The sequence below is a fragment of the Pteronotus mesoamericanus genome, unplaced genomic scaffold (assembly GCF_021234165.1).
Source record: "Pteronotus mesoamericanus isolate MK-2021 breed Mesoamerican mustached bat unplaced genomic scaffold, CSHL_Meso_final scaffold_125, whole genome shotgun sequence".
Taxonomy (NCBI): Eukaryota; Metazoa; Chordata; class Mammalia; order Chiroptera; family Mormoopidae; genus Pteronotus; species Pteronotus mesoamericanus.
The window spans coordinates 8,785,659-8,857,747 of record NW_026555304.1 but is presented as its reverse complement, the minus strand read 5'-3'; the positions used below and the strand labels follow the sequence as shown (position 1 = coordinate 8,857,747).

The following is a 72,089-nucleotide window of genomic DNA, read 5'->3' as shown; positions in this document are numbered from 1 at the left end:
ATGGATATAACTTCTCTAATCACATTGAAGACAACAATGGATGTCTGAGGTTTTCCTATGTTTCTATTTTTTTTTTTCCTGTTCCTTGGTCTGTTGTTACCATGTGTGTTTTGTCCTCCATCTTTACTGTAGAGGATATCTTCAGGTGTCAAATGATCCTTGGCTGCCGATTCCTGTGTATATGATAAAAGGAAAACAGCTGAGTGGAAACTCTGTGTGTGTGGGGGGTGGGGGGCCTGTGTCCTTCAGTGCTTCTCTCTGTGTTAATGATATAAGGATGCATATGGATCTGGAGGTAATTGACTTGGATAGCTCCAGGTCTCCACCTGAGAATTCTGAGGTCTCCTGCCTGGTTGCAGTAGGTGGCTGCCAGGATTCCAGATACTGAGCAAAGGAATGGAGAAAGTAGGGATTAAGTTTACAAGCTTTCATGAAGACCCTTCTGTTCATAAGTGGAACTTATCCTCCTACATCACTTATGCCCTTAATATAATTTTTATGAGATCCAACCATTTTGCTGTATTTATAAAACTGTCCTCCATTTTAATACTTCTTAATCCATTGTGTACTAAATTCTTATGAAACCACCAAATTTTTTCCAATATGATTGTACCATTACAGCCTCCCGTGATTAAGGTTTAAGAGTTCTACATTATTGTGAATACTTTTTTTCTTAGCCATTCTATCAAGTCTTCTTATTATTGATATTTAGCATAAAATTCCATATCTCACTAGGTTTTTACTGTGCTTTCCTAACGAAAAATGTTTTGAAAAATTTTTTCTTGAGTTTATTGGCCAGTTTTTGATTTTCATTGTTCAAGTGTCTATCAAGACTTTTACCCATATTTTTATTTGGCTTATTTCTTTTTTTTAATTGAATAGTAGTAAGAGGTTTCTGTCTTCTGTTTAGTAGTTCTTTGTCATTTATATATATGAATATTTTCTCCCAGTCTGTTACTCTCTTATTAAACATGATGATGGTGTTTTTTGAAATTAGTGCTGTCTCATATTTATTATTTTTTATTATTAGAACTTTCTCTGACCAGAAAAAACTTTGATAACTCAAGGTCAAGCAGATAGTTTCCAATGTTTCTTTTCAGACACTATAAAATTTAAACTTCATGGTAAGGTCCATGGTCCATCTGAAATTATATTTATATGTTGTGAGCTTTGGGCTATAGGAGTTGTTCTTAGTTGCTAAACACCTGACTCTGGATTTGTGCTGGCAAATCTTAATCCTGGGGTTTACAGACCAATTAGAAGAGGTGTGGCTTTGGGTTGGTTAATTTACATATCAAAGGTGTGCTCCTAGATAAACAAGCCCCAGGAGGGCCAGATTCCTCCCAGCTAGAAAGGTTTTCAAAATGTCAAATATGGAAGTGATGTCAGTATTGTGGCAGTGTCAGTCAGTTCTCCTTTCTCTCCTCTTCACCTAACAACTAATTAAACATCCATACATGAAAAAAATGTCCTTCAGCACTCCATGCCAAATGACCCAGGAAACTCTTGCCTACTGTAAGTTCAAAGATAGTAAGACCCCGTTAAGGGCTGCAGATCAAAGGGAGCCAGCAAACTTGCCCCACCTATGGTAGTTGGGTGGGGGTCTGTGGGTGGATATCTGGAGACTGTTGACCTGGGCAGATACCCATGAGTGAGAGAATTTGTAGAAGTCCAGTCTGCCTGAGGGGAAATTCCAGCATGCCATTGGAGTGGGAAAGAGGCAAGTTTGGACATGGAGGAAATGTAGAAAGTCTGTTAGAGCAGCTTGCCTTCCCAGGGTGTCACTGCATGGGGCTAAGCAATCCTGTATAGCAGCAGTCACCTTTCTTACAGATACAAAGTAGTCAGTGATGGCCTGACTGCCCCAGTTGTATGGGTCTTGGCCAGACAAAACCATTTTTCTTCAGTGGCACCTGATATCTGAAGTAGAACTTCCGTGACTGGGGAAGGAAGGAGAAAGGGAAGAAGGCAGATGAGGATATCAAAGGGCATTAAAGAACACAGTTCCTACTGTTTGCTTCAAGACTTCAGCAGGAAATCCACCCACAAGCCTCTGGGAGAATGCCACTCGAGGATTTCCCCACCAGCCTGCAGGTTTTCTAATGCCCCAGGGGCTAAACCCATACTTTCCTCCCATTCTGAGGCAGAATTCTTGTGTGTACTCATGAGTGAGGTAGTGAGAGCAAGTCAGGTAATCAAAGTGCTCCCAGAAAAAGGAACCAGGATCTGTAGGCAAGGAAGATACCTCAAGCAGGAGCTACAGTGCCATTTTCTAGAAAACAAAAGAGAGGTTTCCTATAACCAGTTTGGTGGCTAATAAGAATGAAACATGAAACTTAGTAATTGTGCCACAGAAGGAGCAAGAATAAAGCAAGTCTATTCAGGTAAGTCTAGAAAACCCTGAGAAGCCACTCCAAGGAACAGCACCCCGTCTGAAGATAACAGGTAAAGATACTTCAAATGCAAAAGCAATAATGCAAAAATACAAGAAACTTTAAAATCAAGAAAATATGTCATCACTAGAGATATAGGTGTAATCTAGCTGATAAAGAATTCAAAATGGCTCTATTAAAGAAATATAACAAGAAAAATTAGACAGTTCAATTGTATTAGGAAAAAGATACATGAAACATGAGCTCTTTACAAAAGAGATAAAAATAATTAAAAAGAACCAAAGCGATTCTGAAGCTGAAAAATTCAATGAATGATGTGAAGAATATAATAGAGAGCATCTGTAGTATAGTAGAGCAGATGGAAGATGGAATAAATGACTTAGAGGACAAGAATTGTGGAATAACATAGTTACAAAGAACAAGGAGAAGAGAATAAAAATGAGCAAAAAATCCCTGTTTGATCTATGAAATTCAATCAAAATACTAAACTACAGAATAATCAAAATTTCAGAATGAGAAAAGAGGGAAGATGGTGCAGAAATATTATTTAAAGAACTAATAGCTGAATATTTCCCCAAATTGGGGAAAGGCTTAGACATCCAAGTTTAAGAAGCTGATAGATCATCATATTACCTCAATATGACCTTTTCAGGACAATTATAATAAAAACTATTAAAAATCAAAGATAAAGAAAGAATACTAAAGGCAGCTGAGGTACAAAAGAGTGTAATTTACAAAGAAAACTCCATTAATCTATAGGTGAATTTCTCAGCATATATTCTATAGGCCAGCAGGAAGTGAAATGCTATATTCAAATCACTAAAAGATGGAAATTGTCAGTCAAGAATACTCTATCTGGCAAAGTTATCCATCAAGTATGAAGGAAAAATAACAGCTTTCTAGAAAAACAAAAGCTGAAGGAATATATATCCATTAGATCTGTCTTATAAGAAATGCTGAAAGGAGTTCTTTAAGCTGAGTAGAAAAGACTCTAATCAGTGATATGAGCACTTATGAAAATATAAAGCACACTAGAAAGGGTGAAAAATACATTGTCAGATTTAGAAAACTCCAATTTTATAATAAGATGCCATATTAACTACTTAATTATGGTATAAAAGTTAAAGAAAAAAGAGTATAAAATAATTATAGCTATTATAATAAGTGCACATCATAAAAAGAAGTAAATTGTGACTTTAAAAAATAGAATGAGAAGAGTAAAATGATGGAGCCATTATTGGCAAGTGAAGGTAAGCTGCTCTCAGCATAGAATGGGCTATATTATCTATGAGATATTTTATATAAGTTTCATAAACAAAAAGGCAAATCTCTAAAATAAATTTACAACATGTATAAAAAAAAGTGGTGTGGAGGAAACAGAGCATATCATCATGAAAAAACTACCACATTACAAAAGTTGACAGAAACAGAAGTAAAAAAAAAAACCCCCAAAACAGTGAAAATACAAATTAACCAGAAGGTGAATCATAAGGTGGCAGAAGTAAGTCCTTACGCAACAATAACCACTCTAAATATAAATGGATTGAAATTACTGATTGAAATGCAGAGAGTGGCTGGATGGATAAAAAAATAAGACTCTACTATATGCTGCCTACAGGAGACTAATTTCAGCTCTAAGGCTTAGAGTGAAGGGATGGAAGAAAATGTTCCATGCAAATAGAAACTAAAAGAAAGCAGGAAATCCATACTTATATCAGACAAAATAGACTTAAAGCCAAAATGGTGATGAGACAATGAAGGTTTTTATATAATAGTAAAGGGGTCAATACCTCAAGATATAACAATTTTATATATTTATACACACAAACACACCCAACATCAAAGCAGCTAAGTATACTAAACAAATACTGACAGATCTGTAAGGAGAAATAGATAACAATTAAATAATAGTAGGGGACTTTAATACCCCACTTTCAAGAATGGATCAATAATCCAGACAGAAAATCAACACGGAAACATTGGAATTGAACCATACTCTAGATCAAACAGACTTAGCAGACATATATAGAACATTCCATCTAACAGCAACAGAATACACATTCTTTTCAAGTGCACATGAAACATTTTCTTGGATAGATCATAGGATAGAACACAATTTTATTTTCAGTAAAGTTACAAGATGCAAAAAAAAGTACAGAAATCAGTTGCATTTCTAAACACTAAAGATGAAATATCTGAAAAGAAATAAAGAAAGCTATCCAATTCACTGCAGAATTAAAATGAATAAATGACTAAACTAAGGAATAAACTTAACCAAGGAAATAAAAGATCTGCACAAGAGTTTGTTAAAAGAAATAAAAAAATACACAAACACATGGAAATACATCCCATGTTTATGAACTGAAAGATTTAATATTGTTAAAATGTCCATACTACTGAAAGCCATCTATAGAGTCAATATAATTTCTATCAAGGTTTCAGTGACATTCTTCACAGAAATGGAAAAACAATCCTAAAATTTGCATTGAACTACAGAAGGCAATGGATAGCCAAAGCAACTAGAGAAAGAAGAACAAAGCCAAAGGCATTATATATTCTGGTTTCAAACTATACTCCAAAGCTATAGTAATTAAAACAAAATGGCACTGGCATTAAAAATAGACACATGGGGAAAATTGGGACAGTTGTAATAGAATAACAATAAAAAAGGAAGCCAAAAAATAAAATTAATTGGTTACTTTATAATTCATATGGAAGAATAGCTAAGATATTTTTGAAAAATAAAATGATCATTGCAATTTGTTTTATCAGCCATTAACATTTACCATATAAAACTTAACAAAAATTATAGTCTCATAGACCATTGGAACAGAATAGAGAGTCCTGAATGAAACCCCACATATACACTAATATTCAATAAAGAACTAAGAACACACAATGGGTAAAGAATTATCTCTTTAATAAATGACATAAAGAAAACTATGTAGGCATATACAGAAAAATGAGATTAGACATCTATCTTATACCACTCACAAAAATTAACTAGATATGGATCAAAGACTTGAACATAAGGTCTCATACCATAAAACTCACAGAGGAAAATGTAAGGAAGAAGCTCCTTGACAGTGGTGTTGGCAATGATTTTTTGGATATGACACCAAAACATAAAAGCAAAAGCAAAAATCATCAAGTGAGGCTTTATTAAATTTGAAAGCTTCTGTACAACAAAAGAAACCATCGACAAAATAAAAGGCAACTACAGAATGGGAAAAAATATTTGCAACCATATATCAGATAAAATGCTAATATTGAAAATATATAAATAATTAATACAATTCAATAATAAGAAATGAAACAATTTGATTTTGAAAAAGATCAGAGGAACTAAATGTACATTTTCTCAAAGACATTCAAATGGTACATGAAAACATGCTCAACATCACTAATCATCAGGTGAGGGCAAATCAAAACTACCATGAGATATCACCTTATACCTGCTTGTATGGCTATTAAGAAGACAACAGAGCCCTGGGCAGGTAGCTGAGTTGGTTAGAGTGTTATCCTGATATGCCAAGGTTCCAGGATAAGTAGAACAACAAATAGTTGTTTCTCTTTCTCTCTTCCTCATTCTCTCTCTCTTCCTTTCCTTTCTCTCTAAAAATCAATAAATAAAAATTATTTTAAAAAAGAAGACAAGAGGAAGTATTGGTGAGGATGTGAGGAAAAGGGAACTCTTGGTTAGTGGGACTGTAAATTGGTATAGCCAGTATGGAAAATAGTATGGATTTTCTCAAAAACTAAAAATAGAACTACCCTATATCCAGATATTCAACCTCTGGATATATACCTAAGGTAAATGAAAAAGGGTATCGAAGAGATAGATGCACTCCCATGTTTATTACACATTATCACAAATGTCAAGATATGTAAACAACTTAAGAGCTCTTCAACAGATACATTGATAAAGGAAATGTTATAGACACATATACATACATACAATGGAATATTATTTAGTCACAAGAAAGAAGGACATCCTCCTATTTTGCAATAACATGTTTATACTTCAAAGACACTGTACTAAATAAGTTAAGTCAGACAGAGAATGACAGATACTGTATGATATTACTTGTAGGTAGAAACTAAACTCACAAAAATGGAGAATAAAATGGGGTTACCAGGGGCTCAGGTTAGGGAACTAGAAGTGTTGTTTAAGGGAACAAACTTGCAACTAGTAGAGAAATAAGTTTTATTTCTTATGTATGACATAGGGAATATAGACAACATTATAATTATCAAACTTGGTAAATGACTACATCTTAATTTTTCCCACTGGAAAAAGAAATAATAATTATATACATGATGTGATAAAGTTGCTATTGCCACAATGACAGTCATATTACAATACATAAATATGTCAAATCAACATGTTGTGTACTTGAAATTTACACAATATTATATATCAAATATATTTCAATTAAAAAGTCAAAATATAATAATATACAGAAAATAAAAAATATGGTTAACACAAGCTATTCCTTTCTTTTCTTTCACCTGGCAAAAATATTGAAAAGTTTTATAACATCCCTTGCTGACTATGATGCAATGAAAAAGTACTCTTATACATTGCTGGTAAAAATGTATAGAATTAAAGGCTTTTTTTGAAAAGCAATCCAAAAACATTTACTTAAGAAAATGAGTCAGAAATTCTATTTCTGGAGTTTTATTCCATAGGATTAAAAGTGCCAGCACCTGAAATTGTGAGCCAGAATTTTCTTTGTAACTTTATAAATAGCAGTAGCAATAAATAAAAAAATAAATAAATATTTACTATTTTAAAAATAAATAATTAATGCTCATGAATAGGGAGATGATTAAATAATGATATATTCTCCAAAATGAAAATCACATAGCAATTATAGAGAATAAAAAAGAATTACACCAGGTAACCGGTGTATTTCCACAAGGTATTGTTAAATATGAAAAAAGTTGGGGAAAACCTAATAAAATTATATTCTGTTTTTAAATAATGCCAAATGCATATATATTCAAAATGTGTGCAAATAGGAATCTATCCATTATTTAGCTGAAGTACAAGATAAACATATAGAAAATATGAAACTACAAACATTGGTTTTTTTAATACTGGTTTCTTGTGGGAGAAGTAAGATAGGGAGATGAAGCAATCAAAAAGAAAGAAAAAAATATTAAAAACTGCAAGTGATAAGACTTTAATAGCTATGTAAAATTATGCATTGTTTTCAAACTTATATAAAAAAACCAAGGCAAACACACTAAAAATATGTTAGCACTTGCATACTTCCTGCTTTAATAACTAGGGAGTGCCATCCAATATATTAAATATGATTTGATCTTCAGAATATGCATCTCTCTTGTTGGATCGCATATGGACCTAGTATTGAAATGATCATCATTGTCTCTAGGTATTTGGAAATCACAGAAATATCATTTCCCTCTGAGATTTTCCCAGTGATGGAAAAATTTACAGAGAGCAATCCTAGGCCAATGTGGCCTCATTGCAACCCTAGTGGAGGCATTGTACACGAAGAAAGAAAATACCATTCAAACAAGGTTAGTCTCAAATAATGTTATTAGTGCCCATTGAATCTGTGATTGGGTACTATGCACCCTGGCCCAGCATCCTTCAGTTACCACTGAAGCATTTTAAATATTTGGGAAATATGTCACATATTTGCTTTCCAAGAATTTTTCTGACAACAGGTTAGCACCTGTGTCACTATCTTAACAAAGAAAGAGTGCATGGACCAGAGTGTCATATGTCTAACCCTCTGAATCACACATTTTTCATTGTAATAAATAAAATTGCTTTTTCCACAACATTCTAAACTGGGTGTCAGAATGCCTGGGTTTAAATCCTAGCTATGGCTCTTAATAGCTAGTGTGATCTTTGGGCAATTTTCTTCATATCTCTGTGCCTCTTTTTCCTCATTTATAACACAGGATGGTATGAGTTTCTAACTTATAGTAGTGTTGTGAGGGTTAAATGAGATAAATACATGTTTAGAATAGTGTGTGACACACAGAAAGGGCCTATAAATATTTGTTATTGTTGTTATTTTATACATCATTTGATATGGCATTCTGGTAAATGTGCCAATCTCATGAACTTTGTCAATGAGAAAAAAAAATGACAAATTGGACCTCATCAAAATTATAAAATGTTGCCCTGCAAAAAGCTTGTTTAAGAGGATGAAAATATAAATTCTCAAGTAGGAAACATATTTGCAAATGACATATTTGGCAAAGAGAAGGTCTCAAAACTCAACAATAAAAAAACAAATAATTCAATTAGAAAATGGACAATGGACATGAACATACATTTCACTGAGGAAGATATATGGAAGGCAAATAAATGAACACATAAAAAGAGGTTTCATATCAGTAGCCATTATGAAAATGCAAATGAAGACCACAATGAGATAACACTACACATCTACAAGAACAGTTAAAATAAATAATAACAACAGAAATAATGGTGGTGATGCAAAGAATCTGGGTCTCTCATACATTCCTGGTGGAAGTGTAAAATGGTATAGCCACTCTAAAAATTTATTTTTACAGTTTCTTACAAATTTAAGCATACATTTATCATTTGACTCAGTACTTGCACTTCTGGACATTTATCCTAGAGAAATGAAAACTTATATTCATATAAAAACATATATAAGAAGTTTATTTGCATTTTCCTGAAACTGGAAAGGACCAAAGAGTCCTTCAATAGGTGGGTGGTTAAGCAAACTGTGGTATATGCATACAATGTGATACTACTTAGCCATAAACAAGCAAACTTTTGATATACATGCAACAACTTGGATGGTTCTTGAAAGTGTAATGCTGAGTGCAAAGAGCCAGTGTCTGAAGACCACATATGGTGTAAGTCCATTTACATAAAATTCTTGATTTGACAAAATTATAGTGATGGAAAACAAATTAGTGGTTTTCAGGTCTTAGGGATGGTGGGGAAAAAGGAGGGGCAGCATGAGGGAGATCTTTGTGGTGGTGGAATGGTTCTGTATTTAAGCCATGGTGGTGGTTACGTGAACCTGTAGTGAAATACCAGAGAGGATTACACACAAGTATTGAACCCAATTTCCTAGCATTGATAGTGTACTAAGGTTATGTAAAATATAACCATTGAGGAAAAAAGCTGAAAAGAATTCAAACCAATTTTAAAATTTTAAATGTAAATATAAATAATTCAATGTAAACAGTACAGAAAAAGAAAGGAGAGAGAAACGGGAAGAGAGAGAAAGAGAGAAAAGAAAGATACGCTTGCTATGTTTTTATTTTGGTCTACCATCAAGAATTTCAAAACAGGCATGGTATAATAAAGGTTTGAGATAGCTCTTACCTGTCTGGGATGCCCAAGGAGACTATCTGGAGGTTATTGACACTACCACCCAGCGCCCTCTGCTGTACTAAAATGAGACCTACTGCTTTGTTGCCAATGGAGATGAGGCTCCATTGAAATTGCCCCAGGGGACTTCAACTTTAAGAGCCAGAGCTGTTGCCATGACAGCATGATATGACAGAAAGCTGCTTCTCTGTGTTTTTAGTGAAGGGAACCAAAGTTTTGCCACTATGTAGCTGCCTTTTGGGGATACTGATTTTAAGCCGTTTATTAAGAAATAAGACTCAAAGGGAGCCTTCGACCTTCACCCCTTTCCTGTCCAAAAGATTCAGAGAGAAAACTGCTTCAGGAAGAAGATTTTAGGATGTTCACTTTAGCCTAATTTGAACGAGGTATGGTAAATGAGAGGGCTTTAGGCATGTGCCTCTTAGCTAGGTACCTGCTGTGTCCCATCGTTTCTGAGCTATCCAGTAAGAATTTTCCTGCTTACGTATGTTTGCTCTTCCATGACTATCTGTAAGTCGCCCATTCTCATTCTTACTTCTGAAATCTAACACCTCTTTGCCTCCCTTTTCTCCCTTGCCCCTAATGTTTTATATACCCAATTTTGCATCACGGTCTTTGGAATATTCACATCTATCTGAATTCCCCATATACATGTATTAAAACTTGATTTTCTCTTTTTAATCTGTCTCTGGTTAATTTGACTATTAGCCCAGCTAGAAGACTTAGAAGGTGGGAGGAAAACATTAATTCTTTTATTTATTTATTTTTTTAAAAAATATTTTATTTATTTATTTTCAGAGGGAGACGAAGGGAGGAAGAAAGAGAGGGAGGGAAACATAGAGTGGCTGCCTCTTGTTCATCCCCAAATAAGGCTCGCAACCCAGGTATGTGCCCTGACAAGGAACTGAACCAGCAATCTTTCAGTTCACAGGCCAGCACTCAACCCACTGAGCCATATCAGCCAGGTCTAGTATTAATTCTTTTAGACCCCCACACTAGAAAACTGAGAATTGGACTTTCAAAACAAAGCAAAACATTGTGAGAAGATAATGTCTGACCATAAGGTAGCATTTCCAACCTGTTGTGCAAGTATGTTATTGAATAGCACATAGGTTTCACAAACATGAATATTAAATGTTTCAGCTAGCCTTAATAGTAGGCATCAATAATAAAAATGACAAAAGTCTGTGAATAAAATGCTGCAGCAGAACTGCTGTTAATGGATACTTCACAAGAAAGTTTAGACTAAGAAGTGAAAAGGTAAAAATGGATACTTGAGAGTACGTAATAATGTTATTTTGTAAGCAGACCTCTCTTACAGTAACCAAACCATATTCTAGAAACTGTCCTGAACCAAAATATAATCATGACTCTCATAACAGTGCCCTATAATTAGGGTGCTTGCACATCTGTGTTTTGCTGAGGCAATCCTGGTTCATGTTTTTTATCCTGTTGTATTTAAAAGAGTGGTCCATTTCACTCTCTTAAGTGTGCTGCTTTAAAATTTTTTAAATTTGTTGATGAGAGAGAGAGAGAGAGAGAGACGGAAAGAGACATTTGTTGTTCCACTTACTTATGCACTCATCGGTTGATTCTTGTACATACCCTGACCAGGGATCGAATCTACAACCTTTGTGTATCAGGATGACTCTCTAACCAACTGAACTGCCTGTCAGGGCTAAAGTGTGCTACTTTTATGAGTTATATCATTACTGTACTAGTTATCAATTTATTATCACTCAGCTCCAAATCCACCTGTACATTATCTATTTTGTGATAATGGACTGGATTCTTTAAGCAAGCACGATGCTGAGTTTATCAATAGAGGAACATTACTGGAGGGAGACTACAAATAGAAGAAGCTTCTCTTCCTGGTGTTGGTAGTTTCATTTTGTTTTCTTCTTGATTCTATTGCATAACTTCCAGAGGTCTTTTCCCCAGTTGTGCTAGAGTACAGAGTCCCTTGGCAAGCTTTAAGATCCTGCCAAAGCCCAGTGACCACATCACTGTGGCCCACTTAGACTTTACTGCCTGATGGGTGGGCTAGTGATCCAGCAACTTTCTCTGTGTACCTACCCACCACCATTCTCAGTATACCAGATAGGTATTTTCTGCTTGTCTGGCAACTAGAGACCACCTTTGGTCCCAGACATGTTGTGACGTGTGTCTTCTAGAATTATCTAACTATTAATATAGTTGGAAAGCTTTTCCTTATGCCTTTTACGTAAAACTATATCTTCACTTCGTAACACTTGCAAAGAAAACTCTATAATTTCATCTAACAGGAATTTAATGCCAACTGTTTTTCAGGCTCTGAGCTAGTCACCATGATATAACAGCAAACATGAACATTCCCTGCTTTTTTGCTAGTCAGATCTCCTTCTTTCCACCTAGCAACATTTCTCTCAAGTTCACCTACACCCAAAGCTTTCTTGTTACTTATCTTATTATGCAAACTTGATTCCAAGCATGTTTCTTAAAGTACAGGTATAACTTAATCTATGCAAAACACAGATTTTCGCATGCCTGGAAGAGAAGGCAGGTAACTAGTTTGGGTATTCTGGCCTTTATTCTTACATCTTCAGAAAACTTATTTCTCAACACATTATGACAAATTTCATCATTCAGGAGTGAACTCTTATTGGCAAAGCTCATGACAGTGGCACATTTACCAGAATGACACCTTAGGGGATGTATAAAATGGGAGTGAATGCTCCTAGCCTAGGGACTACTCCTGTGACTGTGTAGACACAAGTTACATGGGCATGCCATTTTTGTAAGACTCATGCATTTGCTTGCTCTTGTGCTCAAGCTCTGTTTGCTTTTCTGTTAGACTGTATATGTTGTGCTTGTGTGTAGGACACTGTGTCGTAAAACAATAATGGCAGCACTCTTTTATTTCTTCATTTGAGTTTTCTGTCAATTCAAAATGTCACACGGTTCCTTTTCCATTTAAAATTATTCTGAAGATTAAGGAAGGCCATCATCTATAGATGTTAATCACATATTTTGTATACCAGTACAAACCATTTCACTGTACAAATGAAAGCAGTGGTTATTGTCAACTGATGGTCATTGGCCCCAATTCAGCACCAACAAGAATCCCCAGTTAGGGGTGTGGTAAAGACAAAATTTTATTCAGTGCAAAACTTTATTCAGCGCAAAACTTTATTCAGCTCAATCATGGTACAGCACAGCTATGAAAACAGCACAGCTGTAGAACAGCACAGTTCTAGTTGGGGCCAGGTCCCCCTCCAGTTAAGAAAGCTCTTGTCTGCTCTGCTTCTTGATGATCTGCTCCATTCTGCTTTGGTGAGACATTTTCCAGCCAGGGAGTCAGAGTCTCCATTCTTCTTTGGAAAGGGAAAGTGTGGTCTCCAGTCAAAGGGGAACTGGCTGGTATGGACAGAAGTCCCCATCCCCGGCCTCCGAGGCAGATAAGCTCTCTGAATCCTCTGAGTTTGATTGGCCCAAAGGCACTGTCTAACTGGTCGGAGCTGTGCAACTCTGGTTGAATGGGGAGAACTTCGATCCTATGGGCTGAAATAAAATTCCAGAAAAACTTTGTGGCTGGCTCAAGTGGCAGAAAGAGTGCAGGCAGGCAGTTTAGGGCAGAGGTGGGCAGATCAGCACAGTCTCCTCCGTGAAGTGCAGTTTGCATGAGAGGATCCTGTGTAGAAATGGCTACTAGGCTCTATTTTCTAAAAAATTCGAGCCCAGTTAGCACCAAAAACCTTTCTTAATGTTGTCTTTTTAATTTTTTTCCTCGTGGTTCACTACGAATCAGAACAAATTTAAATGATGTAAGAACATAATTTTTATAAATATTTATTTTCTTGCTTTGAATTTATTTTTTATTCTAGTTCACAGAGCACTTAAGGGTTTAAAAAATTCAACTTTAAAATTTTCTTAATAAAGAATAGTTGTTAGTTTGTAAAATCACCCATTCTTTTGAATAAGTCCTTTTATGTTAATTATTTTAAGTTAGCAAAGGGTTAATTTCTGTAAAATTTACAAATGTTGTACGGCATAATTATTAGACAATAACATCATTTAGGAAGGGTAAATTAGTATATTTCAAATGGTTAGGTTTTTGGAGCCAACACTGAAAAAAAGAGTTTCTAATTTAATTTTATCTTTTAATTCTGAAGCTCAGTTGTTTTGGTTTTAAAGAAAATTATATATTTTTGCAAGTAGGATTCAGATCTCATTTCCTTGTTTTACTCCTTGAGATCATTTACTCTGTACTTCAGAATGCCCTTGACTCTGATATAAATATTTACCTAAAGAAAATATAATACAAAGTACTCCAAAATTAATGTCGCCGGATAAAGGAATCACATTATTCTTGTAATAGTGCCTTCACATTGAAATACTGCAATGCTTTTGTTCCTTATAACATTAAAGTGAACCGCATTTGATTTGACTAGGTAATTTTATTTTCCTTTAGTGATAAAAATAAAATTTCATGAAAATGTTATTTTTTCTTCTAGACAATGAAATCTAATTTCATGTACATTAATAAAAATTGAATTTTATGTTTTACGTTATGTTCAGGAATTCTCTTGGTAGGTAATATGTATTATATACTAGTAACTCACAATTTAGAGTATTTTACCCCTAGTTGAAAATATTGAAGAATTTACTGTTTTTCCCCTTTTTCATGGATGATGTTCTTCTATAGTTCCCTATTCGCAGTCTTGAGAAGCCCACAAAAACAGAGATGATTTTTCAGGGCTTTATTTATATCCACATAGGTGGAAGTGACCGTGAAACTATTTTCTGTATATCAAAGTATGACGGGTATGTTAATAACTTTTTAAAAAGATTTTATTTATTATTAGAGAGATGGGAAGGGAAGGGAAGGAGAAAGACAGGGTGAGAAACATCGATGTGTGAAAGAAACATCGATTGGTTGCTTCTTGTACGTGCCTGGACTGGGGACTAAATCCTCAACCCACGCATGTGTCCTGACTGGGAATTGAACTAGTGACATTTTGCTTTGTGGGGTGACGCCAAACCCACTGAGCCACACCGATCAGGGCAACTTTTTGTGTCTATATATCTGCTCTTTATACACATGGTCATAATAAAGCAAGGGAAATTTACATGATTGACTGTTTTATTAAGATGTGCATTGTGGTTTTAAAGCTGTGATAATTCAAAATTGTGCCATTATTTACTGTTGTACTGTATTTGTGGAGCATCAAGCTTTGCCTAATCTTATGAAATAAAAAGGGAACTTACTTTTTTCTGATTAGTTCAATAAATGTAACAGTCTTAAATTAATTTTTAATTTTAAATGCATGGAAACATGAATGTTTGGAAACCTTTAATTATATACATTCACATAGAGAATAAAAATTTGTCTAATGAGTATGTACCCTCATTTGTAATAAATATGCTCTTGCACAGTTGTGAATTTTTGGTAAGCCAAATTATTTTATTTTTCTTGGAAAATTGATACTTGATATTTAAAATAATTGTGGAGGGATAGAGAAAAAAGGAAAAAGGACTCATGGACATGGACAAAAGTGTGGTGATTGGGGGTGGGGCATGGGGGAATAAGTGGTAATAAAAAACAATAAAAAATTTAAAATAAAAATAAAATAATTGTGCAGGCACACATATATTTGGAAACAAAATGTAGGTACTATACTGCTGACAAATTATTTTAACATCCCTGCTTTTTCATAATATAGAAGGCTTAATAAGGTTAGTATATATTATTTCTGTCTCTGTCGGTCTATATATCTGTATCATAGTTTGATAAAAACTCATAATTGTATATATGCCTATATATCACTACAATATCTTATGTGCATCTCTTCCATGCTGAGATGATATTCTAACAACCACGAGGAGGGTAACTTTTTTTTAATGAAGCTGCTTCTGTGTTGTACAAGCAGAGTAAAAATCATGCATTATTTCAGTGTTTCTTGTATTGTTCATGTTGTCATTTATCACAAACTTCTTACTCATAATACTCTTGTTGTGACAAATTGTTACACAAGTGACTGTTTTTAAATCTTTCCATGATAATCAATTTTCTTAGTAAATTATGTCTGTAAGACACACATTCAATTTACATTGTTTTAGAAAATATTCTACAGAATCCATGTCAGTAGGCCATGCTACTATGACTTTTTACTTCATACTTTATAGATTTATTTCTATTTTAACTCTATTTTTCTGTTTTCCTGTGCCTGCTTACTCAGGAGGTTAAATTTTCACTCATTCAATCCACTCAAATGTTACTTTATTCAGTTTCAGTTATCCATTTATTTTTATTCATATATGTATTTTATTCTTTACAAAGTGCCAAGTTATGTTGATAAACAGACACTTTTCCTTTACACACAAATGTTACAATTTAATAAGGTAAATAGGTTCTGACAGAAAAAATAACACATTATTATGTGGTCACAGTAATATGACTTTTAAATTTGTTCTTTTAGACAAATAATTAACCTGGTTAGAAATGTAGGTACAATAGAGAAAAGCAAAAAGACTCCAGGTGAAGGGGAGGAAAACGCTCTTATAGGCACATTACATTTAAGATGGGTGGTTTGTGACATATCCTTTCATTGCTCAGATATATAGTAGTTCACGATTAAATTATTCTCTGCCTCCCTTTGGAAACATGAGATTGTCAAATATGTGTGGGACGTGTGTATTTCTGTTTTGTGGCCATTTTCATTAGGAAACACTTGCTTACAGAAAAATAGCATAATTTTGAAAGTTAGAATGTCTTAGGAAAGGCGACCTACTCTTTGGTCATTGTCAAACATGATTCCCCATTTGGAAAAGGTTTCTCTTCCTTCTTAGTAACATTGCTCTGGCTTAGACTTCTACAGATTTTAGGAGAAAATGAGCCCTACAGCTTGTGTGATTTTGGGTAGCGGATGTATAGTGATGTGAAATCCTTATTGATTTCTCCAAAAAGGAAAATGTACAAATGTTTCAAGCAGGTTTATCGCACTGTTCTTTCATAAGTTACATAGAATGTCTTAAGCTTTTTTCCAGATTACATCTTTTTGCCACCAATCAAAGTGAATAGTCTTGCTGAAAATAAAAATAGGATTTCAGTAAAAGGTCAGGATGATAGCTGTTCCTGGATAATGGATTTAAAATCTAAGAGCCAAGATTGAACTGGTTGGAATAATAGACTGTCAGTCTTTAAATATCACATAGGCCAGTTTCTTCACTGACCACATATGGAAAACGTAACTCAGAAAATCTAAATAACTTTGCTGCAATCTCTGAGACAAGCCAGAACTACAATCCTTGTTTCTCTGAAAAAATTATTTTCTCATGTTATGAAGTAAGCTGAAATGCAAAGGGAAATAAAATTTTATATGTGTTTATATATGTAATATTTAGTAACAGGGACAGTGCTAAGCCCTTGAATATATTATCTCAAAAGAATACAATTGATATGCAGTAAGATTACACCTCTGTTCAATTATAAATTACCAAATTTTAGAAGAAGCAGATATATAAAAATATTGAAATATGACATATTAATTGAAGAGTGTGTGGCTATTTTGGATATTTTATTACAATTCCAATAGGAATAGAAACATATGGCAAAGGAAAATCATGAAATAATGCAAAATAGACACAGCATTTATATTCAGCTGAGAAATGGGAATATTTGATGATAGTTCAAGACATTTTCATTTTTTTATTTTTCTTTTTATATTTTTAAATCATGTTTATTTTATTACAGTTGTCTTAATTTTTACCTCTTTACTGCGCCCCCCCCCCCAGTCAGTTCCCATTCTGTGGTCCATGTCCATGGGTCATTCACACGTGTTCTTTGTCTAGTCCTTTCCCCTTCTTTCCACCATTGTCCTCTTTCCCCATCTCTAAGGGGCACTTTCAGTCTGCTCCATGTTTCCATGACTGTGGTTTATTTTGTTCATTAGTTTATTTTGTTGAATAGAGTCCACTTATAGGTGAGATCATGTGGTATTTGTCTTTCACCAACGGGCTTATTTCACTTAGCATAATATTCTCCAGTTCCATCCATCTTGTCGCAAAAGGTAGTTAGTTCTTTCTTTCTTTCTCTCTCTCTCTCCCCCCTATTCTTCCTTCCTTCCTTCCTTCCTTCCTTTCCTTCTTTCCTTCCTTCCTTCCTCCTCCCTTTTTTCTTTCTTTCTTTCTTTCTTTCTTTCTTTCTTTCTTTCTTTCTTTCTTTCTTTCTTTCTTTCTTTCTTTCTTTCTTTCTTTCTTTCTTTCTTTCTTTCTTTCTTTCTTTCTTTCTTTCTTTCTTTCTTTCTTTCTTTCTTTCTTTCTTTCTTTCTTTCTTTCTTTCTCCCTTTCTTTCCTTCCTTCCTTCCTTCCTTCCTTCCTTCCTTCCTTCCTTCCTTCTTTCCTCCTTTCTTTCTTTAAATGTGGATTGATTTTATTTATTTTTTTAAATGTCAAAGTCAATTATAAAATATTTAAAAATTTAAAACCATTATAAATTCTCAGCAATTAAAACAACATGACACCAGCACAAAAATAATCAAGTAGAGCAATGAAATGAAATGAGCATTCTAGAAACAAACATATATGTCTAACGGTGTAATATATGATTAAATTGATATTTCAAATCAATGGGTAATATAAGGCTTATTCAACAAATAAGGTGCATAAACCATTAATACTTGAAATAAAACAAATATAGAGCTCTACTTCACATTATACAAGAAATATTCAGGTGAGTTAAAAATCAATATGTAGAATCTAAGCAGTTTTAGGAGAAAATCCAAACTAATGTTTTTCTTACCCTGAAGTAAAATATTCAAACCCAGAAGCTACAAAGTAAAATATTGACAATATGACAATATTAAACATTTAAGACTATATAGTAATATACATATAAAAAAGTTAAAGGACAAGTAATAGAATAGGAAAGTATTTGCCACATATCTAAAAAAGGGTTAATAGTTTTTTTAGGGGAAAAAATTCTGCAAACCTTTAATCAATATATGGATAAAGAAATAACAAAAAGTCATTTAAAGCTTTTTAAAAATAATAGAAATAGGCAAGAAATATACAAAAACAGGTTTAGTTTCAACAAATAAAAGAACAATTAAAATACCACATTATTATCAAAATCAGATTAAGTATTAAACATATTGGTAATATTAAGTATTGGCAACTGTGAAAGAAACTGGGTATTCATAGACTCTTTTTCTTCATCTTAAAGCAGTCGCTTTAGCATATTTTGCAGTGCTGGTTTGGTGGAGGTGTATTCTTTTAGCCTTCTTTTGTCTGGGAAACTCCTTATTTCGCCTTCCATTTTAATTGAAAGCCTTGCTGGGTAGAACAGCCTTGGTTGCAGGCCTTTGCTTTTCATGACTTGGAAGATTTCTTGCCACTCCCTTCTGGCATGTAGTGTTTCTGTTGAGAAGTCAGCTGCTAGCCATATTGGGGCTCCCTTATATGTTACTACCTCTTTCTCCCTTGTCTTTAGGATTCTCTGTTTGTCTTTGATATTTGTCATTTTAATGATGATATGTCTTGGAGTAGACCTCATTGAGTTCCTCTTGAATGGGACCCTCTGTGTTTCCTGGCCTTGCATGACTTTTGCTCTCCTCCAATTAGGGAAGTTTTCCATGATTACTTTTTCAAACAGGTTTTCTATCCCTTTCTCATACTCTTTTTCTTCTGGTATCCCTATTATACAGATATTATTACCTTTCAGGTTGTCCCGCATTTCCCTAAATGCCTTTTCATTTCTTCTTTAGTCTTTTTTCATTTTCTTGCTCTTTCTGGGAGCTTTTTTCTACCTTGTCCTCCAGCTCGCTAATTCGGTCCTCAGCTTCATCTAGCCTGCTTTTGATTCCTTCTACTGTGTTCTACAGTTCAGAAATTGTATTCTTCATTTCCTCTTGTCTCTTATTGAGAGTTTCTATGTCCTTTTTCATGCTGATGTAGTTTGCAGTAAGTACCTCATGGTTTCCCTGGAGTTTTTTGTAATTCTCTCTGAGCTCACTGAGCTCATTGAGATTCCTTATAACTTGTTTGGAACTCAATATCTGATAGTTTGCTTACCTCTATTTCATTTAGTTCTCTTTCTGGGGATTCCTCTTTGTCCTTTGAGTAGGGGGTATTTCTTTGTCTTCCCATTACTTGTGAGACTCTTCTTTTTCACTTGTTTCTTAAATTGATGTGTCTTGATTTCCTAACTCTGTGGTGTGAACTTCTATGGTAGGAGACCGCTGTTTTTACTTTCTGGATCTGCCTCTGATGATGTCAGATGTTTTCCTTGTCTGACCTTAGGCAGTCTGTTCAAGACTTTCAGGAATCTCCTGTCTGTGGCTGTGTCCTTGAGCTGTTAATCTAGTCACTCTGCACTCAGCATGCTGGCTTAGACAGCTCAGGGCAGGGCAGAGTCCCTCCTGGGGGTGGGGTTATTGTTTCCTCTCATGGTGCTGCTGCTCAGGGGAGTGGTCTCTGTCTGAGCAAGATGGCTGCTTCCGTATGGGGGAGGAGTCAGCACTGGGATCCCTCCGGCTACTCTCTCTGTTCTCTTCCCAAAGCCTCCATCCCCAGTCTCTCTTCAAGTGTCTCCAGACCACTGTGCACCCCTGTTAGCCAGAGATCTACTACCTGTAGCTGCCACTCTGCACTCATCAGGTGGCTTAGGCAGCACAGGGCAGGACGGAATCCCACTTAGGGGCAGGGGTATCAGGTACTCTGATGCTGCTGCTGCTCAGGGGGAGTGGTCTCTGCCTGAGCAAGATGGCTGCTGCCACATGGGGGATGAGTCTGCACTGAGATCCCACTGGCTACTCTGTCAGTTGTCTCCCTAAAGCTTCTTTCCTCAGTCTCTCCTCAGGCGTCTCCAGCCCACTCTGGCCCTGCCTTTGCCAGAGCCCATGGTAAGTGGCTGTAAATAAAAATGTATGTGTTGGCCCTTTAAACGGCTCCTTGCATCTCTAGCTGCCCGTCTCTGTCAGAGAGCAACCCTGCCACGTTCAGCAGCTGGCTGTTATCTGAGTAGTTTTGGGGCTCTGGTGCTATAGGCTAGAGATCGCCGCTTATGGTTTAGACCCCGTTCTTCTCTGTGGGATCCAACTAGCCCTTTCAATATCCTTCTGGTGCTGCCGCCTGTGGGCGCCCTGCCTGCCTTCTTGAGTCTTTATAGCACTTCTTACCAGTTAGATTGCGCTAAAGCTGATTCTTCTGTCTCTGAGGTTATAAAACTCCTCTCTCGTTATTGTTCATTTGTTTGTTCCAGGTGATTTCTCCACAGTTTAGTTGTAATTTCAGGTTGGTCCTGGGACGGGGTCAGTGTGACTTCCACTCACTCTTCTGCCATCTTGATTTTCTCAGAAGATATTTTCTTGAGTTAAAAATATTAAAGCAAATACATAAACATAGACACAGACCTTACGTTTCTTACTAATATTAACTCAAAATGTATCATAATACACTTAGAAATAAAATGCAAAATATATAATTTCTTGAAGATAACATAGAAGAAAACCCAGGTGACCTTGAATTTAGCACTGAGTTTTTAAATAACATGAAAAGCTCAATTCATGAATAAACAAGTTCATCAATTTGATTTTAGGAAAATTAAAAACTTTTGCTTTGTACAAGAATGTGAAGAGAATGAAAAGACAAGTCACTGACTGAGAGAAAATATTTGCAGAAGACATCTCTGGTAAAGGAATTTTATCCAAAACATGCAAAAAAGTCTTAAAACTCAACAATAAGAAATTAAAAAACCCAATAAAAATGAGTGAAAGAGTTGAACAGAAAGATACCTCACAAAAGAAGATATACAAGTACTTATGGCAAAAAGGCATATGAAAAGAAACCCAGCATCAGATTGTATTATAGAATTGCGAATTATGAGATACCCGTACACACCTTTTAGAATGGCCAAAATCTAAAACACTGGCTACACTTAATGCTGGTGAGGATATGGAGCAAGAGAACCCTCTTTCATTGTGGTGAGAAGGTAAAATGATACGTCCACTTTTGGAAGACAGTTTCTTATAAAGGAAAATCTAATCTCCAGCATGTAATCCGGCAATTGCATTATTTAGTATTTACTCTATTGATCTAAAAACTTATGTTCACACAAAAGCCTTCACAAAACATAGCAGTTTTATTCATAATTGCAAACACTTGGAAGCAACCAAGATGTTCTTTAATAGATGAGTGAATAAACAAACAATGTATATCCATACAATGGAATATTATTCATCAATAAAAAATGAGCAGTCAAGCCAAGAAAATATATGGAGAAAATTTAAATGCATATTCAAGTGAAAGAAGCCAGTCTAAAGAGGGTACTTACTGTATGATTCTCACTCTATGACATAGTGAAGAAAAAATTATTGAGACAGTAAGATGAGTGGCTATGAAGAGCACAGGAAAATTTCAAGGCAGTGAAACTATTCTCTATGATAATATAATGCTGGATATTACACCAGGTGACATTATGCATTTTGTAAAACCCATAAAACTGTACAACACAAACAGTGATTGTTAATGTAAACTATGAGATTTAGCTAGTAATAATTCATTAATTGTACAAAAATATATCACACTAACGTAAGAGGTTAGTGATACAAGAGACTGTTTTGGGGATGATGAGAGGGAGTATATGGAAACTCTGCTTTCTACTGAATTACTCTATAAACCTAAAACTGCTCTAAAAAATCTACTAGAAGAAAGATTATGTTATTGTGTCCATATGTGGGCATACATTAAGTTTCAAGTTAGGTTTACTTATGGAAATGAAAAATTGATACAATAATCATTTTCTTATTTGGAGTTGTATGAGGGTTGTCCAGAAGGTATCTAGCAAAGTAATATGAAAAATAGAGACATTTATTGAAGGTATAAAATACAAGAAACATTGTACATAAGACAATGAAGCCTCAGTCCCCTTCAAAGTAGGCACCTTGGGACTTCACACAATTCTCCCAATCACCGTCAGCTCTCCTGAATCTCATTCAAGATTTGAAATCTCTTCACTTGCAAAGATGATTTTAGTTTGCGGAAAAGCCAGAAATCTCAGGGCGCCAAGTCTGGGGTGTAGAGGGACTGACTCACCTGGGTGATTTGATGTTTCTCAAAAAAAAATCTGCACGACATGTAATCCATGAGCAGGAATGTTGTTGTGATGAAGCTGCCTATCACCAGTGGTTCATAGCTGTGGCCTCCTGAACCATCCCAATAGTTTCCATGGAGGAATGCCCAAGTTTAACGCAAAATTTGATGCAGATTCGTTGCTCTACTCGCTCAATCATTTTGAATGTGATGACCACACAGCACACATGCTCTTTCAATGACATCTATTCCCCCAGCTGACTAATACAGTGAAGTCCTCATTGTTCACACATGCGCATTCCAGTCCATTCACCTTGGCTGCCGAGTTCCACTGATGTTGCACAAACCGTTCTAGTTATATTAACAATGGTTGGACTTTTCCCAGACAGACTTTGTATGATTTTCATGTATTACTTGTGTTATTTGAACAGATGGATCATTGCCTCCTCCCTCATCCCAATCCTGCTGGTCACAGATGTTACTCTTTTATGTTAATGCTGGCTCAATTTTCTGCTTTTGATCTATTTCACAACTGTGAAAGAGATTCTTGCATGTACCTTTACTTCTTTTGTCAGCTTGATTAGCATCTCTTGGCAGTAAGCATCCTAATCTGCCTCCACCCCACCCCACCCTATGTCTTGTACTGTGTATTAAAATAAATTTAAACATTCTGAATAACAGGAATAGTAAAATGAGTATCACATACACATACTGTTACCACATAATGGACCGGTCGTGGGGGTGCCCAGATGCTATTACTGAAACAATGCCCACCCCCCTTCCTCAGGGTCCCTCAGTTGTAGGTCCTTTGCCCGCCGCCCTTGAAATTATGGTTCTCAATGGCAGAGTTTGGTGAAAAGGAAAGGAACTATTTATTCAAAAGTTATACAGGTTTTGATTAATGGCTAAATGTCGCCCTTAAATCTCAAAATCCCTTTAAAATACCCACCAACACACACAGTCTTGTCCCCCTCCCGCCCCCCGCCCCCCGACAGCTTGCCCAGTCAAGCCAGTCATTCCAGTCAGGGGTACCGTCCTTCAGAAGAAAAAAGACCAGAAGTCTGGGGCTCCGCTAGGCAGGCCTCTTGCGGTTCCCAGCGCCATCAGCTGTGTTGCTGCGATCTCCAGTTCTTAATCCAAAACCATGTGGCACCTTCCCAGGGCCCACCAGCGAATCCTTCCTCCCTTTTTCTTCCTGCAGTGGTCTTCAGGGAGTCTGTGTTCTTTTGTCTCTCCTGCAGGCTGTCTCCCCTCTCCCAGTTACATTCTGTGATAAAGTTTTTCAACCTTCCTGGCTAGCCTTGTTGAGAGGTAAAATAATTGTCTTTGCAAATGAGGTCTGAAGCTACCCTGTTATTGACATGCAAAATGACTCTCAAAGGCCCTGCTCCACTTCTGGTAAGAAGCTGGCCAGTTACTGATACACGAAGTAACTCTCAATGGCCCTGCTCCAGGTCTCCCATCCCCCATGGCGGCCAGTCTTACAGAGGAGAGCCTGGGGTTGGGGAGGTTGGGGAGGTTGGGTGCTTTGGGGGAGTGGGGGAATATCTTATATTTTTCATGGACACACACCCCAAGTTCTAGACCCTGTTACAAATACCCTTTTGGAGAGGGTGGGGGTGGGGTCCTGTCTGTGCCCTGTTATAATACTTTATAGATTTAATGATTCTTAACCTTTTGCCACATTAGCTTTCTCTAATTGTTTTGCCTAATTTTTAAAAAGTAAATTATAAATATTTTATAATTGTGAATATATTAGTATGTATCTTTAAAAAAAATAAGTTTTTTACATTGTCCAAATACAAGGGTGGGAAAAATAAGTTTACAGTTGTGAGTACAGGAAACACAGTGTTTATTCTTGTGTTGTTATTTATTTATTATTGTATTACTTGTTATTATTAACCTGCTTTTGCCCATCCTGTATAATCACTCTAACCAAAATAATGGTAATTTTCCTTAATATTTCTAATATCTACTTGATATTCGTATTTCCCCAATTGTCTCTTGCACCTGTTATCTTTCCAACCCAGATCAGATCAAAAGTACCACGCCTCGCAATGTGTTGTCAAGACCTAAATCTAACCCTAAATCTCTGAATTCAGGAAGTTTCAGGGATCAGGTCCAATTGGCTAATGAAGCAGAAACGCTCAAATATTACTTTCTTCGGTCTCAATGCTTCATGGGAAATGTAGTCTTGAATGTATGGACCTACCGCGCGCAGCCTCTGAGAACGGGTCCTCGGACTCACTCTGCGCATGTGCACATCAGTCCTGACGCCGCCCGTATCTGTGAGCCCTGAGAGGTACTTTCTATCAGCGTCACTGGATCTGTGTGGGAGCCGAGGTTGCTCACCCGGGGTGATAGCACTGCGCCCTTGTTGGTCAGGTAGGCTTGTGTCTGGGGCAGGGGAGCGGGAAGTCCCGGGGACCTCCAGGCGGGCCAGCCCCTCCCCCGACACCTTGTGCATGCAGAGTAACCCCCATCGGTTCAGCGACGCAGTTGGGGCTGAGCCCTCTTTAGGAGAAGGTTCTCTGTGGGGCCTGGTGTGGGGACTGCAGGCGACTAGACAGGTATGCACCTTCATGACGCTCATGGTGAATATGAGGCTACTAATAGTAGTTCATGCATTTATTCTGAGAAATAAGATGTCATCTGCAAAATATTTTGTCAAATCCTCTATTAATCACTGTGTAAGGTACTATCAAAAGACACTTTGTTCCTTTGTTTATTCATTTAACCAACAAGCCTACTTATCGGCATAAACAGGCCATTTTAAAAAGCGAAAGGACTTTCATGGGGGCGGAATGATACAGCGCAAGGCACAAGTTGGTCATCGATGAGAGGGGTAGGACGCAAAAACAGATTTTACAGTTTATCTCTTGCTCTTCCTAATAATTCTCCCTGCCCCAAACCCAGGGTTGCAACCTTTGGAGCACTTAGCAAAGTAGCCTGTCCCCAAATTCTCAGAGATAGGATTGTGAAGTGAATGAGGACAGAATCGCACCATTTGGCAAGTATATCTGGGATTTGTAGGTTTTCTTCAGAGCTCCTGGGTCAGACTAAGGCTCTTGTGCCTTCCTGCACTGTCTAGGCTGTCTCCATGCTCAAAGACCCAGTCTGATAATCTAATGCAGTGCAGGCCAATAGAAAGCTAATGCAAACAATACAAAAATAAAATTAAAAAATTTTCAGTAGTAACAGTAAGAAGAAAAGGAGGTAAAGTTAATTTTACTGATGCATTTAATTCAGTACAGTAGTCAGACTTTGGGTGCAGTAGTCGCATGCAAAAGAGTCAGGTTTAGAATGTTAGATAAATGTTTCAAATAAAGTGAGTCTGTTTCTCAGGCTCAGGTCCCAGTCCCTCTGGAGCATAGCAACTCTTTGATGTCAGGAAAGAGGAAGCCCCAGGAACAACTTCCAAAGAGAAGAACCATCCTTCTGACAGACCCCTCACCAGAGCTTCAGTGCAGTGGCAGAAGTTTCTAGAAAGGAGCATATCCTGATTTGCTACAGTAAAAGCAGTTCTTGATCCACGTATGGCATGAGTCAGACTTGGTGAGGTTGCCACATCCAGAAGCTATCATAGACTGTGTCACAGAAACCTGCAGAAGGTGGGAACCTGGGGTTGAGAGGAATGGGGCACTGTCAGGCTGCACAGGAAAAGGCACTTCAGTGGATGGCTGGTGAGTACAGATGTCCATGAAAGGTGTCACCAGCCAGAGCTGACTAAATCGTAAACAACACTATGTTTTTTTTTTTTATTCTGCTATCCAGATTATGAGCTGCTCTCATACCATGTCCATCACCACATGTGGCATCTAGATTTACACTGATCCTTCCTCTTTCCTAAACATAGAGATAACAAAATAATAGTAGAAAGGTTTTGCCAAAAATGTTGGGTCTGAAATGAATGATTTTTGTAGAATCACTTAGGGCAGAACCAAACAGCAGCAGTGCAGTACTGTTTACTCACACAGGTAAGTTCTGTAAACATCAAGAGATCTTTTTTAGAAAATGCAACCAATTAAGAACAAAAAGTTAAACAAATATATTTTTTACATAAAGTGTCCCATCTTTATTGCAGTTTTCTGTGGAAACTCTCAGTGTGTAAATACAACAAGAACTTGATTAACTGTTCCACAAGAACTTGATTAACAATTCAGCCTGAGTAGTTTTTTGACATTAGTTTTAATAAAGGTAGAGGGTTTCATCTCTGGTGTATCTGAATTTATTTAACAAGTCCTCTATTTTATTTACTTAGTTAATTTTTTTTAAAATTTGTCAGAAGGGGGCATAAGTCGTTAATTGATTAACAGAAAGCAATTTATCTTACTTAGTGAACATGCAAGGTTAAGCCCACGTGATCATATTAGAGATGCGCATGTTTAGGTGGTGCTATCTCTGTGTGGTTCTTCCTGTTTCTTTTCAAGGATGTCAAAAGGCCATTCTTCCATAGGAAAGCCTTTTCTTTTCTTTTTTTTTAGATTTTATTTATTTTAAGAGAAAGGGAAAGGGAGGGGGAAAGAGAGGGAGAAGTAACATCAATGTGTGGTTGTTTCTCATGCACCCCCAATCCAGGGACCTGATCTGCCACCCAGGCATGTACCTCTTACTGAGAATCGAACCAGCAACCCTTTGGTTTGCAGGCTAGCGCACTCAATCCACTGAGCCACCACCAGCCAAGGCGGGAAGCCTTTTCTCTTCTTGGTGTTACAAGGTTTTTTAGGCAGATGAATATAGGACTTGTAAGGCAGACCAGGTTTCTCATGACCCAATTTCTCTTTCCCCTTACCCAGCTGGACCTTCACAGTTTTGTTTTGTTTTTTTTTCTTTTTTCAGGAGCAGCAGAAAATGAACATAGCTCAGGTGAGTTGAGTTTTTTATAAACTGTTTATTTTACAATGGATTTTATAAGGGCTTAAGTGTGTCTCTGTTAACATGGAAAAATAGAAATAGGAATGGATCAGATACATTCAGAGAAGATACAGAAATACAGACGAATAGCAGAAACATATGATTTGACATGTGGATATATACAGATTCCCTCGTATTAAAAATTTACCAAATTTATTTCTTAGGTTTCCAATATCTGTGTCACAGTGTCAGACAATACTTTTTTAAAGGCTGACATTGGTGAAAAGATAAACTGATTCGTCAGAGAATATAAGGACAATTGAAGATAAAAAATAACCTTTATTGTTTCCAAGTAGGTTTTCCAGTAATAACCCTAAAGTAATATAGAGCGTTGCCTTTCCTCATTCTTCAGTAAAAGTAGAATACTTAATGCTATATGTAAACTCAGTCAATATTGTTTTTCAGAAACTCAGACACAGAGGTTAAGACATTTTGCTGATGAATCAACTGAATATCCTTAAAGTTACTCTGCATTAATACATATTTCAAGTATGTATGCATGTACGTGACTTTGTAGATTCTCAGGAGTATATCAAAGCTTTTCAGAATCTTCACTGACATTTCATTCCCCAGAATTCCTTTTTAAGTTTATTTATTGGCTACTGTTTGCCCCAGCTGTTACCCACTACCTCAGGTAGCCACCAAGTTAAACAAATGCTTTTAAAACAAATGCTTTTAAATGTTTTGACAGATGCCTCTGAGTGTAGGCTATTCACAATACATAAGCTCCAAGTTACCGTAGCTCCAGTAAAGACATCCTTGTAAGTGGGGTCTTCCAGAGACCCTCCAAATGGGCCAAATGATGATAGTTTTCTGGAAATGAGTTTTTTTTTTTTTTTTTTTTAAATCCTCACCTGAGGACATGCTTATTGATTTTAGGGAGATGGGAAGGGAGGGAGAGAAACATCAGTGTTAGAGAGAAATGTTTATTTGTTGTATCTCCTACATGCCCTGATCGGGGACTGAACTCACAACCCATGCATGTCCCCTGACCAAATACCGAACCTGTGACCTTTCAGTTTATGGGACAACATACCAACCAAGTGAGCCACACTGGGCAGGGTATGGGAATGAGGTTTTAAGGAACTCCAACCCTCTTGTAGTTGCCAGGCTGCTGGTTTCAGACTGTTGGTGGTCAAACTACTGCAGAGCTGGACAGGAGGGATGGGTATAGGGTAAATTATAAGGACACAGTATCACCTGTTCTTAGGACCGACCTAACTGTTTTTCTTGTATATTTCTGCAGGTTGCATTTGTTAACTTGTATAATTTTTGCCAGTTTTTTCATTGCCTTTGTGGAGGAATTTTCTGGGATCTGTACTTCAACATTTTCACCTACATCACTTGTTAGTTTAAGTTTTAAGAAAAATCCAGCTAACTTCTATTAAACCAGATATTAAAGAGATTGGCAAAAAATGAAAAAAAAGCCACTTTTCTCACTAATGTTTTAATTTTAGAAAATATAGTTAAATTTTCTATGTAATTTTTGGATTAAAATAAATTTAATGAGAGGTGTTCCTGTTCTTTTTTTTACTTGTTTTAGTTCTTAGCTACTAGTACTGATCTTCACACAGAAGTGATATTTACTCAGTAATACTGAAGACATTCATGAACATATAATTGGATACATAATAGTGGGAAAAAAAACTTGTTTTTGTCCTCTTAATCTATTTCATGTTCTATTTTTTAATTGTGACAAGAACACTTAACCTGAGATCTACTCTTAACCAATTTTTGTGTGTAGAATTCAGTATTATTAACTAGGGGCACGATGTTGTACAGCAGACCTCTAGAACTTAATGTTTTTACAAGTGAAACTTCATACTCCTTGAAGAGCAACTCTCCTCCCTCCCAGCCCCTTTGAAGTCTTTTGTTGTAGAAACTTTCCCTTTTTTCATTTTCCAAGACTCTGCTCTTTCCTGGTTCTAATCTTATATTTTAAAAAAAGTTCTCTGGCTTTGTGGACTATCCACAAAGAGGATGGTTTACTGCCATCTTCTTTTAATACTTATGGTTCCTCAAATGCTGTTTTTAGTACTTCGTTCAATTTCTGTATACCCAAGTTGCTGTCTGACTGCCTCTGAAACTTCAGTTAACTGCCTAAATTGCTAGTAACTCCTTAATGCTTGTCTTCATCCCAGAAGTCCTTTTTGAGATCTAAAATCATGTGTATATTAGTATAAGGGACAGTTCCAGCTTTACATTCCATAGACCTTTCACTAGCAATATGAACAGATCTGTCACATTAGAAATTCTAATATATTTTTTTCCTTTGTTGTCCCAAATACCAGTATTTGGCACCAGCATTGAAGAAGCAGCTCAATATTGCTAGACTGGACAGCTACATAAGAAAGTAGTTATCAAATTGGTTGCTGCTTCTGCCCTGTGATTATATCCCTATCATTATAGCCATTGTTCTTACTTTAGTGTAGATAGTATTCTCTTACAATGGTCTCTCTGATTCCAACTCCTTGGTAAGTTCTTTGCTCTTCCTGAGTTCCAGATTTATATATCTTAAACATTTATTTATATATAAGTTCACAGCTTCCATGTATTCTTCCTTGCTCCCATTATTTATGGTAATGATGTCCAAGGAGAGTTTGAACATCCTAGAAATCTAGAATAACCAGCATAATTCCTTGGGATATAGAAGAAGAATTGTAGGAAGTCTCTCTACACTGATTTTTTTTTTGTCTTAAACTACATAAATATAAATGAATTATATTCATATATAAATAATTATATGTTTATAAATGAATTATATTCATTTATGAATTATGGCACATTAAAAACCTTTTTAACTGAGTACTCCAAAGTTAAAGACAAATTAGTTCAAAATATGATATCCTTTATATATCTGTTTTAAAGCCTTAAGAGTATATAGAAAAATAGTTGTCCTCAAAGGCATTGTCTTTATCACATAATTCTGAACTTTTGAACAAAATATGTTCTTACAGGGATCAGTGTCATTTGAAGATGTGACTGTTGAGGTCACCCAGGAGGAGTGGCAACAGATGGACTCTACTCAGAGGACCCTGTACAGAGATGTGATGCTGGAGAACTACAGCCACCTCATCTCCGTGGGTGAGCAGACTTTATCCTGTGAGACCTTATCCCATGGCTCCCTTTGGAATACATTTCCTTTTTTAAAAAATTATCAAATCACCTACACCCTTTATAGAGATTACTGTTTAGGCTTTTGCTTAAGAAGCCTAAGTAACACCTTTAGAGAAATAGAAACAATGTTTGTGTCATTACTTTCCATTAAAAACTGCAAATGGGTACTTGCATTTTGCTCTTGCTGTTGTATCTTTCTTCACCTGCAGAAACTAAAGAGCCCATGGATCTTGTCTATAGGTACCCTCAATTGTTTATTCACAGGGTATTGCATTACCAAACCCCAGGTGATCTTCAAGTTGGAGCAAGGTGAAGAGCCCTGGTCCTTAGAGGAAGAATTCCTAAACCAGAAGAACCCAGGTGAGTGAGCTCAGATAGAAGGAAGCTACTGAGGTAGTTAGCCTTTAGAGGGAAATATTTTGGAAGTTGTTTTTCCTTTTAAACAGCTTTATTGAGATATAGTTCACATATCATATATATCACCTATTTAAAATATACAATTCAGTGGCTTTTATTATATTCATAGATATATGTAAACACCATAGTCAGTTTTCTTCAACTTAGAAACCCCATACCATTTAGTTATTATTACCTCCCTATCTTCTGGCCAATCCATTCCCAGCAATCATTAATTTACTTTCAGTCTCTGTAGACTGGGCTATTCTGGACATCTCATATAAATGGTATCATACATTATGTGTTTTTCTTGTGATTGGTTTCTTTCACTTTGTGTTACAAGGTTAACATTGCAGCAAATATTAGTATTTCTTCCTTTTTATGGAAAAAATAATATTTCATTGTCTGATTGTACCACATTTGTGCATTCATCTCAGTCAGTGGACATTTGGGATTCTGCCTTTTGGCTGTTTTTGAGTAATGCTGATATAATCACTCATTTACAAGTTGTTTTTTTTTAAGATTTTATTTATTTATTTTTAGGGAGAGGGGAGAGAGAGAGAATGAGAGGTAGGGAAACATGAATGTGTGAGAGAAACATTGATCAGCTGCGTCTCACAGACCCCTACCTGGGTACCTGGCCCGCAACTCAGGCATGTGCCCTGACTGGGAATCAAACTGGAGACCTTTTGGTTCACAGGCTTGCACTCAATCCACTGAGCCACACCAGCCAGGGCCATTTACAGATTTTCGTGGGGACATAAGCTTTTGTTTCTCTTGAGTCAATAAATAGAAGTGGAATTGCTGGATTTTATGGTAACTCTGTGGAAGTGCCTGTTTTTCAAAGTTAGGTGTACCATTTTACATTCCTAATGGTAGTACTCAGGGACTCTTGATTCCTCCACATCTTCCCCAGCACTTAATATCTGACTCTTTGATTGCAGCCATCCTAGTGAATCTGAAGTGTTGTATCACTGAGGTTTTGACTTGCATTTCTGTATTAGTAAGCCAGGCTGGCATAACAAAATACCATAGCCTAGGTGGCTTAAATAATAGAAATTTATTTCTCACAGTTCTTTTTTTTTTTTAATCCTCACCTGAGAATATGTTTATCGATTTTAGAGTGAGAGAGAGGGGAAGAAAGAGAGAGAAACATCGATGTAAGAGAGAAACATCCATTGGTTGACTTCCTGTATGTGCCCCAACTGGCGATCAAAAGCACAACCTAGGTATGTGCCCTGACTGGGGTTTGAACCTGCAACTTTTTGGTGCATGGGACAGTGCTCCAACCAACTGAGCCACCTGGCCAGGCTACTTCTCACAGTTCTGAAGGCCTAAAATTCAAGATCAAGGTGCCAGCAGGGTTGATTTCTGGTGAGGCCTCTTTTCCTGGCTTCATATGAGCACATGGCCTTTCTTCTATGCTCCCATGGAGAGAGAAAGAGCTATGATGTCTCTTACTATTTTTATAAGGACACAAGTTCTGTAGCATTAGGGTCCCACCTTTATGACCTAATTTAACCCTCCTTAAATGACTTATCTTTAAATACAGTTACACTGGGGGTTAAGGCTTCAAAATATGAATTTTGGAGGTGGGTGTAGTTTAGTCCGTAAGAGTTTCTCTGATCACTAATAATGTCAGCCATCTTTTCATGTGCTTATTGGCCTTTGTTTAAATTAATAAACAATTCCAGGAATTTCAAAAGTAACAGTTTCAGTATAATTCTTTAAGTAAAAAAGTAAAACCATCTTAAGTGTTTTCACTGAAAGTTTTTATTGTGAAGTCATTTAAAGAGATAGTTTAAAATAAAGGTTGACATAATTTAGGTCAAGCATATTTCCCAGTCACTAAATGTAAATTATTTGATCATACTGATTGGCTTAAAAAACAATCCCTAAATAAATATCTTAGAAAGATTATAATAAAAGAATGGTAAAGTTATTAAAGTAGTAAAAATAAAATGAGAATTTAATCTTGTATTATTCAGGTTTGAATGTAGACAATAAATTCATTAACTTAAAAGTAGGCCGTCTTATGTAAGAGCACAGGTTAAAGTAAACCTTTAAGCATTTGAATGATTGTACCAGACAATGATATCAATGATCACAAAACCCAAAATAAGATTTTATTTATTTATTTCTAAGAACTTAAAATTCACTTGGATTAGGAGATCATTGTATACATTAAGTCTTTATTAATGTTGTTGATAGGTTTTTGGAAACTGACTTTAAGCGTAATGACCTAAAATGAAACCACCTTTATTATAGGCTAATTGATGTAAACAAGAGTTAAATTCCTACAGCAAAAACATCACCAGTCTTCTAAATAAAGATCTAAAACACATTCTTTATTAAACATTGATATGTAAACTGTATATACACTTAAGAAAAATTAATCATTGTCTTTCAACCTGCTTATTCCAGTTCATTGTTGAAGGTGGCTGAAGCCTATCCGGGCGGCTTAAGGTGAGATGCCATCGTAGCGTGTACTCACAGACCACACAAACTGGGGAGCAATGTAGACACTCCAGTTCACCTAATATGCACATCTTAGGATGTGAAAGGAAACCAGAATACCCCGAGAAAACCACACAGACAGAGGAGAATATACCAACTGCACACAGACTGTCCCTGGCCGAGAATCGGTTTTTTTTTTCTCATCAATGTTATAACAAAATGACATTTAATGAAAGGAAGTTATTTGAGGACCTACTGTACCTCATCTGATTAAATAATAAATACTGTGGACACTAAATAAGTGTGCCTATAGTGGATATAAATGATATATGTATTAGAGTGAACCATATATTTGTGTATATGTATGCTGAAGTCACAGGACAAGCCTTTCCGGTTCCCATTAAATAATCGTAAGGTAGTGAAAATATAGTTTTAGTCTAAAAAGAAAGCAATAAATTCAACAAGTTAGAATCACCACAAATAATGTTGTCTCAACATAGTTTGATAAATGTATAAGTTAATGGTAAAATGAGTAAACAAAAACAATATGGAAATTTTAAAAAGTATCTCTTAAGCAACATATAAAAAGAAATGAAATCTAAAATTGCATGACATAAAATACTAAAAATAAATGCGCATATTAGAAACCTTAGGACACAGCTAAGTTAGTGAACAAAGGTAAATACTGTATTAATTACGCAAGAACAACAAGAATGTACTAATGAAAATAGTAATAAACTGGAATACTAAGAAAACAGTAAAATGGATGAAACTTTAGCTAACCCTAACAAAGGAAAAGATAGTGAAATTTTATGTAAAAGTCAAGTGGAAATTTTTAATAAAGATTTAATGTAATTTCAAACCAAAATTCCATTCATAAAGAAGAATAATGTGTGAGGACTTGCTTTACCAGATATCAAGGATGTATGTAAAGCTCTGAGTAGTTAAGTGGTGTGCAACTGGGGGAGGGGGCGGTGAGATAGTTTAATAAATTAGTGAAACAGAGAAGAGAGCTCAAGACAAAACATCCTTTATAAACAATTGGTTTTTGGCAGATGACACTGTCTCCACAGAACACTGGGGAAAGAATCCTGAGGTAAAACATGGATCAAAACAAAAAAATAGGATTTAGGTGGCTTAAACCTGATTTTCAAAGCAAAAGTAGAAATATTCTAAATGATGATAAGAAAAACATGTTCATTGCTGTGCTTAAGGAAGGAATTAATAAGATATAAAAAGCATTAACCAGAGGAAAGATGTAATACATTCCTTCCTACTTGATTCACTAAGTACAGATGGAAAGAAGAAGGAAGATGAATTAGGTACTTTGGCACTTGATAAAATACAGGGTGGTTAGTATTACAGAAAGCTGGTGGGAGCCCGATCTCTTATTCCTGCCTACTATTAATGTGGTAACTTTCTCCTTCAACTGCCGGGGATGTCACCAGAGGTTTAGTGGGGTACCTGGATTTCTTTTCCCACTTTGCGGTAGTGAAGCTTCAGCTCACTTCTGTTGGTATGGTTTCAGAAAAGACTGGCTAAAACTGAATATTAATTTTGATAATTTTCTGTAAGGACCATTGCTTTTGTTGTCCTGTCTAGAAACATCAGAATTCAAAATGACACAGATTTATTCTAGTGATTTTTTTTTTCTAGAAATTTTAAAATGTCACATTTTGCACTTTGTGATCCATTTGTTGTTAATTTTTATAGAAAGTATAAGGTATATGTCAAGTTCAGGTTTTGGAAAAGGTGTTCAGTTATTCTAGCACCATATGTTGGAAAGGTTATTTCTCCATTGAACAGTATTTGCATAATCTTAAAAAAACAGATGAATGTATATTTGCATATTTTTCTCTATATACATTTATTCTATATGTCTAAGATCATATTTCTGTGGCATATTTATTTTTTACTTATCTACTATTAGAGTAACTGATTCTTGAAATTAGGTATTGTGAGTTCATCAGCTTTCTACTGTATGAATGTTAAAATGAGCTGCTTGATATTTTTTAAAAAGCATGCTGGCACTTCAGCTTGGACTGCATTAAATCTGTAGATCAAATTAAAGAGAATTGACATGTAAATAATATAGATTATTCCAATCATAAATAACATTTACCTCTCCATTTATTTAGGATTTGTTTCATCAGTTATTTTCAGCATACCTATACCAGTTTGTGTGTGTGTGTGTGTGTGTGTTAGTACAGTGGTAAATTACGTTGTATTCCTGATTTCAAATTCCAATTAATTATTATTTGTATAATACTTGCTTTTGTGTATTTGCTTTGTGTTTTACCATCGCTGAAAACACTTAAGTTGTTCAAGGAGTTTTTTAAAAGATCTTTTTGTAATTTTTCTGTGTAGACTTACTATATATCTTTTATTTTTATTCTAGCCTTCTTGTATTGATTGGAACTTCCATTACAATCTTGAGTAGAAGCCAATACCTTTTTCTACTAAAAAAGCTGTTTACTGTTGAAAGTAAACACCTTGTTTTTCCTAGTCTTAGCATGAAAGCATTCAGTCTCTATTAAGCATGATGTTAGCTATAGGCTTTTTTTTAAAATAGACTCCTTTTATATTAGCTTACTGAATGGATTTGGAATTTTGTGAAATATTTTGCCTTAGTTGATGTGGTTGTGTGATGTTAATTATTTAGACAATTAATATGCTTGATTTTTGAATACTGCAACAGTTTGTGTTCTTGGGATGAATCCCACTTGATCTTGATTTATTATTTTTATATATTGCTGTGTTCCTTTTGCTACTATTTTTCAGTATTTTTATATTTACATGCCATGAGGAAAGACCAATATAGTATTTTTCTTTCCTTAAATTGTCTTTGCTTGGTTTTGCTATGAATATGATACAGGCCCCATAAAATGATTTAGGAAATATTTCCATATCTTGTATTTTCATGAAGAAATTATGTGCAATTGGTATTATTTCTTTAAATATTTAGTAGAATTCACTAGTTAACACCATGTTTCTGGAGCTGTTTTTTTTTAACTACATATTTTTTGACCACAAATTTCTTCAATAGATTTAGGGTTTTTTTTTTCCCCTTAATGACTGAATTTGGTAGTTTTTGTTTTCAAGAAATTGGTCCATTTCACCCTAGTTGGTGTGGCTCAGTAGACTGAGTGCCGGCCTGCAAACTGAAAGGTCATCAGTTCTATTCCCAGTCAGGGCATGTGGATCATGTCTCTGGTTTGGGGGTATGCGAGAGGCAATAGATCCATGTCTCTCACACACTGCTGTTTCTCTTCCTTTCTTTCTTCCCTCCCCTCCCCTCTAAAAGTAAATAAATAAAATCTTTAAAAAAAAATTGGTTCATTTCATGTCAGTTGTCATGAATTTCGACATAGAATTTCAGTATTTTTGTATTCTCTTTAATGCCTGCTGTTATCTGTAGTTAATCTGCTTGCATTTATTTTTGATATCAATAATGTGTCTTTTGTTTTTCCTTGGTTGGTTTTTATCATTAAAAATCTTTTCAAAGAAGTAAGCTTTGATCTGATTGACTTTTCTCTGTTATTTTCAATTTCATTATATTCTCTAGTCTTCATTATTTTATTCTGCTCTCTTTAGATTTAACTTCTTTTTGTGTAGTTTCTTAAAGGAAGCTTAGGTAATTGATTGGTAGGTTTTTTTCTTTCCTAATATAAAAATTTTAAGCTATGAATTTATCTCTTAGTACTGCTATAGCAGCATCCCACAAGTTTCTATGTTTTGAACAGTTTTTGTTTTCATTCACTTCAAAATACCTTAATTTTCTGAGACATCCTCTGACCCGTGGTTTAATTATAAGCATATTTATTTACAAATATATGTATTTTTATTTTTCAAATAACTTTGTGTTACTAATTTGTAATATAATTTCTCTATGGCTTGAACTCATACTTTATATGATATCTTTTATATTTGTAAAAATCTGTTGTATAGCCCATAATGTGGTCTGTCTTAATGAATGCTTGCGTACATTTGAGAATAAGGGGAATTCAGCTGCTTTTTATTTTTTTGTGTCTGCATTTTGAGGGTATGCTTTTTACAAGTGCTGCTTCATCTTTCTTAGCTGTAACATTGGGCCTACAATGTATTCCTGTCCTCTGCCCTTTTTTTCCATACTTCTTTTTTGTTTTCCTCCTTTTTTTTAACTCCTGCCTGCTATGATTTGGTCACCAGTACCTTGAACCAACACATTTGTTGCTCTTGCTCACCTAGATTTTATAGAGTAGATAGGAATATGGTTCCAGGTAGAGTTTTGGCAGTGGCTGCTGCTTCCATTCATAATATTTTATGAATGGAAGTTTCTCAGAATACTTTATGATCTTTCCTGTGAACTCTTGGTTTGGCTCATAGAGGAAAATGTGCAAATGCTTTATATCTGCAGTAAAACTACAGGGAACAGGTTTTTAAAAATTTTTTGGGGGGGCTAGGGGGAAGCTTGAGTATGATGAGTATTGTTAAAAAGTTCGTCTGTTAGATCACCGTTTTTTCAGCTCTTTGGCTAGAAGGTACAGCTTTTCTTGGCACTCTTGTCTTTGCCTATTGTTCACTTTAATTTGCAGGCTTCCCCAGCAATCCAGCACCCCATACAAGATATATAGGAAGCAGAAAGGAAATCTTGGAATTATCTGCCATAACACTTTTTAAGTGTCACAGTCTACCTTTTTATTTTGTAGCATCTTTATTTTTATTTTTTTTTCAGTGATTTTTAATTGCCAGATACGGTGGACCTGGAAGAATGGGGCTGCTCCATCTTGGTTAGCACTGGAAATGATACCTGTTTTTTTCTTTTTTTAAACAACTCATATGAGCAGAGAGTGTGTGTATGTCTTTCTCTCTGTATGCATGAATTATTAATCTTTGGAAACAAGACCAGAAACAATATGATGCATAACATTGAGCTCCTGTCAGTAAGAAATGTAAGAGTCATAAGATGTTTTCAATTTTTCTCATTTTAGGATATTGCAAAGTTGATTTTCACATTGAGAAGAACCAGGAAAAACAAGAGAAAGCTCTGTGGCAAGTAATGTTCATTGATAACAAAATACTGAGTAAAGAAGGACAGAAAATTTTAGGAAAACCAATTAATCTGAATATAACTCCAGGTTTTTCAGGAAAAATGCCCTGTAAATGTGACTTGCCACTTGTTTCTGACTTAATTATTAATGGTAGGAAGTATTCAAGAAAGAAGACTGATGATATAAATGTATGTGAAAAGTTGCAGCTTGATGTTAAACATGAGAAAACTCATGCTGGAGAGAGGTCTTACATATATAATAAAAATGTGAAAGCTCTTAGTCATAAGAAAGGTCATCAGAAATTTCAAACTCTTGAGCAACCTTTTGAATGTAATGAATTTGGAAAAGTATTACATGATAACATTGACTGTGTTACTGCCAGGAGTCCTCTAACAGGACAGGAATTGTGTAAGGATGATGAATTTAGGAAACACTGTGATAAGGCAACTCTATTTAACCACATAAGAACTGGCACAAGGGAGAAATGCTTTGATCTTAATGAATGTGGCGAAAGCACCACTGTGGAATACAATAAAGCTCACATGGCTCTGACACACTATGAATTTAACGAAAGTGGAAATAACTCCAACAGCATTTCACCCCTCATTCAGCCTGAGGGAACTGTTACAGGACAGGGTTTTTTGGAAAGCAGTAAATGTGAAGAAAACTTGAGCCAAAGCTTAGCCCATCTGGTACATCAGAAGACACAAACTGGTGATAAATCCTGTGTTTTTAATGGATGTGCAAGTTCCTCCTACCAGAACTTAGACCTTGCAATACATCAGAGAACTCAGAAAGAAGAGAAATTCTACCAGTGTTGTAAATATGCAAAATCTTTGCATCAAAACTCACTCCTCAGTGCACCTCAGGAAAGTGACACAGGAAAGAAGTCATTTCAAAGTAATAAATGCAGTAAATTCTTTTACCAGAAAGCACATCTCATTTACCATCAGAGGACCCACTCAGAGGAGAAAGCCTATGAATGTGAGGAATGCAGGAAATCCTTTTGTCCAAATCCACACATTATTCATTATCCTGGGACTCATATGGGGGCCAGTCTCTATCAATGTAACCAATGTGGGAAAACCTGTCAGGTGTCAGACCTCAGTGAATATTGGACAATTCACCAAAAGGAAAAGTCTTATGAGAACAGTGGATTTGGGAAATCCTACAAGAAGTCTGCACTCTTAGTACGCCAGAGAACACACACACACATTAAACTCTATCAAAGTAATGAATATAGGAACTCATTCTCCAGGGTGGCACAACCTAAAGAACATCAGAGAAGTTACACAGAGGATAAACAATATGAATCCATTGAATGTGGGAAAGCTTTCTCCAAGACACATCTCAGAGTACATCAGAGAATTCAAACAGCCAACAAACCCTATGAATGTATTGCATGTGGGAAAACTTTCTCTAATAAGACACACTTGAGTGCACATCAGAGAATTCATACAGGGGAGAAACCCTATGAATGTAATGAATGTGGGAAAACTTTTGCTGATAATTCAACCCTCAGGACACATCAGAGAATCCACACAGGGGAGAAACCCTATGAGTGTAATGAATGTGGGAGGTCTTTTGCCCATACGTCTGGTCTCAGATCACATCAGAGAATTCACACAGGGGAGAAACCCTATGAATGTAATGATTGTGGGAGATCTTTCGCTCATAATTCAGCCCTCAGAGCACATCAAAGAATTCACACAGGAGAGAAACCCTATGAGTGTAATGACTGTGAGAAAACTTTCACCCATAATTCAGCCCTTAGAGTACATCAGAGAATTCACACTGGGGAGAAACTCTATGAATGTAATAAATGTGGGAAAACTTTTTCCCAGAAGACACATCTCAGTACACATCAGCGAATTCATACAGGTGAGAAACCCTATGGATGTAATGAATGTGGGAAAACCTTCTCCAAGAAATCATACTTCAGTGGACACGAGAGAATTCACAAAGGGGAAAAACCTTATGAATGTAAAGAATGTGGGAAAACCTTTGTCTATAAAGCAGCCCTTATAGTCCATCAAAGAATTCACACAGGAGAGAAACCATATGAATGTAATGAATGTGGGAAAACTTTTTCCCAGAAGACACATCTCAGTACACACCAGAGAATTCACACAGGTGAGAAACCTTATGAATGCAATGAATGTGGGAAAACTTTCTCCCAGAAGTCGTACCTCAGTGGTCATGAGAGAATTCACAAAGGGGAAAAACCTTATGAATGTAAAGAATGTGGAAAAACCTTTGTCTATAAAGCGGCCCTTATAGTCCATCAAAGAATTCACACAGGAGAAAAACCCTATGAATGTAATGAATGTGGGAAAACTTTTTCCCAGAAGACACACCTCTGTGCACATCAGAGAATTCACACAGGGGAGAAACCTTATGAATGTAATGAATGTGGGAAAACTTTTGCTGATAATTCAGCCTTCAGGGCACATCAGAGAATTCACACAGGGGAGAAACCTTATGAATGTAATGAATGTGGGAAAACTTTCTCTAAGACCTCACACCTCAGAGCACATCTGAGGACTCGTGCTGGGGAGAAACCCTATGAATGTAATGAATGTGGAAAAACTTTCTCCCAGAAGTCATATGTTAGTGCACATCAGAGAATTCATACAGGTGAGAAACCCTATGAATGCAATACATGTGGGAAACCTTTTGCCCATAATTCAACCCTCAGAGTACATCAGAGAATTCACACAGGGGTAAAATCTTATGAGTGTAAAGAATGTGAGAAAACTTTCTTCCAAAAGTCACACCTTAGTGCACACCAGAGAATTCACACAGGAGAGAAACCCTATGAGTGTAATGAATGTGGGAAAGCTTTTGCACAAAATTCAACTCTAAGAATACACCAGAGAATTCACACAGGGGAGAAACCATATGAATGTAATGAATGTGGGAAAACTTTTGTCCGTAAGGCAGCTCTTCGAGTACATCACAACAGAATGCACACCAGAGATAAAACCCTTTCATGTAATGAATTTGGGAAGTCCTAAAGGAGCTATAGGTAACAGTGGAGAAGATCATGTCACATAGACTGGCAAATTGTCTTTTTTTTTTTCCCCCTAAACTTTTTTAGTAAGCACAAGCTTGTCTAAATTTTTTTTCTGTCCATCAGGGTGGGGCTCATCATGGAATATGACACTATTACATTTCAGCTTAAGTTTGGCCTTAAAGAGTCATTCTTCCTATTCTGTGTTACACTGGAATGGAGAAATTTCCATGGCAGACTTGGGAGCTATGTGTTGAACACAGAGCACAAGGTGAAAGAAGTTAGAACCTGAATAACGGTGAAACAATGCTCCACTAACAGATCTTTCCCAGGACTTTTTTTCTTTTTTTTTAAGCAGGAATTAAGTTTGTACTGTGTTGAGCTCTTACAGATTTTGGTCCATTGGTTAAATGCATATAGTTTAGCAAACTATTAAGTGGGATGAAACCTGTCACCCCAGGACTGTTGGTGCCAATTTAGTGCCAACAGGAATCCTCAATTTGAGGTGTGGTGAAGAAGGAAACTTTATTTAGTGCAAGCACAGATACAACATGGCTTTGAAAACAGCACTGCTATGCTGCAGTGCAGCTGTGAAAACTGCCTGGCTGTCAGGCTGCCATGGGGCCAGGCCTGTCTTTGGCTAGGAAGCTCCGGTCTGGCACACAATGCCCTGCTGCTCTGCTCTGCTCCACTACACTCCTTGCCAGCCTGCTGTACTCTGCTCCAAGGAGACATCTTTGGAGTTTCAGTTTAGACCAGGAAATGCAATCTTCATTCTTCAGTGGAAAGTGCACTCTCCAAACCAGAGGGAAGCTGGCTTATATGGACACAAGTCCCCACCCCTGGTTGGTCCTCATGCAAATGAGGAATCCAAATCCTTGCAGTTTGGTCCAAAGGCAGTGCTGATTGGTCAGAATAGAACTGTTCTGATTAGATGGGGAAAGCCTCAGTCCTATTGGTTGGAGTAGGAAGTCCAGGAAACGTTTGTAAGGTCTGGTTCAGATGGCAGAAACACAGTGCAGATAGGCAGTTCAATGCAGAGGCTTCTCAGTGTCATGCAGACTGTGTGAGAGACCACTGGGCAGAAATGGCTGCTAGACTCTGCTTTTAAAAATTTTAATTGTTTTTATTTGAGCCTAGTTGTCCTTTTGCCATTCCTAGGTTCACAAACTCTGTAAATATAACAAATATCAGAAGACCTGTCAGATTTCAACCAGTATATCAGAGACTTCATTCACATGATGAAGGCAATTTCTGTCAATGTCCCCAATGATCAGATGACCTCCTTTAAAATGAGAGAAATCTCAGGGAAATACACCAAGGCCTGTACTTCCAAGTGAATTTCATCAAACATCAAATAATAAGATTAGATCAAAATGTATTTTGATAAATGACATTTTAACACATTGAATTTGTGTCAGATAATTATTTTCTAAGGAAATGTATCAGTTTCAGAATTGTAGGTAAAATCTTCATCTAGAAATTATGTACTAAAACTTGCTTATAAGTTTTATGGAAAAATGAAAGTACATACAAACTCACTGTAGAAATTTTTAAAGATAGAATAACTTGAATTCTGTGGATGACACCAATAAATGTTTATGACTAGTTTCTGAGATATGTGGTACATCTATGAGTCTATATAACAGTAGAAGGCAGAAATCAAACATGCTGTGACTGGTTCACTCTTCTTTTTTGAGTGACAGTTGACACGCTGCTTCGTTGGTTTTTCTCAGCTTGATGACATTAGATTTTGGCCATTAGATTTTGGCCTGGTATGTCTGAATATTGGTTTGGCCCTGTTTTTCTAGGACCATAAGATTTCTCTAGGATTCTCTGTGTGTGTGGTGAATGTTGATTCTTACATGCTCTTTTGGGCTCAAATTTTATGCCATTTTAGTGGTTCATTTTGCTCTGAGTAATTATAAACAAGTCTTAGCTCTCTTGTATGCATGTACCCTGAGGATCCTGTATAGGATCTTTTCCCAACTGCGTGATACTGCAGTGTTGCAAAGTAGTTAATTTCTATCCTGCTTGAGTAGCAGGTTTTAGAGTTGGAATGAAATCAGGGCTATCAGGGCTACTTTTGTATCAGAAGCACCACATTGGCATTAGAAAAAGAAATTCTCTTGAGGAAGCAATGTAGTGTCTTAGCCAAGAGACTATTTGGACAACCTGCCATAATTTCAGGTTACATGATTTGGTCAGCACAGAGAAGGAAGTAAATGAAGTTTTTATTTTTAAAACTTGGAGCACTAAGCATTTCAACCCTAGGCATGTTGCCTTCTGCAAGTGCAATCTGGTAGATTGAGTATGTGGACAATAAATTAGTTGATTACCTGAGTAAATTCTCTATTCCCTGTCTTATATTGATACTGTATGAAGGAAAATAGTGGTATTTTTTTAGGATTGATTGGAGAACAGATATTTCTTTCACACTGGCTAATTGCTTAACTTAGTGGCGTTACTGCCACAGAAAAGGGCCAGGAATAAAAGGTCACCATTGGATAAGGCTATATCATAGTGCTACTAGGACTATCACACCAGAGACTTGATCTAAACTCCTGGTGGCAGAAGAGTTGCAGCAGCTAAAAGAATATGCTTGCCCCACCCCAGTCTCTTGACACTTTGATGCAATGTGAACTTATTGCATGTTGCCAAAAGGGAAATGAGTCAAAGAGATCTCTTTTCTACATGCTTGATTTTTTAGAAAACTATTGGTTTATAGAAAACTAAAGGAAATTATCTAACCTGGAGTACTTTATATTTTTAAAAAGTCAACTTCAGCCTAGAATACTTGTAGATTTAAAGGAAAGTTAAAACAATAATTCCTACGTATTCTCATACAGTTCCCCTTGTTAATATATTTTGTTACTCTGGTACATTCGTCAGAAGTAACATTGATGTGTTATTAACAAAACATTATTTTTCAGGTTTCACTAGTTTTTCTGTAGTGTTGTTTATTCCAAGATTTCATCCAGGATACCACATTACATTTAATTTTCATGTCTCCTTAGCTTCTGCTGGTCTGTGACAATTTCCCATGCCTTCCATGGTTTTGATTAACTTGATAATTTTGAGGAATACTTGTCAAGTATTTTGCAGGCTATCTCAGTTTGGATGTCTGATATCTTTTTATGTTTGTGCTGGTGTTACAGGTTTGTCTGTTTATTTTAAAGTAAGATTACAGAGGTTAAAAAAATACCATTCTCATCATATTAATAGTAAATGCAATCAGCCTGAATGATCACTAACAATGCTAAGCTTGATACCTGGTTGAGATAGTGTCCCCCAACTCAAAAGCATGTATAGTAAGCACTGTGCTTGCTATTTGGTAAAAATTTCTTTAATAAATTATTAGTTTATCAAATTGTACATAAAATGAGATCAAAATCCTTTTTATATGTTTCCGATTTTCATGTTGGAAACAACATAAATAGGTTAAAACCTGGAACATCCAGAATTTAAAAATAGCCTCAAGCTGACGCTGTTCACAGTCCCAAGTTTTGGTTTTTAGTGTTTATTGGAATATGAATGAATCATTGCCCTTTTCTTTGTTCCCCAGGATTTAACTTCAGGATTTTATTTATCCTTACATCTCATCATGGAAGTGGTACTGAACTCTTCTATACCCCTAATTTGGACTTTGGACTTTGAGTGATGAAAGGACTGAAAGTTTGCATTTTATGAGCCAGTCAACCCAGAGGCTATTATATTAACCCAGATAACAACAGTAGATACAAAAAATGACCAGCCATGATAACTAAGAAATCTATGATGATAGGACAGATAAGTCAGGTTTGAGAGTAAGATGTGGTATCAAAAGCCAAATGGTTAGATAGGGTTTTTTTTTTTTTAAGCATCCATAAATTGGTACTAGAATGAAGATTTAAAAAGGAATGGATGTGTTATTATTAGAAAGTTAAATTTGGGCTTACAGGCCATGGGCAGATTATATAATGAGATAGAGATACAAAATATTAGGAGCAGAGGGTCATTCCCAGATAATAGCTTAATATATAAACCAGAGAAGGGTTATAGAGAAGCAAAAATTACTAATGAAGCAAGAACACATGGGCATATGCTATTGCACACATCAGACATAAGTGTGGATGAAAATTAATAGGAAATCTTGTAAGGGCAATACTGTAAGAGAACAATATTGATTGGAGTACATGTGGAAAATAGTTCTATTGGTAACATTCTCTCAAAACAGGCATGTACCTCTGATAGAAGAATGTAATCATGTCCCTATTGTAATTGATAAACAGGAGTAAGATTTTTAGACTGCTCAGGGAATGAGAGAAGACTGTTGGTGGCCAGAGTACACTGTGAATCCAAGAGAAATAGAAACCAACAAGCACACAGGAAGCACAGGAAATAAGGGAAGGAACAAAAGACGAATGAATTAACCACGAAAAAATAACTAGGTTATACATGCCTTATGGATAGATAACTCATGAAAGAGAAAAAGGTTATACATTGAGAAATGGCCTAAAATTATAGAACTGCCACATTCCAAGAAATCTGGTGCACTAATTAAGTGACAAGTAGAATTAAGTTGCCAAAGAAGACTCAGGTCCCAAAATGGCAACACTCACAAAGAAAGAAGAGGCTGCCACAGCAAAGGGTTTGGATAAGGGCCATGCAGAAGCTCCCATATTTCTCCATTGTACAGACATGATTTTACTGTCAGGTAAGAACCAAATGTGCACAGGACTCCCAGAAGCCACAAATTGATTAAGTGTCAAAGTTTCTTCTATTGTGCTAGATTTATAGCCATATTCTTGCTAGATAACCAGCCACAACTGCAGAGGACTCTGAAGGTCTTAATGAGAATGGGTATAAATGATCAATTGCACTGTTATCAGTAAACGTTGTTGATAAACTGTTAAAACGTGTCCCAGAACTTACGTGATCCATGGTTACAAAGAAACACTAGTATTTCATTCCTTGGCTAATGAATGGTGATATACAGATGCTTTAGCACAGGCCTATTCCAGGAATGCTGGACTTAATCCCCCTGAATTTTGGTCAAAGCGTTTTACAGAAAACCCATCACTCCTGTTTGACAGCAGTCGTTTGCCTTTCAACAACATGTCTAATCAACAATCAAAATACACATATACATTGCAGAGAGCTGTCGTAACCAGTGAGGGTTCTGTATAATTTAAATTGTCTTATAATGCTGGCACAAATTGTCTCATATTTTACATTTTCCTTTTTTGGGGGCCCTCCTTCCTCCCTGATCTATAGCTATGTACACTTTATGGTATACATCTATTGAATAGTTAAGAATTCTAATCAATCTGTCATTTAAGTCTAAATCTTCTTTAAGCCTATTCTGTTCCATAGACATAATATTTTGTGAAATGAAAATAAAAAGAAAGCCACATTGGTATTGTTCCACATAGTCATCATCCGAGCTCTGTTCTATTTATTGATTAGAAAGGAGGACATAGCTCAATCCTGAAAGTATGTATATTAGATTGGCCATTGTATTGCTCATTCTTTTAATTAAAAGTGGAGGAAATTTTGGGAGTCTTTTGTCCCAAGAGGCTTCTGAGTCTAAGCTAAGAACATATTTTTCACTTGTCCTAAGTTTCTCTAAAGGCACCAATGCTATCTTAGATTATTTTCTTTTGTGACATCCATTTATTGGCTCCCCTTCATGGAGTGACAGTCTCACAATGCTCGCATTTACCATTAATTTTAAAATCAAAATCAACCTTTCCTCTTGAAGTCACTGATAGTGACGGTAGTAAGATGAAATGATCAGGGCTTCCTCTTTGGGCCATTCCCAGTCATTCAGGATTGGGTTGGATAAGTACAAAGAATATAGCTCTCTCACCCACTAGGCAACAAAACATCTGTATGGTCAGGCCCAACTTGGTGAAATACAGGGAGATTGTCCATCCCATCAATCCCTTTGGAAGTCTTGCCATTAATCAGAGTAGTAGGCATAGTCTCTGGTTTTGGAATGTTTTGAACTCTTGGGCCTTAATTTTAGCCATTATACGGACTTCCAGATTGCTATTGGAAAAATTCTTGGAAGTAGGGATGAGGTGTACTTGAGTTCCTTTGTCATCCCCTATCCTATAGACTGAACGTTTGTGTTCCCCCAGTATCTATATTTTGAAGCCCTAGACCCCATTGTGTTGGTATTTGAAGTCTGGGACTTTCAATGAGCACTTATTAAACACATACATAACAGACATTATACCAGGTATTGGGAGTATGCCTTGCCTATGTGGAGTTTATAATCTAATTGGAAGAACGGTATCAATGTATGTGTTGGTTGTCACAGTGGAAGGGATACTTCTCTTAAATTTAGTAAGATTTGCTATATTTCAGTGAAACAACAAAGGAATTAGATTAGAAGCCAGTAACAGAAAAATCTCTAGAATTTCTTCACAAACTTGAGAACCATGTAAAATACTTATGAATAACTCATGAGTTGAAATAGAGCCAAACAAAAAGTATTTTGAGTTGAAAGAAAATAAAATATGTGCATTTCAAGATTATTGAAATCTCCCTCATTGAGTACTTGGAAATGTACATTAGAAGATTTTGAATTAACGACCTTAGTTTGTGCCTTAAAAAAACCAAAAGAGCAAATATAAGCAAAAAGATTAATATATTATTAAACTAATATTTATATTTACTAATAATATAGGATTTACTAATATTATTTACTTCATAATATTATTATTAGAAGTAAAAAAATGTCTCACATATCAGTGAAATCATATGGTTCTTTTACTTTGCTTAGCATGTTATTCTCAACATTAATCTATGTTGTCACAAACGGCTGAAAGCAAGGGAACAAATAAAAATAAACAAAAACTCATGTACACAGACAACAGTATGGTTATCAGAGGGAAAGGGTGTGAGGGGGTAGTAAAGGGGGTCAAGTATATGGTGATGGAAGATTTGACTTTGGGTGGTGGGGACATAGTGCAGTATACTGATAATATATAATTGTACACTTGAAACCTATATAATTTTATTAACTAATATCTTAGCACATTTAATGAAAAATAAAACTAAGGTGTAATCAAATTGACCAAGAAAATATCATTGTGGAAATCAACAAAATAGAAAACCAAAAACTAACATTCTTTTGAGAAATTCCATATTATTTATAAATATCTATTCAAGCAGAGCAGAAAATATGATGTAAAAATTAGCATATCTGTAATAAGTAACATAACAGATTCTACAAGTATTAAAAAATAAGATAATAAACACATGCCAACAGATTTGATAGCTGAGATAAGGTAGAAAAATTCCTCAAAATACAATACTACCTAATTTCATTCAGTAAGATATAGCCAGGCCAGTACTGTATCTATCAAAGAGATTGAATGTGTAGTTTAGAACCTTCCTACAAATAAAATTATAGGTCTAGATGGCTTCAGTGGAGAATTACACCAAATATTTGGGAAGAAATAATGCTAATTATACATAACTGAAGAGAAAGTTGGAGGAGATGTGACTACTTCTTAATGTGTGAGGCCAGCATTACCCAGACTCTAAAACCAAAAAACATTAAAAGAAAGCTGCAGATCAATACCCATTATAAATATAGGGGTGAGCAAAAATAGGCGTATGGTTTATTCTTGTATTGTTTATTTATTATTGTATCAGTCTCATATTTGCATTATTTGCCTTTCTGTACAAACCACTGTAAACCTACTTTTGCCCATCCTTGTATAAATGGAAAAATTCTTAAAACAATTTTAGCAAATCAAATCCAACAATATGTAACTCAAAAGGTTACTACATATACAGGTTTATATCCTAGGAATGCCAGATTGGTTTGATCTTCAAAAATCAATGTAATTAGACTTATAAATAGATCAAGAAGAAAAAAACCAATCTGAATAAGTACACAAAAATTTGACAAAACTCCATATCTATTTCTAATAAAAACCTTTAGCAATTTATAAAATAGTGGGAACAATGCCTATATTATTAGGGCTGATACTTGGTTGGCATACAGAAGTGAGGCTGTACCAGTTGTGAAGTTGTGCAAAATAACAGCACCTTTGTACTGTTTGGTAAAGAGCTCCTTCCCTGAGCCTTAAGTGTTTCCTGCCACTCTGTTACTCTGTCTTCTCATCTGGAACTATCTATTACCTTCCACTCTCTAGGTAGCTAAATTTCTCTAGAATTCCATCCAGCCCCACATCACTGTCTTTTTCATTGGTTGTTGCTTATTCCATATTGGGGGGGTTAAATATTTTGAGTATCATCTCTATTTATGTCTATAACTATCATGACATTAAATTTTGAAACAGTCTAGGATTAATCACTAGTTTATTAGAAAACTTTAGCGTAATGAAACCATGCCTATTGTTATCAGGACCACAGAGTTACATTATGACCCCATACTCTCAGAGCTTTTAACTCAAAAAGCCAGAGGAGGAGGGCAGTGTACCTCTTCTTATACCTGGCCTCTTATAAAAGGATAAGGATGGCCCTGACTGGTGTGGCTCAGTAGGTTGGGTTTTGTTTTGCAAAGCAAAAGGTTATCAGTTTTATTCCCAGTCAGGGCACATATCTGGGTTGTGGGTTTGGTCCCCAGATGTGGTGGTATGAGAGGCAACTGATTGATGTTTCTTTCTCACATTGATGTTTCTCTTCCTCTCTCTCTCTCTTTTCCTCCCTCTAAAGATAAATAAATAAAATCTTTATAAAAAGGATAAGGATGGAGGTGTTGATTGTGTATCTAGGGAAAGTCATGGGTCTATATGACTCCTACAGTTTCTGAAGCAGGGATGGCTTATGGAGAACTGGGTAGCCTGAAGCCTGGAAAGGCTGTGGTTTGGAATAACTGCAACAGTAAACCACTGTCTTTGACCCTAAATGGTTGGATATGTAATGAATGTAATTAATTTTGTGTACAAAATTAGAAGCTTATATATATGTTGAATATAAACCATGCATGATACTAAAATCCATAAACAACTAAGAGAAAATTATTGGCTTGTAACAATTCCAAAGTAACTGAAAATGCAATATTAATTTTACTTATCAACATGAACCAGTTTTATGTTTATAGCACTATGTAAATTGTCCAGTAATAGTAATATTCTTAAAATATTAGATAAAAAATATTTAAATAAATACTTACTGTATCTCTTTCTTAATTAGCCACCACCAGTACCTCACAATCACAACAATGATCATCTTAAAAAAGACTATGCCTTGGCTTATCAATGCATCAACACTGTTTAATAAAATGTGTCATTCTGTTTTATCATTTGGTGAAATTTAAGAAAAGTTATAAATATTAATGCTACTAACATTTTTCTGTTAAAACATTGCAAAAGAAGTTTATAAATAGAAAAATGTAAATAATTTATAAAGAGCATAAATAAGTTAAAAAATATAACGGGATGTTATACATCTTTAGATTTGATAATGACCATTTGATCAACCTCACACTGTCTTAGGTGAATAAGAAGAAATATATGGTGAGAATTTGCTATCTCACACTATCTGTGAACTGTCCTGGGCAATGAAACGATGGAAAACTTCCTTTAGGCTGGAGAAATATGTAAGACTTTTTAAAAAAAGGTGTTGTTCTCTTGTATCTTACCTGTAAAGGTAACCTTTCTATTTTATTCCCCAAGTCAATTATGTTTTTGATAATATTTCCAATCTAGATGAATTTACTGATTAATAAAAAGAAAAAGGCTTCAAGGGATTAAATTTTTTGAAACATTGGTGCAATTTTCTCTATTATAAAATGCAATCATTGTATTTTGAAACACCATCAGAGTTGCATCAATCAAATACTTGGTGACCTTTATTGGAGATAAAGCGTAAACAAAAGTTAACATCCAGGACTACTGAAGATGGCTGCTGAATAGGTGGATACTGAGTCTGCTTGCTCCTGCCCCCAACCCAGACATTCAGCCAATCTTCTGACAATCAACCTGAACAACCAATGGAATTTTAGCTGATATGAAGCTTTGAAGCTAAGGAGTACAGAAGATGCTTCATACCATCCAGCAAATGGATTTTATAAGTTGAAGGGGAAATATTCTGTGATTGGCTCCAGTAGCAGCTGAGAGACCAGACAGAAATTGCAGCTCTGGAGCTCTTTCCCTTCCAAGAGCAGGGGACCTTAGTCCCAGCAGAGATCCCCAACTCTAACCAGGGGTGAATTGGAGGATTTTACTGAGTCTGTGAGACCCAAGACATACATTGTGCAGCATTTCCATAGCTGAAGCACCTGCCTGGAGAACTCCAGATAGAGATGCAGACTACCAAAGTGGTCAGGTGCCACACTAGCAGGCTGCAGAGAGCTGTGACTTTGCAAGACGTTTTGCATTTTTGGGGAGGATGCATGTGCAGAGATCCAGACAATGACTCTGTATTGCTGTGTGGGTACTGCATAGAGACTTTTTAAAAGGAACTGAAATGTGGCTGGGCAAGGACCCCTGCTTAGCTGTTCTGCCAGGAAAGAGACCAGATTGAAATTGTAGTTATGGAGTGCCTTCCCCTTTGTAGTGGGGGATTGTAAAAATACAGCAAAAGAGAGGGCAGGGGAGACTGGGGGTCTCTGGTGGCTGGATGAAATGAGATTCCTCCACACCTGTGAAAATCAGAGATCTTAATTCAGCGTGAAATGCTTTCTATGATTTGGGCACCAGGCTGAAGAGGTCACTATATAAGCTCAGACTAACACAGAAACCTTGCTAATGTAACAGGGCTCCTGAGAGGGTCAGACAGTAGCTGCATAAAGGGAATTGCTGAGAGCAGGGGAAGCACAGGGGCAAGAGGAAAAAGCAGGGAACTTGCTGAGCAGATTGGGAAAAAGTTTTTTCCACTCACAAGCCTGCGGATGGTGCCCCACCCTGCATCGTGAAGAATGTCTGCTGCTGCTTTGGTTGCAGGGGAGGAACCTAGCAGAATGGGAGAATTGTTTGCTGACCTGTTCTGAATTTGTCTCACCAATGCCAAGCCACACTGGGTCTATGGGTGCTTTCCCACTGAGACCAGAGAAGCAGAGTTTAGAAATCTGTGCAGCGCAGGGGAAAGACCCAAACAGAAAACTTGCTTAGTGTACAGGGAAAGAAAAACCAGATTTTCCACTTTTAAGTCTGTGACCAGAGATCTACCCCCAAGCATGAGCTTCTCCTGTTGTTGGAGTAGGGGTTGCAAAGAGGAATCTAGTAGAATGGGAAAATCGTGTTTTGACCCATTCTGAACTTTTCTCAGCCATGCCAAGACATGCTGGATCTTAGGGTCCTTTCCCACTGAGAACAGCTGTGCACAGAGATCAGAAATTTGTGCAGCAAGGGGAGTTCTGGGCCCTGCCCAGCTCAGCTTGAAGGCAAACTAGGGGCTACATGGAACAGAGTTCTGGTCTGTATTGCTTGCAAAGACTAGGCTGGTAGCTAGACTGATGAGAGTTGAGCAGCTGGGAAACTTTGCAGGGAGGCAAACTCCCTCACACTCTACAAAACCCAGGGAAGGAAATGGGAGTGCCTGCCCCCATCCTGCAGGGATACAGACACCACTTCCAATGGGAAACCCTGCACAATAGTCCTGTTAGGTCCAAGATTCCCCTACTGGGTGCATTTCTGCATGGGGACGAAAGAAAAACTCCAGACGGAGACTTTCAAAGTGTGAGAATTTGGGAGGATAGCGCCAGGGGGTAGAACTTAGCCTGTTATGGAGGCCTGGGAAAGAGAAAGAAAGTTTAGCTCCCACCTGCTGTCTGGGCTTGCCCCAACACCAATGGGAGGCTAACCTTGATCTATCCTCTGAAGTCCAGAGCTGCTGAGCTCCCTCCTGCAAAGGGGTAAGTTGAATATACCCATTCTGAACCAGCAGTGAGCCCCTCCCCCTGAGGAAGCAAGTGCCCAAATCTCTGGCAAAGATGGAAGGGGTTGGCTCCAAGTAGGGACTACTCTTCTCAGTGCAGCACAGATTACAGACCCAACAAAGAGAAAACCTGCTAGCATTATCTCAACAGGCTTGGTATCAGCTTATAGACCCTCATTAAAGAGCTCTAGAGAGAAACCAGACAACCTCAGGGAAGGGCAGAGAGGTTGAAAAGAGGAGGCCAACCCCAAGGAGTCTCAGTTTTTACAGAGCTGCCATCAGCTCCATGCAGGAAGAGCTGCCCATTTTATACAGATTGGCCCCTCACATGAAATGGACAGCTAACTCTTTAGAAACTATTCACTACTGGAAGTCTGTATCAGACCAAGGCATGTGGCACAGAGACAGAGGAACACACACACCATTTTCCCTGAATTCTGAGGAGTTCATTCCAAGGAGATCCAGGGACTCCTATCCTGCCAAGTGCACCAAAAGCCCTCCTGGAAACAGAGGGGTTAGCAGCTAGGCTAAGACTAATGGCAGGACCACAGACAGAGGCAGGTGGAGGTGGTACCTCCAGTGGTTTAGTCATTAATTGACCCAACCCTGGGCTTTGTGCTGATAAAAAGCCAGCTATGCAGAACGGTGAGGATCATCGTGGATACAGCCAAACCTGAAGGAGACAGCCACAGATTGGGGATCATTTGTACTTCAAACAGGCTGCCTAGAGCTAGACGGGGATAGCATCTGACCTTGGCTTACACCAGCTTTAGACAATACCAGAGTCATACCCAGAAGAAGAACCCAGAACTCTGCTGAGACAAATTCCACTTAGTTCTTTTGCATTATTTACATTGTTTTTTCTTTTGCATTCTTTTTTATTTTTATTTTTATTCAATTTTATTCCTATTTTCCACTAGTTTTTTATTTCAAATCTCATATTTTACGCTTCCTTTTTCTTACTTCATTTTGCTTCCTTTTTCTTATTTTCATTTTAAATTTTATTTTTTCCCTTTCTTTGACCTTTTGTGGTGATTTCTTGTTTCTAGTCATTATTCTTACTTCTCCCTCAATCCTCTCACATTCAACTTTTTTACTTTAGTTATCTCATATTATTTTTTCTTATAATCCTATTTTCTTTCCACCCATATTAATATTTGCTCACTTGTCATTGATGTTGTTGTTAGTATTTTTGCTTGTGTGGGTTTTGTTTGTGTGTTGTTTTGTTTTGTTCTGACAGCACTTGTACATGACAGCATGCAAGATGTGGTGAGGGTTGAGACTTTCAATCAGCCAGCCAGCGGGGAGAACATATCGACAAACGGGCCAACAGCAATCAAAACCCAAATACATCAGGAAAGCCCACATAAACTGCATAAAGGGCACTCCTAGATCATCCAGCCCAACAGATCAAGGAGAGTGCATCACTGAGTCCCACAGGACTCCTACCACAGAAGGCTACCCTGTGAAGACAGGGAGTCACAGCAGGTCAATCTTATACTTAGAAACAAACAAAAAGAGTTACCTAAAATGAGAAGAAGAAACAATCCTCAATTGAAAAAAAAGAAAGACTCACCAGAAAAACAGCTAAGTGAAATTGAGGCAAGCAATTTATCAGACATAGAGTTCAAAGTAATGGTTATAAGGTGATCAAAGAACTTAGAACTATAAGGAACTATTAAGAACTACAAGGAACTTAGTGGGAAATACATTGGCATGAAAAAGGACATAGAAACCTTGAATAAGAACAGGTGGAAATGAAGAATACAATATTGAAATGAAGTACACTCTAGAAGGAATTAAAAGCAGAATAGATAAAGCAGAAGATCAAATCAGCAAGTTGGAAAACAAAGAGTAAAAAACACCCACTCAGAGCAACAAAATGAAAAAAGACTTAAAGAGAATGAGGATAGTTTAAGGGAGCTTTGGGACAACATAAAGTGCAACAATATTCACACCATAGTGATACCAGAAGGAGAAGAAAGGGAGCAAGATATAGAAAAACTGCTTGAAAAAATAATGACAGAAAACTTTCCTAACTTGGTGACGGAAAGAGTCATTCATGTTCAGGGATCACAGAGGACGCTGATAAAGATGAGCCCAAAGAAGCCCACTCCAAAACACATCACAATTAAAATGGCAAAATTTGAAGCAGAGAGAATCTTAAAGGCAGCAAGTGAGAAGCAGTTAGTAACATACAAGGAAGTTCTGACAAGGCTATCAGCTGATTTCTCAACAGAAACCCTACAAGTAATGAAAAGCAATGACCTACAACCAAGACTACTCTATATCCAGAAAGGCTCTCAATTAAAATGGATAGTGAAATAAAGCTTCCCATATAAAAAAGGTTAAAGGAGTATATTTCCACCAAACCAGCATTGCAAGAGATGCTAAAGGGCCTGCTTTAGGAAGAAGAAATAGAGAGAAACACAGGTACAAAGCAGAACTGGCAATGAATAAGTACCTATCAACAATAACTTTAATTTAAATGGATTAAATGCTCCAATCAAAAGACATAGGGTAGCTGAATGGATAAGAAAACATGACCTGCATATATGCTGTCTACAAGACACCCACTTTGGAACAATTTACAAAGGCTGAAAATGAAGGGATGGAAAAAATATTCTAGGCAAATGGACATTAAGAAAACTGGGGTAGCAATGCTTATATCAGACAAAATAGACTTCAAAACAAAGACCATAACAAGACCAAAGAATGTCACTACATAATACTTAAGTGAGTATTCCAACAGGAGGATATAACCTTTTGTACACACATATGCACCCAATATCAGAGCACCTAAATATATAAAGAATATCTTGGAGGACTTTTAGAAAGAGATCAGTCCTGGATGGTGTGGCTCAGTGAGTTGAGTGCTGGCCTGTGAACCAAAGGTTCACTGTCTTGACTCCCAGGTTAGGGAACATGCCTGGGTTGTGGGTCATGTCCCCAGTAGGTGGTGCACAAAAGGCAACACATTGATGTTTCTTTCCCTCTCTTTCTCCCTCCCTTCCCCTTTATAAAAATAAATAAAATCTTTAAAAAAAGAGATCACTGGGAATACATCTATTATAGGGAATTTTAACACCCGACCATCAACAATGGACAGATCTTTCAAAGAATCTATGAGAATCGTACTGTAGATCAAATGGACTTAATTGATATTTACAGAACGTCTTCACCCCAAAGATGCAAATATACATTCTTCTAAAATGCACAGGTACCATTTTTAAAGATAGACTACATGGTAGGACACAAACAAAACTTAAAAAATTCAAGAAAACTGTAATCACATCAAGCACCTTTTCTCAGATCACAATGGCTTGAAACTAGAAACTAACCTCATGGAAAAAATTAAAAAATGTTCAAACACATGGAGACTGAATAACATGTTATTAAATAACAAATGGGTGAACAATTAGATCAAGGAAGACATCAAAAAGTATCTGGCAACACACAACAACCCAAAACCTACAGGGCACAGGAAAAGCAGTCTCAAGAGGGAAGTTCATAGCATTACGGGTCTATCCAAAGAAGATAGAAAAAAAAAGACACTCAAATAAACAGCCTAATCCTAAATCTAAAAGAACTACAGGAGAAATAACATACAAAGCCCAGAATAAGTAGAGGGAAGAAAAGAAGCAAGATCAGAAAGAATTAAATGGCATAGAGACTAAAAAACAATTAAAAGGATCAACAAATACAGCAGCTGATTCTTTGAAAAGAAAAAAAAAATCAACAAACATCTATCCAAACTCATCAAGAAAAACAGATAGAGGACCCAAATAAATAAAATCAGAAATGAAAAAGGAGAACTAACAACTGATACCACAGAAATGCAAAAGGATTTTAAGAAATTACTACAAACAACTATATGCCAAGAAATGGTATAATCTGAGTAAAAGGGATAAATTTCTCATGGATAAACACCTGTGCTTCTCAAACTATTCCAAAAATTCAGTGGGAGGTAAGGCTTCCAATCTCCTTTTTATGAGACCACTATCTTCCTAATTCCAAAAATCAGAAAAAGACACTATAGAGAAATAATTCTTTTTTTGCCATTATCCCTGATGAAAATAAATACTAAAATCCTCAACAAAATATTAGCAATCAGAACCAGAAATACATTGAAAAGATCATACACCATGATTGAGTGGGATTTATTCCAGGGATGTAAGGTTGATTCAATATCTGCAAATCAATAAATGTAATATACCACATAAACAATAGGAAGGATAAAGATCATATGATCATATCAATAGATGCAGAAAAACTGTTTAATAAAATCAAGCACCAATTTATGATAAAAACTTATAGCAAAATGGAAATAAAAGGACCATACCTAAAGATAATAAAGGCCATATATGACAAATAAGGCAACATCATACTCAATGAGCAAAAACTACAAGTATTTCTCTTAGGATTGAGAACAAGACAGGAAATCCTGTTTTCAGCACTTATTCAACATAGTGCGGGAAGTCCTAGCCGCAGCTATCATACAGAAGAAAAAATAAAAGTCACCCAAATTGGAAAGGAAAAAGTAAAACTCATTATTTGTAGATGACATGATACTGTATATAGAGAACTCTAAAGATGCCACCAAAAAATCTACTAAAACTGATAAATGAATTTGGTAAATTAGCAGTATACAAATTAAATAAATATCCAGAAATAAGTTGTATTTTTATATGCCAATAATTAACTATCAGAAGGGGAAACTAAGAAAACAATTCCTGTCACAATTGCTTCTTAAAGTATAAAATACCTAGGAATAAATTTAGCAAGGATGCAAAAGTCCTGTACTTGGAAATTTATGACATTGAAGAAAGAAATTGAAGTAGATATATAAGTCAAAGCATATAATGTGTTCATGGACAGGAAGAATTAAAATCATTAAAATTTTCATACTAATCAAAGCAATCTGCAATTTTAATGCAATGCAATACCTAACACGGTAGCAACAGCACTGTTAGTGGAAATGCAGATGTGACAGCCATTGTTGAAAGCACTATGGTGTTATCTCAAAAAATTAAAAATGGAACTCCCTTATAACCTAGTGATACCACCTCTTAGAATTTATTCTAAGAATCCCAAAATACTAATTCAAAAGAATATATGCACCCTCATATTCATTGCAGCATTATTTACAATAGCCAAGATTTGGAAGCAGCCCAAGTGTCCATCAGTAAATGAGTGGATAAAAAAGCTATGGTAGATTATACAATGGAATACTATTTGGAAATCTCACCTTTTCTGATAGCACGGATCGATTCGCAGAGCATCATGCTAGATTAAATAAGCCAGTCAGAGAAAGACAAACACCCTATGATTTCACTCATGTGTGGAATCTAATTAACAAACTGAATTAACAAGCAAAACAGTGACAGAGATCAGGCTGACAACTGTCAAGGGTAGGGCTGAGTGTAAGGTGGGGAGGGGGTTCAGCAATAAACAAAAGAGGAAATACTCATGGACACAGACAGTGTGGTGATTGCTGGGGGGAGGGAATGGAGGAAGGTGGAAGAGGGTATAGTGGGAATAAATGGTAATAGAGGCTAGATGTTGTAAACACACAATACAGTGTACAGATGATATATATTGTAGAATTGTACACTTGAAACCTATATAATTTTGTTAACCAGCATCACCCTAATAAATTTAACACAAAGGAAAAAAAAGATACCAATGGCATATCTTACAGAATTATAACAAATATTCCAAAAATTTACATGGAACCACAAAGTACCTTGAATGACAACAGTGATCTTCAGAAAGAGGAACAAAATTGGAGGACACATGCTACCTGATATCGAACTATACTACAAGGCCTTAGTGGTCAAAATAGTTTAGTACTGGCATAAAAAGACATATACATCAATGGAACATGATAGTCCAGAAATAAACCCATACCTTTATAGTCAATCAATATTTGACAAAAGAGGATAAAACATACAATCAGGTAAAGATAGTATAGTCAATGAATGATGTTGGAAATATTGGACAGATACATGCAAAAATGAAACTAGAACATCTTTTTACACCATACAGAAGAATAAACTGAAAATGGATTAAAGATTTAAATGTTAGACTTGAAACCATTAAATTCCTAGAAGAAAACATAGGCAGTAAAATCTCAGACATTTCTCATAATAATATATTTTTTTCCTGATATATCACCTTGGGCAAGGGAAACAAATTAAAAAAATAGATAAATGGGACTGCATCAAACTAAAAAGAATTTTACACTAAAAAGGAAAAATCAAAAAAATGAAAAGAAAAAACACTGAATGGAGAATAGTCACCAATGATATCTGATAAGGTGTTAACATCCAAAATCAATAAAGAACTCATATAACTCAGTACCAAAAAAAATAAAATTCAGTTAAAAAGTGGACAAAAGACCTGAATACACACTTTTCCAAAGAGGACATACGGATAACCAATAGACATATAAAAAGAGGCTCAGTGTCTCTAATTATCAGAGAAATGCAAATTAAAACCATGAGATACCATCTCACACTTGTCAGAATGGCTATCATAAATAAGTCAACAAACAACAAAGGGGAAGAATGGGGGACAATTGTGTGTCAATATATATACGTATATATAAATAAAAAATAATAAAAAAGACAAATTAGCAAACAACAAATGTTTGTGAGGATGCAGAGAAAAGGGAACCCTTGTGCACTGTTGGTAGGAATGCAGATTGGTGCTGCAACTGTAGAAAGCAGTATGAAGTTACCTCCAAATATTAAAAATGGAATAACCTTATGACCACACAATTCCACTTCAGGGAATAAATACAAAGAAACCTGGAACACTAATTCAGAAGAATATATGCACCCCTGTTTATTTCAATATTATTTACAACAGCTAAGAGTTGGAAGCAGCCCAAGAGTTCTTCAGTAAATAAGTGGATAAAAATTGCTGTGGTGTATTTAAACAGTGGAATAGTGCTCGGTTGTAACAAATGAGGTATTACCTTTGTGACAGGATGGATGAACCTGGGGAGTGTTATGCTAAGCAAAATAAGCCAGTTAGAGAAAGACAAAGTACTATAATGATTTCAGTCATATGTGGAATGTAGTGAAAAACTGAACTAACAAGATAAATAGAGATAGAATCATAGAGAGCAGGTTGACATCTGTCAGGTGGGGGTGTGAGCTGCATGGGAAGGGTGAAAAGATTGAGCAAAAAAAAAAAAATAAAAGAGAAAAAACTCATGAACATGAACAACATTTTGGTAATTTCCCAAGGGAAGGCCGAGTGGGAGAAGATGGAGGAAGGAATAGGGAATATAAATGATGATGGATAGAGACTTGACTTGGGGTGATAAACACAAAATACAGTGTACAGATGATGTGTTGTAGAATTGTGCACCTGAAACCTCTATAATTTTGTTAGCCAATGTCTCTCTAGTAAATTCAATAAAAAGGAAAAAAAAGTGAGCCCTGTTCATGGTTCTTATTCATCTAGAGTAACATGTTTCAAATGTCAGGGTAATTTTCCATTCCAGACCCCTTGAAGTCACAACCATTGGCACCAGAGCATGAAGCCATGAAATGCCTCCTTATTATATTGCTTTCTGCATGTGATCTCTGTGTACTGTAAATATTAAATGTTAACTATCCTGTACCCACAATGTAAAAAATGTGTTTTTGTATTTTGCTTTTTATCCAGACCTAGAGATTTGCCCATTTTGTTTTTCCCCACTTCCTTAAATTCAACCAACTGGATTTCCTTTAAACTTTACATTTTCTCCTTTGATTCTAACTGTACTAAGTGAGCTACAAAACTACCATTCTTTGGGACATTTTCTAATCCACTGAGGTCTTGGTTCTAGGCATGTCTTCAAAATTTTGGTTCAGATAAAGTTTTTTAAAATTTTTCTGTAGATGTGGATATTATTTTGTCAAAAATAGCATTAAAAACAAATTTAAAAAAAATCCTTGAGGTAGGGTTGCCTGGAGAAAATAAGGCATGCCACTATCCTTTTTTAGCTGCAGTGAATCCTTGCAGCAGTCACCTTCATACGTATACATGCTTACTGCCAGTTTGAATAACTGTTTTTGCTCAGAGTTGAATAATTTACAAGAGAGGAAATAAAAACAGGATGAATAAGAGAAAAAAACTACAAAAAGACAAAAGGAATAAAATTAAAAGTATAAAAGTACATCAATAAATTTATCCCCAACCAACAATGTAGGAAGGAGGACAAAAAGCAGAAAATAATGAGATGAAAGCAAAACACATGGGCTAGAACACTAAATACAAAGACTGTTATGGTAAATTTTATGTGCTCACTTGATTATGTCAATGGATGCACAGATAGCTAGTAAAACATTATTCCTTGGTGTGTCTGTGAGGGAGTTTTCAGAAGAGGTTAGCATTTAAATCAGTAGACTGAGTAAATAAAATTGCCCACACCAATGCAGGTGGGCATTATCCAATTCATGAGGGAGATTACAGAACAACAACAAACAAAGCAGAGAAAGAGAAAGTCCTTTCTTGCTTGATCTGGGATTATCTGGGATCTGGGAAATATAAATTTCCTGACTTTGGACATCTGGGCTCCCAATTTGGGAGCCTTCAGGCAGACTTAAACCACTGTCTTCCTCAAGCATTTTGCATTGTACTGGAATTATATGGCTGGCTCCCCTGGGCATGCAGCTTGCAAACTAAACATCGTGGGACTTCTTAGCTTCCCAAATTGAGCCAGTGCCTTGTGAAAAATCTGTTTCTATATATATGTACAAATACTATTGGTTCTGTTTCTCTGAAGAACCCTGACTAATGCAAAGACCAGACTAACAAAGTAAGACAAAAACATCTAAAGAATAAAATAATTTTAATTACTATTTGGTTATTTAATGAGTCTATCACTCACTCAAATAACCATTGAAATGATTAAAGAATTACTTTTTGCACAAAGCTTCTTTCTATAATTTTGTATCTATATTATATGTAGCACATAAATAATTCTGAATTAGGCATCTCTGTCATTGCTTTGAAACTAAAACCCAGGCAATCTGATATGGTGCAGGGTATCCTTGAGCTCTAAGACCCTGTCTTTGGGCAGTGATAATTACCAATGTATGAGTCAAACACATCACCAACCAAGTTATTAACATTTTACATTTGAATATAGATTTATAAATACATTTTTATAAAAATTTAGTAAATTTAAACCTGAAACCAAAATGGTTCCATCCAGAAAAGCAAAGATTTATAACGGACAGTATCTATTAAATAATGAATCAACTTATTAGGTCCAAAAAGAAAAATCTGTGATCTTCATTTTAGACATTGAAAATGATGCCTGAAATGCAATGTTTATTTGTGATCAGAAATTGTGTCAAAAGATACATTTCATTAACGTGTAAAAATTGTTTTGTACCTCAGACTTAGAACCTCATTTGTGTCATCTTGTTCATGAATGTCTAGAGCTTGCTCTCATAGTTACAGACCTCTGGCCTTGAAGAAGCATAATACTGTCAACTTCCATTACAATCCTTGACACAGTTTCCCTCTGCCTCAGACTCGGTAAGACCCTGGGTCTTAGCAAGTCACTGCTATCAACAGGGTTGAAGCCAACCCCTAAAGCATTTGGGGGTGGAAAAAAGGATAGGAGTATTTCTGTAGAACCATCCCTTTAGGTTTATGAAAAAGATTGATAAATATATCCTCACCGTAGTCATGTAACATCACTAATATACTAGAAACTGATGAAATTTTATTATAAAATACATTATTGAACATTAAAAACTAAATATGAAAAATCAAGTCATTATTTTTTGCAGATGGTAAGAGTTTATGCTTGGAGCACTCAAACCAAACAAACTAAACAATTATTGAAACTAATGTGTGTTCCATTTAATGTGGAAACATTTAATTAATAGCTTTTAAAAATATACTAATAATAAAATCTAAAACTATAGAAAAACTTTATACCAGGAGCAGTTATATGTATTTGAGCTTATATAAGTAAAACCTACTAGAAAAACCTAATTTAAAATATTTAGAGACCATAATAAGCTGGAAAAAAATGTTTTAATCAGTGTAAATGTGTAAAGCTTCAGAAATTTTAATCAATATTTCAATTTGAATTTTTGTTTGATTGTCAATAAAGAATGATAAATTCATCTGGAAAAATAAAATTATGAAAACAAATAAAAATGAGAAGGCTCTCCCTTACTAAATACAGAAATTCTAATAAATAATAAACTTCAATAAATAAAAATGTGGTAACAATACCAAGAAAGGCATTCATAAAAAATGAAGTAAATGTACAGAAATAGACTCAAATGTTCTTTAAAACATTTTCTGTATAATAAATATTGCATTTCAAATAAATTAGGATGAAAATAGCCTTTCAAGAAATGGTATATGAATATAGTTATACCTCTATCATGATTGTAAGACAAGACAAATTAGAGATGAAATTGATATTTACATATATATATTCTAAAACTATAAGTAATAGTATAAAACATATATACCTGTTTATTTAAACTTCAAATATAAAAGACTTGATATTGAAGGTAGTAAAGGTAAAATGATGAAAAGAGGCAGTAACAAAAATGTAAATTTCTACATGTTAAAACATCGTAATCAAAATCAGAAGACAATGGCAAAGTGAAGAGATAGTTGGTGTACGTGTATTAGACAATTAATATACTTATTATTTAAAAAGTAAATAGCAGAAGACACACACTCCAGTAGAAAAGATAAAGAGAAAAAACAAAAAATTCACAAAATAAAAAAAAAGTAAGCTATGCAGAAGATGATCAACTTCATGTTAAATTAAAAATACAACTTAAAAAATTCAACTTTAAAGAGTGCAATATGATTTTTTACTTATATTTAGAACTTAAAAAAATAACAATTTTTCATAATGGAAACGTAACAAATGAGTACTCTCATAATCTATTTTTGGAAGATATGATTGAGTTTTTTTTCTGGAGTAAATTTTTTGATATAGGACAAAAGCCTTAAAAATACCAATAATTTAACCCATATATTTTATTTTTAGGAATTTATTATAGATTTCTATAAACACATAGATACAGAGATAGTAATCACTGAGTTTAATATTAAAATAATAATGATTTAAGGGCCATTTATAGATTATTCTAAGAATGATATAGCTGTCACCATGCTGCTGCAGATATTGAATAATGTCCTAATATATTGTGATATGCAAGAAACTTTAATATACAGGACAGTCAACCCAATTTCATCTATTAGATATACAAAGATGAGCCTATAATAGGTTAGAACTTGCAGCCTTATTTATTAAGAACTATTCTGTGTCCCTTCATTAACAATCACATGCTACATGTCTCTTGGGCTCCCACTCTCCTGTCTTTTTAAAGAAGAGAAGCAGACTAAGAAGAAAGAAAAAAAACTGATTCTATATTCCACTTATGCCAAAAAACAAATATTCTCATACTACTTTCCTTTGATTACAGCCTTGCTTACAACAGCAGGGTATTATTCTTTAAAAAACATATGCAGCATATACATATAAGATACTGTTACCGAACAAATGGACCCATGGCGGGGAATGCCCAGATGCTATTACGTGAACAACACCCCCCTTCCTTGGGGTCCCTCTGTTGTAGGTCCTTTGCCCGCCGCCCTTGGAATTATGGCTCTGAATGGCAGAGTTTAGTGAAAAGGAAAAGGAACTATTTATTCAAAAGTTATACAGGTTTGATTAATGGCTAAATGTCACCCGTAAACCTCAAAATCCCTTCAAAACAACCACCAGCACACACACAGTCCTGCCCTCCCCACTTTGCCCAGTTAGGCCAGTCAGGGGTACCGTCCTTCAGAAGAAAAAGAACAGAAGTCCAGGACTTGGCTAGGCAGGCCTCTCGCGGGTCTCAGCACCATCCACTGCATCGTCGCGATCTCCAGCTCTTAATCCATAACCATGTGGCACCTTCTCCTGGCCCACTAGCAAGAGTCCTTTCTCCCCTCTTTCTTCCCGAGTGGTCTTCACACTGTTCCCCAGAGTCTGTGTCCCTTTGTCTCTCCTGTAGGCCCCTGTCTCTTCTCCCTCTCTCCCGGTTACATTTTGTATAAAGTCTTTGAAACCTTTCTGATTAGCTTTGGTGATATGCAAAATAACACTCTTTGTATATGAGGAATGAAGCTATCCTGTTATTGACAAACAAAATGACTCTCAATGGCCCTGCTCAAGGCTCCCATCCCCCACGGCAGCCTGCCCTGGGGTGGGGAGAATATATTTTTCTTGGACACCCCAATCTCTGGACCCCATTACAAACACCCTTTGGGGGGGCCCTGGCTGTGCCCTGTTACAGGATTAGAGAGAAATGATAGTCTTTCCTATGTTTGAATTCTCTCTTTATTATAGTATCAAGCACCTGATACTGTAATAAAAGGAAATAAAGGAAAATAATAAACATGCAACCTAAGTCTACCCATACTTTTATCAGCTTCAGGACAAATATGAAAATATGTTTTTGAAATCAAGTACTTACTGGTTGAACAATACATCTGGACTTGGGCCAGCAAGAAAATATTTCCAATGCATATCTGGATCCTAAGCAAAGGTAAATATTGTTGGAAAAAACCCCAACAATAACCAGGTCTCCATCCTTGTGGAAACTTGGTTTTATTCTCAAAATGCATAAGATATCCTGCAATTGGCACACAGAGACAGGAAGAAACAGTAGCATGAAGTGGAAAAACAGAGAGGGAATCACAGCCATTTTCACCTTACAGAAAATAAAAAGAAAAATACAAAACTAAAAGAGAAGACCGTTGCTGCCTGAAGGACTAGCAGAGCTTAGCCAGAGAAGAAAGCATTACCCCAGTGCAAACAAATGCCTAACTGTACTGCACTCCACACAAACACTATGCAGTGTCTTGTTGTGCTGTCAGATCTAGGGTAATGAGACATGCATAAGAAGGTATATAGAGAGTTCGGGGAGAAAGTCCATGCCCTAATTGTGGGTTTAGAGAAAACGTCTTGGCTCTGATTCCCTTTGCTCTGTTCAGTGGAATCACTTTGTCTCACTCCAGCTGTGGGGCATCTTCTTGCCTCAGGCATAGCACCTGAGCTGAGACACTTGTTTTTCACCCAAATGACAATACAGTGGAAATTATGCTGATTGCTTTCCCTATTTTGGGCCCTATGGGTCTCAGGACCCTAGGACCCTTCCTGTCCTGGAATAGCAGATCTTTACAAATGGGGCTATTATTAGGTGCAATGAGTAGGCAATTTTTGTGTGAGATAAAAATTGTATGTGATGTAAAGTTCAGAAAGTGTTAATGTCAGGGGGTAGTAATATAATGTCTTATATTGAGTATATTACTTATATAAACTTTTTTTTTTAATGTTTAGAAGGTTTATATTTAAGTTAAAAGTTTATGTCATTTGTCACTAAGAATTGACTTCCTCTGGTCAACATACATCCAAACTATTTTCAGTGAGGTTTACTTATTTTTATCATCATAGTAATTTTTAAAGTGATCAAGCCATGAAGTCATGGTTCTGCTTTGAGCTGACCTAAAATATATTAAAAATAGCCTCTACAAGAAAAATATCTAGCCTGAGATCAGGTGATTATGTGATAAGGAGAATGTACTTAAGTCAGTGAATGCTTTGAGTCCTATGTCAAGCTGCTCAAGAGACAGAAGCTAGAAGAGGGAAGGTTAAATAACTGGTGAGGAACATGAGTGGATTAGCGTGAGTAGAGGATAATGACACAGGATGATGGGTGAGTGGGGACAAAGTAGACCAGACAGCCCTATGAAGAGATAGCCTCCTCTGTAACCTCTGTGCCCTCGTCTTGCCCATCCTACTTGTGAACACACTCATGCTCTCTTCCTTGCTTCAGACATGCACGTTTATGATTTTTACTTTACCTTCATCTCATGGAGGTATATAGACTGAGTTAGATGAGTGTTCAATATTTTAAAAATTTCTTACACTCTTTTACACAGCATCCTTGGTAAATATGGACAGCAGTGAAATATTTATTGCTATTGAGTAGTATAATGTGGAAGCTCTGTTTCTCGATACTATTTAATATCTATTTATTTTTTATAAATTGAGAGGTTCGCTCTTGTTCAGTTTCTCAATTATAACATCAAGGGGGTGGTTCTCAACCTGGAGTGATTTTTCCTCCTGAGGACACTTGGCAATGTCTGGAGACATTTTTTCTTGTCATAAGTGGGGCCTGATGGCTGCTGCTGGCATCTGGAGTGTTGCAGCCTAGGATGCTGAACAATCTGTAATGCGCAAGGCAGTCCCTGACAACAAAGAATTATCCAGTCTACAATGTCAAGAGTACAGAGACTCTGACCTGTCCACTTAGTGATCATTTGGTAATAAAATGATATATTTCAGCTTATAAAGTCTGAAGTTAAAAATTACATTGCACTTTTATTTATAAATCTTTATAACTGGCTTTAGAACTGTTACTAAAGATAAGCAAATCAAATGGGATTCATTTAAAAAATAAAATACAATGAAAACCCTCCAGTTGACCAAACGACAGAATTTTACAATTGAATATTTGAAATAAGAGGTTTGCTGTTATTGCTGTTTTGCCATTTAGGAATAGCAGATAGTTGATTTTAACAGTTGGTTCTTGAATTCAGAGACTTGGTCAGAAGAGCTACCCACTAACTACCAGCACATAAAATCCTTTAGAAAGAAGTTGTCCAAGATATTTAGGTAAATATACATTTTTATGAAGTCTACTATTTTCACAGAGTCAAATCAAGCCCTTTTTTCTTCTGGAAGCATCTATCCCTCTTCTAGATTATATATATTTTAAAGTAAATGAACCTTTGGCAGGTTTCTCATTAATTTTTGATTCCATTCCTGGCATTCTGCTTTCAGCAGTAACCAACACGATGTTGTTTCCTTATATAAAATTGTGAAAAAAAATTTATTTGAAAAAAGTTTCTTTTAAAATTTAATTCAACAAAAGAAAAGGAAAGTGAGATCAAAGATGGTGGAGGAGGAAGTGGAAGTTCCTCCTCCCAGGACAAACCTGGAATTACAACTAAATTGTAGAGAAGTCAAACCAACTAAACACTAGCTGGAGAGAAGTCTTATAACCAGGGCCAGAGAGAACAAACAACTTCACAACGACACTGTAGGGAGTGCTGAGGGGGAGGAAGAGGGTTGACTGGGCTCCCACAGGCAGCATCTAAGGTTCCAGAAGGATATTTCAGCAGCTGGGGGGGTGCCCCCTAAGAAATGTGGGATCTAAACCTCAAGTTGGGCTCCCCAGCCTTCAGTACCAGAGCCAAAAGGAACCCAATTAACATCCAGCTGTGAAAAGCAGCAGGGTTTCTTTCGGCCAGAGAGAGATGGCTGGAGATGCAGTGAGACTCTTAAAGGGCCAATGAAAAAAATTTCATTTGCAGCCACTTACCCTGGACTCCAGCAGAGGGAGGGTGTAGTGAACTAGAGAAGCTTGAGGAGAATCTGGGGCTGATGGCTCTGGGGAAAGAACTGAAGGAATAGCCACCAGGATCCCTGTGCTGAGTCATTCCCATTACTGCAGAAGCCATCTTTGTCAGGCAGAGAACTCCTCTCCAAGTGACATCAGCCTGAGGGGAAGCAATAGCCCCGCACACAGGAATTACTCTGCCCCACGACAGTGCTTAAGCTGGGCTGCTGATTACAGCTTGAGGCTATATCATTAATTAGTTTAACAACTAAGGAAGAAAAAACAAAGAATCAGCCAAAATGGAAAAACAAAGAAAGAGACCTGAATGAAAGAACAAGAGAATACTCCAGAAGAAGAGCTAGATGAAATGGAGGCAAGAAATTTATCCAATAGAGAGTTTAGAGTAATGATAATGATGATACTCAGCAGCATGAAAAAAGACATAGAAACCTTAAAAAAGGACAAGTTGGAAATAAAGAATGCAATATCCAAGATAAATAATACACTGGAAGGAATAAATAGTAGGTTATATGAAGCAGAAAACCGAATCAGTTATTTAGAAGACAAGGTAGAAAAAGAGCACACAGGCAGAGCAGCAAAAAGAAAAAAGAAATAAAAAAAAATGACAAGAGCTTAAGAAACACTTTGGACATCATGAAGCATAACAACATCCACATCATGGGAATAACAGGAGAAGAGAGAGAGCAAAGGATCAAGAACATATTTGAAGAAATAGTGACCAAAAACATCGCTAAAATGGTGAAGGAAAAAAACACATAGTTTGGGGAGCTCGAGAGTCCCAAACAAGTTGGATCCAAAGAGACACCTACACCAAGACACATCATAATCAAAATGACAAGACTTAAAGACAAGGAGAGAATCTTAAAAGCTGCAAGAGAAAAAGCAGGTAGTTACATAAAAGGGGCACCCATTAGACTGTCATCTGATTTCTCAACAGAAACACTTTAGGCCAGAAGGGAGTGGTGTGAAATAATCAAGGTTTTTAAAAACAAGGTCCTGCAATCAAGGCTACTTTACCCAGCAAGGCTATCCTTTAAAATCAAGGAAGAAATATGGAGCTTCCCACATAATAAAAAGCTACAGGATTTTGTTAATACCAAACCAAAATGGCAACAAATGTTGAAGGGCTTGCAGGAAGGAGGAAGAGGAGGAGGAGGATAAGAAGAAGAAGGAGAAGGAGAAAAAGAGAAAGAAAAAAATCAGAAAAATAGCCTAAGAATAAAATGGCACTGAATATGTATCTATCAATAGCCACCTTAAATGTACACCCAAGAGACATAGGGTAGCTAAATGGATAAAAAAACAAGAACTATATATATGCTGTCTCTAAGAGACTCAATTCAGATCAAAAAATACACATACTCTAAAAGAAAAAGGATGGAAAAAGATATTTCATGCAAATAGAAAGGAAAAAAAAGCTTGGGTTGTAGTACTTATATCTCACAAAATAGACTTTTTTAAAATTTTTAAAAATATTTTATTTATTTATTTTCATTAGACAGAGGGGAAGGGAGGGAGAAAGAGAGGGAGAGAAACGTCAATGTGTGGTTGTCCACTGGGGACCTGGTCCGCAACCCACGCATGTGCCCTGACTGGGAATCAAACCACAACTCTTTGGTTCACAGAATAGTGCTCAATCCACTGAACCACACCAGCAAGGGAAAAAAAAATAGACTTTAAAAACAAGGCTATAGTAAGAGACAGAGAAGGATACTACATAATGATGAAGGGGAAAATCCCACAAGAGGATATAACCCTAGTAAACATGTAAGCTCCCAACATAGGAGCACCTAAATATGTAAAGCAAATCTTGATAGACATAAAGGGAGAGATAAACAGAAATATAGTCAGTGTTGGGGGTTTTAACACACCATTGACCTCAATGGATGTACCTTCCAGGCAGAATATCAACAAGGAGACAGCAGCCTTAAATGACAGTTGATCAAATGGATTTAACTGATATCCTCAGAGCATTTTGCCCCCAAAACAGCAAAATATATATATTTTTCAAGAGCACATGGAACATTTTCTAGGATAAACCACATGTAAGGACAAAAAACAAGTCTCAATGAAATTAAGAAGACTGAAATCATATCAAGCATTTCCTCTGATCACAATGCTATGAAACTAGAAATCAGTCACAAGAATCTGAACTCTGAAAAACACATGAAGACATGCATGTTAAATACCATGTTATTAAACAATGAATGGGTCAACAAGGAAGATATCAAAAGATACCTTGAAACAAAAGAAAATGAGGATGCAACAATTCAAGATCTGTGGAACACTGGGAAAGCAATCCTAAGAGGGAAATTCATAGCATTACAGGATTATCTCAAAAAAAAAAAAAAAAAAAGAGAGAGATAAAGCTAAAATAAACAATCTAAATTCACACTTAAAGGAACTTGAAAAAGAACAACCAACAAGGCCCAAAGTAAGTAGAAGGAAGGAAATAATAAAGATCAGAGGAGATACTTACCTGGCAGGGGAGGTACCATGATCACAAAGGTGGTTTTCCCAAGGCAAGTCTTACCCATTGCTCTCTGGATGTGCTGACCCCTGCGATTTCCCCAAATGTGGGAAATTCGACTGCATAATTTGCGGTAGTGGGGGACGGTGTTCGTGCTCTCCTTTGGTTAAAAAAAATAGAGATCAGAGCAGAAATAAATGAAGTTGAGTTAACAAAAATATCAACGAATCCAAGAACTGGTTCTTTGAAAAGATAAACAAGATTGACAAACATTTAACCAGACTTATCAAGAAAAAAAGAGAGGGACCCAAATTAAAAAAAAAATCAGAAATGAAGAAAGAGAACTAACAACTGACACCAAAGCAATACAAAGGCTTGTAAAAAAATATTATGCACAACCATATTCCACCAAATTGGACAACCTGCAAGAAATGGATAAATTCTTAGAAACATACAATCTTCCATAACTATATCAGGAAGAATCAGAGGATCCGAATAGACAGATGTCGCACTGTGCCGGGGCTATAGGGGTGCGCTGCAGTGGGGGAGTGCCACAGAGAGCTCAGATT

The 72,089-nt window shown here is 36.2% G+C and overlaps 1 protein-coding gene and 1 non-coding gene across 5 annotated transcripts; both read left to right on the top strand.

Moving 5' to 3' along the window:
• Positions 1-25,085: 25,085 nt before the first annotated feature.
• On the top strand, positions 25,086-46,285 carry ZNF658 (zinc finger protein 658). 4 transcript variants are annotated; one of them, XM_054588074.1, is made up of 6 exons: positions 25,086-25,203; positions 27,658-27,684; positions 30,690-30,816; positions 31,114-31,209; positions 38,673-41,369; positions 45,311-46,285. In XM_054588074.1, the coding sequence occupies exons 2-6, from the start codon at positions 27,670-27,672 to the stop codon at positions 45,400-45,402; spliced, it is 3,027 nt and encodes a 1,008-aa protein (XP_054444049.1). In that variant the 5' UTR covers positions 25,086-25,203; positions 27,658-27,669; the 3' UTR covers positions 45,403-46,285. The 4 variants fall into 4 exon arrangements, with proteins under 4 accessions (XP_054444049.1, XP_054444047.1, XP_054444048.1 ...); XM_054588072.1 differs by lacking the exon at positions 45,311-46,285 and having other exon boundaries at positions 38,673-41,767; XM_054588073.1 differs by lacking the exons at positions 25,086-25,203; positions 27,658-27,684; positions 45,311-46,285 and adding an exon at positions 28,145-28,221 and having other exon boundaries at positions 38,673-41,767.
• Positions 46,286-71,521: 25,236 nt separating this feature from the next.
• LOC129082393 (U1 spliceosomal RNA) lies at positions 71,522-71,685 on the top strand. The gene has a single exon (XR_008530411.1). It is a non-coding gene; the product is annotated as a U1 spliceosomal RNA (small nuclear RNA).
• The last annotated feature ends 404 nt before the right edge of the window (positions 71,686-72,089 follow it).

Coding starts and splice junctions, on each gene's coding strand:
- ZNF658 (XM_054588072.1), top strand. Junction 30,817..31,113: donor CAGCCACCTCATCTCCGTGG/GTGAGCAGACTT, acceptor GTTTATTCACAG/GGTATTGCATTACCAAACCC. Junction 31,210..38,672: donor CCTAAACCAGAAGAACCCAG/GTGAGTGAGCTC, acceptor TTCTCATTTTAG/GATATTGCAAAGTTGATTTT.